This window comes from Orcinus orca, chromosome 13 (assembly GCF_937001465.1).
Source record: "Orcinus orca chromosome 13, mOrcOrc1.1, whole genome shotgun sequence".
Lineage (NCBI taxonomy): Eukaryota > Metazoa > Chordata > Mammalia > Artiodactyla > Delphinidae > Orcinus > Orcinus orca.
This window is the reverse complement of record NC_064571.1, coordinates 41227065-41299153: the sequence shown is the minus strand read 5'-3', so window position 1 is coordinate 41299153 and position 72089 is coordinate 41227065. Positions and strand designations below refer to the sequence as shown.

The 72089-nt window shown below is 41.5% G+C and overlaps 1 long non-coding RNA gene across 1 annotated transcript; it reads right to left on the bottom strand.

The window, feature by feature from the left end:
* Positions 1–30320: 30320 nt before the first annotated feature.
* On the bottom strand, positions 30321–56925 carry LOC125960776 (uncharacterized). The gene is made up of 3 exons (XR_007470788.1): positions 56828–56925; positions 40851–40965; positions 30321–30457 (listed from the first exon to the last, which is right to left on the bottom strand). It is a non-coding gene; the product is annotated as an uncharacterized LOC125960776 (long non-coding RNA).
* Positions 56926–72089: the final 15164 nt, after the last annotated feature.

Sequence of the window (72089 nt, the reverse complement as noted above, 5' to 3'; positions counted from 1 at the left end):
TTCATTGCGGTGCGCAGGCTTCTCACTGCGGTGCCTTCTGTTGTTGCAGAGCATGGGCTCTAGGAGCACAGGCTTCAGTAGTTGTGGCACATGGGCTCAGTAGTTGTGGCACGCGGGCTCTAGAGCGCAGGCTCAGTAGTCATGGTTCACGGGCTTAGTTGCTCCACGGCATGTGGGATCTTCCCGGACCAGGGTTCAAATCCACGTCCCCTGCATTGGCAGGCAGATTCTTAACCACTGCGCCACCACGGAAGTCCCAGACTTCTTTTTCTTAAATAACATCTGTTGTTTCTCCCTGATATAAAAGTAATAAATCTCATAGAAAAAGAAACTGGAAATATAGAAAAGAAGAAGGTAAAGATCACTCCATAATCCAATATCCAGATATAACAATTGTTGACATTTTGGTATCCCATTTTTGTGCACATGAATTTATTTTTTTTTCCAAACTAAGGTTATACTCCTATATACATAAGTATTCTGCTGCTTTACACGTAACACTCTACTGTATTTCTCCGTGTTGACAGCTATTATTCTACAGCATCATTTTAAATAACTAAAAGATAATGCATTCTGGGCATGTGCCATAATTTACTTTACCCATCTCCCTTTTGGACAGTTGAGTTGCTTTCAAATATTCTCAAATATAAAGAAGGCTATGGTGGAAATGTCAGCTATATTAAGGAAGGAATGGGCAATGTGGTAGAACTCTCAAGGAGACTTCATCCCTAGTTTTAATTCATTCTTTCTTTTATGGACATGGCGCCCAGGTGAGTTTTGGTATCTGCTTCCCTAGGTCCTCTTATGAACAGGATATATGGCCAACATGCCACAATGACACAGATGGCATCACAAAGGGGAAAGAGCACTAGACTAAGAGTTGAAAGACCAGATTCCATTACCAGCTCGTAATTCACTGTGTGACCTTGAGTGAATGACCTACCTCTCTGAACACTTTCCTCATCCATTAAATAAGGGGATTGAACTAGATGACTTTAATATTCCTTCCAGCCCTAACACCATTGTCCTACAATATTGTTAGGGAGATAACACTCAAACCCCAAACGGTGAACAGTATAGGACTGTCTATTATCAAAGGTAGACTGTGCACGTCAGAAACACAGTTCAACTGTGTTGGAAAGCAACCGTGTGTCTCTAACAGATATGACCTAAGTCACAGGCAAATTGTTCCCATAACAATTTATGGTTTGAAAATAATTTGTTTTGTTTTAATAATTGAGAAGAGATTCAAGATTTCCCCCATGATAAGGTCACTGTCACTTCCATCCCAACATGCTCTTGGGAGTGAGAGAAAGTTAGGGGATTTAGAGTTCATGTGCCTAGAAAAGCACAGAGCTCTGTATTATTTAGGAGACTCCGCAAGACTGAGTCCTGTGGTTTCCGAAGTGCCCTAAAAGGACGTTACTGCTCTTCCTCAGCCCCTTCCTGCTCCTTCCCCAGGGGAAAGCAGACTAATTGCCTCCATTTGAGAGATGAGGAGCTCCTTCTCGAGACAGTGGAGGAGCCTCCCATCATTCCAGGCCCTGGTCCTAGGCCTACCCGCACCAGTCTGACATCAGCTATTCACTGCCTGATGTGGGCGTGCCTGTGACGACGCCCCGTGCATCCTCAAGTGCGTGGCCATGAGATCCAGCGGACAACATGACCAGTGCTCCCCTGCCAAGACAGGGGTTTCCAGCAGAACTGGGGTGTAGAACTGGACCCAGAGAAGGCAGGATGTGGGTAGGCAGAGAGGAGGGACGAGAAAGGAGACTCTCTACAGGGCAGGCCAAGGCCCGGAGGCTCTGGCACCTTCCTCGCAGGCCTTCACCCGGGTCTCAGGAGCTGCCCCCGGATCTGCCCTGATGTCCTAGGGTGGCCAGAGCCAAAGGAGCCACTTGGCTCACATCCAACCTGGTCTCTGCTCCTGGCATCCACATTCACTGAAGTGAGCAAAAGCACGCCCTGCGCTGAGCAGGGGAGGGGAGTCGCCATCATAAAGCTCTCCAGGAGGCTGGTGTGTGCGTGCGGGGCTGCCTCCACCCTGTCTTTGAAATATGCAGGGTATGCCGAGGTGGACCCAACTCATCTTAATTCCCGCATCAGTATACTATTCCTGAAGGGTTCAACCTCTAGTGAATCATTCCCTCCAAGCCAGCGAGGATAAACCATATTTTATCCCGAACTGAGAATACAGAACAGAGCAAACCAAAGAGAGCTGGCAGTAACAACCAAGAGAAAGAAAAAAGCCTCTGGTGTGGGATGACACAGACTGATTCAAACACTCCAAAATTACCACCAGGGCCATGTTCCCAAAGGGAGCTCAGCTGAGAAGGGAGGAAAATTCAGTCAGTCCCAAAGCAGCCATAACATACGTGTGTATATAGATATAAGTATAGATATATAGATATAGAAATATATAGATACATACAGATATAAAAATATAGATATACATATCTGGTATACATATATATACTTATTTTGTGTGTATATGTGTGTGTGTGTGTGTGTGTGTGTGTGTGTGTACATGTACGTGTGTGTCTGTAGGGAGGAAGGGGCAACAGCAAGATTTTCCTGCCCCTCATTCAAGGCGCGGCTCTGGTCGAGGGGCCCACAAAACTAGAGATTCTGTAAGACTACACTCCTCCTCCCCTCCCCCTCGCCCTCCTCCTCCTTCTCCTCTTCCAGGACGTCTCTACCCCATCGCCGGCACGATTTTCCCAAATCTCAGAGACCAGAAGTTGGGCAGTCTCAGGAAGTTTCCTGATCATTTTGGAAGGACCTGGATATCTGAGAAAGAATAACTCATGGTTGGTCAGCCAAAAATTAGGAGGACCTGGAGGCAACTGCAAGGAAAAGGATGGTCCTAATTTTCCATCCCACTGACCCACTCACGGGGAGATGACGTGAACAGGAGCATAGAAGACTAGGCTCTTGGTGAAGTTCTACCAGGAACTCACTGTGGGAGCGTGGGCCACCCCAAGGCTAAGCCTGGCTCAGCCCTCTTACTGTCTGGTCCGGGGATTGTAATACCTGCCCAGCTCACCTATCCAGGTTCTGATAATGCTGCATGCGCACAACCAATTCAGCCAGCACTGAGGGTCCCTCCACATGATACTCCTAGGAGTACAGATGTGCGTACAGTAGGGTCCCTGCCTGACAATTCAGTACAGACTACATACAGGTGTGTGAGCCAACACGTTACAATGTGAAACAACAAAATCTAAATGAGATTGAAAAAAAAGAAGAAAAAGGGCTTCCCTGGTGGCGCAGTGGTTGAGAGTCCGCCTGCCGATGCAGGGGACACGAGTTCGTGTCCTGGTCCGGGAAGATCCCACATGCCGCGGAGCGGCTGGGCCCGTGAGCCATGGCTGCTGAGCCTGCGCGTCCGGAGCCTGTGCTCCGCAACGGGAGAGGCCACAGCAGTGAGAGGCCTGCGTACCGCAAAAAAAAAAAAAAAGAAGAAGAAGAAAAAGAAAATACATGTACACAGAACACAGGTATATTAAGGAGGGTGCTTAAGACTCTGTAAGAGCAAGACCTGGCCAGCTGTGGAGGCAATGTGGCAGAGCATTTCAGCTGGAGGGGAAAGCACCACAGAAGCACAGTGTCTGTGAAAACACTTTGGAGACAACAAATCCACTCTTCCGATGGCATCATCCAGCCCTTCACAGTCTCAAAGGGCTTTAATACGTATTTCTCATTTTGGCCTTCAAAAATCTATGCAAGAAGTGATTCCCCATGTCACAGGTAGGGAAACTAAACTTGTCAGAACTTCAGCATTCATTGAGCACCAACTACACATCAGGCAGAAGAGCGTAATGGTTAATAGCTCATTCTCTGGCCACACTGCCTGGCTCCTCACTTACCATGTGACTGAGGAAATTTATTTACCTATCAGAGCCTCAGTTTTCATACCTGCAAAATGAGTACAATAATTGTACTGACTCATAGGGTTACTCTGAGAATTAAATGATAATACAGGGAGATCCTACAAAGAACTAAATGAGAACTTACAGTGTTTAGCCAGGTTTCCAGCGCATGGTGAACAACTGCTCAGTAAACCTTAGAAATAATTAGGGCACTTAATTGAAGTACACAACTGGCTAGCTGTGTGATCCTGGGCAATCTTGTGTGATCTTGTGACCTGGGTCTTTCTGAACTTCAGTTTCTCTGTTTGTAGAACAACTTGGTTGGATTGGGTCAGCTCTAAAGTCCCATAACATTCTATGGTTCTAAAACACATCAAAGCCTGTGATACAGCATCTCAAAAATCACCCTTCAACAAAATCATTCTGAACACTCTCGACCTGCCAAGCTCTGCCCTAGAAACAGAGAAACTCCCTCGAGGACCGCAGAACTTGAAAAACCAGGCAGATATGTGGGAAGATACTACAGCACACTGGGATCACAGCTATCTACAGAGGTCACATGTGGAGTCAGGCAGTGGGCCAGGGCTCGCCCCAAGCTTCAGGGGGTCTCCAAGCGCCATCCCCGGACCTGTGGGACCAGCATCACCTGGGAGCTTGTTAGAGACACAAATTCTCAGGCCCACCTCAGATCTACTGAATCAGAAACTCTGGGAGTGGGACCCAGAAATCTGAGTCTAAACAAACACTCTAGGAGATTTGGACATGTGCTAAAATTTCAGAACCGCTGCTCTAGGATAAGAGGAAGTCTCTGTGGTTGGGAGTCAGCCCTTGTTATTACTCAGCTTTCCTCCTCTCAAATCATGGAAATCTAAGCTGGGACAGCAAAGGGAGGCTCTCTCCCGGCTCCCCTGTGCCCTATTTCCTTGCCCTGTGCTCTCAAGAATAAAAAGTTACTGGGAGGCTTCCCTGGTGGCGCAGTGGTTGGGAGTCCGCCTGCCAATGCAGGGGACACGGGTTCGTGCCCCGGTCCGGGAAGATCCCACATGCCGCGAAGCAGCTGGGCCCGTGAGCCGTGGCCGCTGAGCCTGTACGTCCAGAGCCTGTGCTCCGCAACGGGAGAGGCCACAACAGTGAGAGGCCCGCGTACCGCAAAAAAAAAAAAAGTTACTAGGACTTCCCTGGTGGTCCCGTGGTAAAGAATCCACCTTACAACACAGGGGATGCGAGTTCAATCCCTGGTCAGGGAACTAAGATCTCACGTACCGCGGGCAACCAAGCCTGCGTGCCACAACTACTGAGCTCGCGCACCTCAACTAAAGAGACTGCGTGCTGCAAACTACAGAGCCCACGCACCCTGGAGCCCGTGCACAACTAGAGAAGAGAAAGCCCGCACGCCACAACTAGAGAGAAGCCCGCGTGCAACAAAAGATCTCCCATGCCTCAACAAAGATCCCGCATGCCGCAACTAAGATCCTGCACAGCCAAAAATAAATAAGATAAATAAATAATAAATAAATCTTTAAAAAAAAAAAAAAGAATGAAGAGTTACAACCAACGTGGGGCTGTGGCCAGACCTAACCCCGGGAGAGAGTGACCTTCTGCATTCCCACCCTCCATCCTTTTGCCAAATGGTTCTCACTGCCAAAGCCATGTCCCCAGAATGTTACCCAGCAACCCCACAGGAAGAACCTGAAAACCAGACGAATTTCTGCAGGGACTGGATGAAATGTGAGGCCACCTGAGGGAAAGGCCTGGGGAGGAGGAAACTGCTTGTGAGGAGCTAACAGGAGGCCCCTTCTTCAACCTCAGGTGTTTGGTGTCTCCTGGTCCCACAACTCAACGGCACACGGTGTCTGTCAGCCTGGCCCTGTACCTCCTCCCTGGCTTCTCAAAACACCACTTGAAAACAGTTGCATTACCACTCGCCTCCATTTCATCACTCACCATCCCCTTTGTGTGTCACAAGGAGAAGCAAAGCAGAGGTGTGTTTTGGTTTTGTTTTTTAAGATCAGGCAGGGCTTTTTTTTTCTAACTTAGGAGAATCCTTTTCTACATCTGGATAAATTGCCAACAGGCCACAAACCCTATCAGGAATGTCAAGCAATTACAAGAACCCCAGACCCAGATAGCACCCTGTGCAGAGCAGGACTAAAGCGCTTCAAAGCAGAATCATCTTCCTCCATCCCAGCTCCCAATCTCTCCTGCTAATTCACTGCCCCTTCTGTCCCACAGTCTTCAATGAAAGCTGGTGAGCTAGTTTCAGACCCCTTTCTGGGCACAAGGCGGGCACCCTGACTGACGGTGGGCTCAGGTTCTTACACAGCAAGGCCAGGGTCGCCTTCCTGACTTCCAGGCACTTCTAAATATGGTACCATGGAAGCCCCATGGACCCATTCACTCTTATCTACCCACACCCTTAGTTCCCCCATCTATGATTCAGGAGAAGAGAGATCAAGTAGGAAGGATAATAAAAGAGTGAATACTGAGATGACAAGATGGTAAACATAATAGAAAGAGAGAACATCTAGGTACTCAGAACTGAAAGGTGGTCCAGGTAAGAAGAGAAGTTCAACTCGGCTTCATATCCTCTGGCTAAATGGCATGGCCATCCCATTTTGCTTTTGAAAAACTGATGAGCATATCTTTGGATTTAGAGACAAACTGATTATTAATACAGAGGAGCAGCCAATGCAAAACTCTCCACCACCTACTGGAAGTTCCTCCTTTACCACTTCAGCTCTCCTCCGTGTTCTGCACAGCTGTCTTATGAGTGGATCTCAGCCTCAGGAGAGCAAAAGTAGACATGGACTTCAGACTTGTGACTAAATGATAAGCCTAGGCCATTAATAACCATGACTCCAGCCCCACAGACTGTTAAAGCCACTTCTCTATCACCTCTCATCTGATCTCATCTTAATTCCTTTCAAATGTTTAAAAACATCTGAACTAAAATTAAGACGACCATTCAGTCCTGATCCATACAAGGACAAAGTTTTCTCCACAGACAGTAAAGGAGCTGTTGTTTACTAACACTGTGCTCTGAATGTGAGCTATTTATGTATAAGAGTTGTTAAATTTGGAAGGGAATGTGGTTGAACTTGGAAGGGAAGGTCTGAGAAATCATCTCAGCCTCATGGCACAATATTGTCACCTCAGTGCCGTACTTTTTCAAAAGAAAACGTGTCCCAAGTTTTCTTTCTCTTCCTCTCTTTCTTTCCTCTTCTTTCCCTCTCTTCTTCCTTCCCTTCCATTATTCCTTCCCTTCCTTATAGTCTTCCTTCCTTCTTTTCTTTCTCATACTAAAGAAATACAAGACTTTTGCTAGAAGAGTGATTGCTCACAGATTCAAGTGGCTGAATTTTCATGCATTCCTTTCTCTTAAAAAAAACGGGGGTGGGGGGCATTCCTAGAAGAGAAGAGCTAATAAAGTCCCGTATCTTTGATGATAGTGATGCAGCAGTACAAATTATAGTGTTCAGAAAGTTTGAGAGACTGAAAAGAAATGCACGACGTGAAACACCAAATTTGCCTGTCAAGGTTTTTTTTTAATTATTATTACTGCTTGTTTCATTTTATTTTATTCTTAAAGCTGAGGTTTGCAGCTATTTGCTTCACTGTAGGAAATTCCAGATCTAAGAATACTGATTTACAGCTTCAATCATCACCTGACAAATACAGCCCTTGCTAAGTGAGAGCCGGTCCATAACAGGTATTTCAAATTCTCATAAGTCACAACATATCACCCCTAAAGTGAAGAGTTTCATTCACAGGAAACAATTTTCCAAAATCACCAAATATTTTTTTGTAAAGAAAAAAAAAAAAAAAGTAAAGGATAAAGGGGGAAAACCTTCCCATAAAGATAACTTCTTACCTGAATGTAAGACTCTATGTTGAAATATGGTGAGTTCTGTGGTTTTCATTATTTTTATTATACCTGTCTCCCATACGCCAGATTTAACTCTTATCTTCCCTTTCCCAGGTAGCTTTCCAGGAACTGAGATAGATGGGCTAGTAGCCTTAACAGAACACCCAGAGTTAACCCGTAAGTCCCAAGGCTTCTGCTGAGGGCTGCTGGCTGCTTACTGTCACAAAACGTTGTATCTGAGCTATTCTGACATCCTACTTCAAGTTTTCATGGAACATGAGACCACTTCAGCATTGAATTATTGCCTCAGATCAATTATGTATGTACCCCCTTCCCCCCCAAAAAATAGCTGTTGCTGCCACAACTGTTAATCCCTAGTCGGTTGCAGAATTACAAAGATGAGAAATGTCACTCTCTCAGTAAAAGTCCTTTCTTCTTTGGAATTCTTTCTACTACCTTTTTAAAAAACAGAAAAGCATATTTTCACTTCTTTCAAAAAATTCAATTACACCTGCAAAATTTATGCAGTTGCCAGTGAAATCAAAATATCTAGGTAATTTCTAGATTACTCAGAAGAAAGAGACTAAACATTTAAACAATAAAAAAGTTTATTTCAAAGATAGTTCCCAAGTTATTCATTTTGAATATATTTAATATATTTTCTTGTAAGAAAGATCTTTTTGCACTAAAAAAAAAAGCATTCTGTAAAAGTGAAACCTGATAGCCTTCCTAGAATAGCTCACTAATTTATTTTACAAAAACTTAAATGCCAAACTTGGAAATTTTTCAGGTTAGGGCTGTGGCTTCCGATTTATTTAGAAGAGACAATATTTCTTCAAGCAAAAAGGTACCAAAATTTTTTTAAAGTATGGGGTGCTTTTGTGTCCTCAAATTAGTTGGGGTGGGGTGGGGGGGGGGAGGGGAATCACTGTATTACATGTTAAATGTTAAGGAGCAGCACCTAATGGTAAAATCAGGTATTGCAGGCTAGCTCTCTTAGGCATTGGAAATAAGCCTGACAAAGGAATATTAAGAAGGGCTGAGTTCTGAGTGTTTTCAATACAGAAAACGGACAATTATCCAAAGTAAAATGTGTTCCTTGGTCTCGAGTAAGTACAGATAAAGAAGGTGATAAATAGTGTCTTGTATTTCTAAAGTAACTGCAAAAGCACACCCAATACAGTTCCAGGAGCCCGCAGACCTGGCCACCACGTTAACATTGTCTTCATATAATAGCCTCAGCTCATTATTTGGTGACTTTTTTATGGATATCCAAGTAACAATCTATGGAATCAGTTGGAAAAATGAGATTTGATATAAAGCCAATTTTGTTAAACAGCAGCGATTTTGTAAAGTAAAAGATACTGATATCTCTGATTACTCTTGAAATAAAGAGGTAGGACAAGGACAATGCAAAATTATGCATCGTCTATTTTATTTCTATTTGGCTTTGAAATGCAAAGGCACAGTTTCACCGCACACAGAAACTGCCAACCCCACAAAATTCAGTGATAAAAATAATTAAGATTATTTAGACTCATAAAAAATTATTTGACTCCGTTTTTTTAAAGGGGCTTCATCAACCTTTACTAACATACACAGTCTACACAGACAAACCATTTTAAATGGTTTAAATGGACCTTTTTAGAGAATGGCATCTTTGGTTACTCACCTACGGGCTGATTTGAAATACATTCAAAATGTAGAGAACCATTTTTAGAAATAAACAAAGATACCCAGATATGCTCCCACCCTGACTCCATGCCCAGCTTATCTTGCGAATTAGTTTGAATGTTGGCAACCAAGTGAGTAGAAGTAAAGGAAAGAGAGCTCTTACTTCTATGAATAAACCATGATTAAACACCAGTAGATTATAAAAGAGCTGAATCTGTGGCCCTGTGAATTCAACAGAGCCCAAACCAGAAACTAAGCCTTTTCACTTTCAAAAGAGAGCTTCATTTTCCCCTAGATTATGGTGTTGGATTTAGAGTACTCCAAACCTGGTTCAGAGTTCTATTTTGTAAATATCCAAATGAAAGAAATGCATCTAAATGAGGGGTGGCTATGTTAGTTATTTATTGCTAGATAGATTACAACAAACAGCAGCTTAAAAACAACACACATTTACTATCTCACAGTTCTATGAATCAGAAGTCCGGGCCTGGCTTTGCTTGGTCCTCTGTAAGGCTGCAGTCAAGGTATTATCAGGTCTGGGGTCTCATCTGAGGCTTAACTGGAGAAGGAAAGCGGTTCCTGAACACAATCAGTTCCTTGCAGACTACTGGACTGAGGCCTCAGTTTCTTGCTGGATGTCATCTACATGCCACCCTCAGTTCCTTGCCAAGTGACCCTCTTCATAGGCAGCTTACAACATGGCAACTTGCTTCTTCAAAACCAGCAAGAAGGAGTGTCTCTTAGCAAGACCAGTGTTATAATCTTATGTAATAAAAATCACATGCGTGTAATCACACACATTCTTTTACCTTTGCTGCATTCTATTGGTAGAAGCAAGTCGCAGATCATTTCCTCTCTCAAGGGAGAACTGATTACATAAGGGTGTGAACACCAGGAGGAGAGGATCATGGGGGTGACCTTGGAGTCTGTCCAGCACAGGTTACTAGAAAGCTAACTGCAATCAATTTGTGGCAGCTATCTGGAGTATGAGAGTAGCAAAGATTCTGAGCCTCATCTCAGCTCATTTATTCAATAGCATCTGTTTTTTGAACATGTACTATATCCTCAATAAATGAGGAGGATACAACAGGGAAATAGTAGAGAACAAAACAGATACAGACTTAGTCCTCAGGGAGTTTACATTTTAGTAGGTGGAGACAGAAAATAAACAAATAAATATGTATTATCAGGGAGTTCATGAGGGTTTAGAAAGAAACATCATACCTTAGAGTTGAAGAGACTGTGAAATCCACTTACTTTATGCCATCACTAAAGAGGCTGTGCTATATGGATGGAATGGCCAACTAAGACTGCAGCAATTTCACTAGCCCCACTGCTATCATTTATGAGCTTTGTGAACTTATATGAATCATCTCCCCAATTTGAGCCTTACTTTTGGCAATGATAAAATGGAGAGAAGATGGGAATAAGTGGTCTCAACAGTCCTTTCTAGTTTTAATTTTCTATATATTTTATGGGTAGATTTTGCATAAAAACAGGAGTCAATCTGTTGAATGTTCTTAGTCTAAAAAAAATGTCAACTAAAAATAAATTTTTAATTCTTATATATTCCTCTTATATTCAAAACATTTAATGGCAATCCATGACAACTTACATAAAAGAGCAAATGTTTTCCTTATAACTCCCCTCAAGTGAGTCTAATTTACTATCTCTAGCCAACAAGTAAGTTATTGATTTATCAAGGCAAATTCCTATCTGTTGTTAGCTATACAGTTCTCTCTCATGGGTGATAATTTTGATCTCTTTTAATTTTGCCAATCTCCAGCTCCTTTGCAAACCCCAAACAATGACTCAGGGAGAAAATGTGCCATGATAAATGTCTGCTGTGGGTGAGGAAAGGGTAGAATGTCACATGGCACATACTTCCATTCCTGTTGTATCAATAGATGTTTCTCCTTTCAGACCCTGAACAGTTAACTATTTTAACAGAAGAATGACTAACTCCAAATCCATGCAGAAAACAGAGAAATTTACACTTGGAAATATGCATCTACACTACCTGAACTAGGACTAATAGAACTCATCTTACATTACCACCATCACAAAGGTAAATATATAAAGTTGCAAAGTATTCATACCAGGTTATCACTGTGATCAGTATTCTAATGCTAACCTTTCTATCCTTAACTGTAGTTGTTCAACAAACATCTTTCTTTAACTCTTTTATCTATGTCTTACCATAATCTGATCCCTTTGTGAGCTTATGCTAACAGCCATACTATCATAAACCTGATAATCTACTTATTTTGCAGACAAGACTTGATAAGGAATCATTCCAAAGAAGCATCTGTTCACCTTCCCTTACAAAGTCTTTACAAACAGCAATAGTGTTCAAATCAGAAAACACTGGACCCCCCTGGCTATTAAAAATGAAAAATCTGCTAAGAATCTCTTCAAGTCTTTGACCAACTGGAGTGCAACGCGTTTTTTTTAAACTTTAATTCTTCAGTATTTTTTTCCAATGGAAAAGATTTTATTCAGATTTAGGATAATAGTTTGGTTGGTTAATTGAGTCTAATAATAAACACCATTCCATTTACCTACATGTTCTGAAAACAGATCTTTTATCCATTCTTTAGATGAGATTTTTCTTTTTACCCTTTTCTTTGTTTTCACTAAACATCTATCAATTTTTCAACCTCAAACCTCAGCAGGGATAAAAAATTTCACAACATGCTATATCAGGCCAGTACTAATATTTAAATAAGTTTTAGGTAGTCTAGTAATATAAAGCTCAGTAGGGATCAGACTCTTAGCTATAAAATAAGAATAAATGTATTTTTAAAACAATGTGTCAGCTTTTCATATACAAAAAAGATTCTTAAGAAATTGTAATTACAGATATTTTGCCATAACTATTCCTTTACTTAATAAACTTTTGTTGAAAGCTTCCTCTGGGCTGGGTGCCAAGGTTGGTACTGAAGATACACCTGACTCTATCCCTGCCTTCAAGAAATTCACAATCTAATATAATTGAGTGCTTCCAACACACATTTTTAAATTATATTTCTCGTTACCTAACAAATGCATCCCCAAAAGTCACATTAAAACTCATCTTTGATAAATTGAGTCATTTTGAATATGCCATTTAAATAATACTGTGGTATGGTGAATGCTTTTATAATGCAAGCAATACTTCTAATTTGGTATTTCAATTTTTATATCTTGAGTTTTCTAAGAGCTATATGTAATTTATTTAGTTAGCCATATAGCTATGATATGTTGGAAAGAACACTTAGAGGGGAATAAACTGGGATTTAAGTACTGAGTTTAATCTTAGGCAACTCGCTGTCAGCTTTACTGTGGCATTCACCACGTTCTCTTATACCACTCATTCCGGGGAAAGCCAGCTGCCACATCATTGAGACACTGAAGCGGTCCTATGGAGAGGCCCATGTGAAAAGTAGCTGAGGCCTTCCAACAAGAGAGCAGTAAGGGACTCATCCTGGAAGTGGATCCTCTAGCCTCAGTCAAGCCTTCAGATAACTGCAGCCCTAGCTGACATCTGACTCCGACCTCATGAAAGACCTTGAGTCAGAGCCACCCAGCTAAGTCATTCCTGAATTTCTGACCCACAGAAATTATAAGAGTTAATACATATTTATTATTGTTTAAGCCACTGAGTTTTTTGGTAATTTGTTATACTGCAATAGATATCTAATACAGTTTGCCAAAGTTCTGTGTAAATAACAAGTAGAAAAATAAGTTAGTAAGAATATCTTTTTTCAATCATTCTCTCAACAACTATCCACAAACAGACCTCTCTGTGCCCAGTTCTGCACTGGGTCTAGAGTTACAGTGGTGAGCAAAACACAGGCCCTGCCATTGCAGAGCTTACAGTGTAGCCAAGAAGATGGCCGACTAAATAAATAATGACAATGAAGTGTGAAAAGTGCCATGTCAAGGAAATGCAGGATACTTTTGGACCCTGTTTCAAGAGCAGCTAATCTATTCCAAGAAGTCAGGGGAGGCACTTAGAAGGAAAACTTCTGAAGCTAAGAGACTGTTCAGATAAACAGAAGAGAGAGAAGGAGTTGCCTTTTTCGCTTAATCAGCAAATTTGGAAAAGATGAATTTAGCATTGAAAAACTCAGAACTGCCAATATCAACTTCCATTCATTCTTCCAGCCAAAATGCACTGAGCGCCTATTACGGGCCAGGGACTGTTCTAGGCTCTGGAGGTTCATCAGTGACTAAAAAGAGACCAAAATCTCTGCCCTCAATATTGTTCTTAAAGAAAATATGAAACTATACTTGGAGGGGTGGTAAAATAACAATGGTTAGGGGTACAGGTTTTGAATTTAGACCTGCCTCTTACTGGCTTTGTGAACTTGGGCAAGATTTTTAAACCCTCTGTGCCTCAGTTTCCTCAACTGTAATAAGAGCAACTAACTCCTGGGTTGCAGTAAGAAAATAAATGAGTTAATGCACATCAAACCCTTAGAACAATATCTAGCACATAGTAAGAGCTCAATTTATTTTAGCTAATTTTGGTTTCCTTGTGATCATACTTACAAAGCCCAGAACTTCACCATTCTTTACTCACTTTCTCCTGTTCCCAGATGAAGAAAAGGCACAAGGTTAAATTTAAAATACATGAGATCCTCGCAAAGTAGGTCATTTCTGTTTCAGCATAAGGTTGACATCCTGAGTAATTTATTGTGTGAATAATTCTGAAACACAGAAATGCAAATGTACAAGAGTTCTAACCATGCTGCAGATGGAACAATGCTGCTTATCCAAGAATTCGTTTCATCTGTTAACCCCTAAAACAGGCTCTTTCTATACAATACTAAAACAACCTGCTGAGAAATAAGAAATTTAGTATGGTCTAGTCCCAAAGAAACTGCCTTTATATTCAAATACAACCTTTAAGAATAGTTTTGCAATTGATCAAATATTTTGAATGAATAAATACAGACTAAAATAATAATACCAGCTTTGAGAACAATAAACTCTGATTTCTTGTTTCCTTTATCCTGTTCATTTCTCTCCAGCCCAGTTTTGAATGGAAAAAGATGGCCAAGAACGAATGGTTCCTCAAAAATGTTTCATGGCTGGATTTCTTACTAACAATTATTTCATATGTTTCAAGCCCCAGAGAGTAGCTGTAGTTGGAACGCTTCAGTGAAGAGCAGACGATCACAAAATCGTAGACACAAAAGATGGAAAAACCTCTGAGGTCATCTTGTCCACTCCTGTCAACTCAGTCCTGTTCCCCACAGCATATTCTCAGGGGCTTTCAACAGCAACTTGTAAATGATTCCAGCACCACTGGCCCTGCCACCGTTCTCCTGGAGACACCATGACACGATTTAATAGACTTATGTGTTAGGTTAAGTTTTTTCCTTGATATTCAGCCCAATTTTACCTTCTATTAGCTTCATCCCATTATTCATTGACATACTCCTTTGGACCAGGCTAAGTACCTCTTCTCCTCTTTCAGTGTAGATACCTTGTCAGATTAATTATGGCATGTGCAGCTTCAGCTAGCCACGTTCACAAGGTCCAGCACAGTAGCATTTAGGCAGAGATCCTGGCTCAAAGGCCTCATCAAGAAATCTACAGAAACAATGCCACGGATGCAAGGAGATCTTTTCTTCTTTGTCCCTCATTATCTATTTCCACAGCTTCCTCAAGGTTCATGTTTGTTAAAGGCAGCAATGTTTGATACCCTCAGTTTTCCCTAAAATCCTTCTCTTTCTCTCCATTCCTTTTTCTGGCTCTAGGACGATCAGAAGGGGCCTCAAGAATGCCCCCCTTCAGACGGCAGTTTACCAAGCCATGGTCTTTTACATCCCAATAATAGATCCCAATATTGACTCCAGCCTTTTGCCCTAGGACAGAACATTCCTATTCTAACTCCCTAGATTGCCTTGGATTTATAAAACTGAGGAGAAACTGGTTTCAACTGGGCTTTATTCATATTTCCAATGTAAGATGCCAAGTCTGTGTGCTGCTTTGGGGGAAAGCAGTTAATTCTGTGTGTGTGCGTTTGTGTGTGTGTGTGTGTTCACGCGTGTATGTGCATATGCCTCTGTCTTTGTAAAATCACTCGTGGTTTGTGAATTTTGTAATTGTCTTTTGGTCATCAAAATTAGTAGTGACTGTGGAACACATTTTGCCACATGCTACATCCTAAGAAATTTTGCCACACCCTAAAAGAGAAACATTTTCTATCACAACTCAATGCAGAATATGTATGTGTATACACATATGAGTATATAAATTTTAAATATATATATATGTATAACTAAAATAAAATGTCAGGAAACAATATTTATCCTCACCTAATAGCAAATCCTCTATTTGCTATTCTCATCTTTTTCAATTATTTAAAAATGATGGGGGACTCCCCTGGAGGTCCAGTGGTTAAGACTCTGCACTTCCACTGCAGGGGGCATGGATTCAATCCCTGGTCGGTGAATTAAGATCCCGCAAGCCATGCGGCGCGGCCATAAATAAATAAATAAATAAAAATAAAGGGACTTCCCTGGTGGCGCAATGGTTAAGAATCCATCTGCCAATGCAGGGGACATGGGTTCGAGCCCTGGTCTGGGAAGATCCCACATGCCGCGAAGCAACTAAGCCCGTGCACCACAACTGCTGAGCCCACATGCCACAGCTACTGAAGCCCACGTGCCTAGAGCCCGTGCTCCAGAACACAATAAAGAGTAGCCCCCACTCGACACAACTAGAGAAAGCCTGCGTGCAGCAACGGAGACCCAATGCAGCCAACAATAAATAAATAAATAAATACATTTACTTAAAAAAGTGAAATTAGGCTATCAGCACTGGTCTCAGCATTGGTAATAATCAACATGGTGATGAGAACGGACAAAGTTCTCTGCCCCTTATAGTTTATCACTGAAGCCAGGGATCCTTCATTAACGCTGGAAGGCAGACCCCTTGCAAATAGTAAGCAGTGCTCCCTCTGGACATGAGGTGGTCCTCGTTCCCTTCCTTCCAAAAGGATCCTTAAACCCTGTTTTTTCCATGGTTATAAGTGCTGCATAGGAGAAACTTCAGTCCAACCTTGACCTTTCTGCTGAGGCCAACATGCAATGTGTTTATACACTCAAAAAGCCTCGTAAATCATTTTGGCTTTAACAGAAACCTAGCTGAAGAGACAAACTAAGGATAGTGAAGAGGAAATGAGTAGCCAAGGTAATCTGAGATGGAACACGTAGACATTTCAATTGACGATTTGGAGTCAATCTCCAGCCAAAGGTATTGACTTGCAATTTTTACCACATCAGGCCTCTGGATCATTTTAAAATAATGTTGACCTCCCTCCCTGAATCTTTTAAGGCTTAGGATATATGTGGGGTAATAAAAAATGTGAATAGATTGAGAGCTTGGTTCTTATGAAGTAAGATGGTTCACTTCAAGTTAACCTGTCTAGACATGTGAATAAAGTCTTTTAAAAGTAGAAGGCCCAACAGGGCCAAGATAGGTTTTTCCAGGGCTGTCCTGTGGCTGAATAATGTTCCATGAGCTCAACTCACTTCATGGAACAACTTTAAAAATAAGAGGGAAATAATAAATCCCACCGTATGGAAATCTCTTTGGCCTCCACTTAATCTTCTGCCTCCTCTCTGTATCCTAGCTTTCCATAGGTGGAACTAAATGAGCTAATATATGTAAGGCGCTTAAAGTAGTACCTGGGACAAGATCAGTGCTATATCACTGTGTGTTATTAACCAGATGGAGACCCCACAGGAGGCAAAGCCAGACTAGAGCCATTTTAAGTCCTGCTCAAGAGGACTGGGGTCCTGTGTGGACTGGATCCCTGGAGAAGTGGGGACTAGTGGGGAGCACTTGGCCATGTCAGAGGCCATGCTAGCCACAGGGTCTGGAGCCTCTGGAGGCCCCAGGAAGGTGTACATGAGGGAAAGTATCAGCTGAAACATCAGATGGATCCAGAGATCCTGAAGCTGGCTTACAAGAGTGCAATTCCCACCAGGACTTTTTATGCTCTGTTCCCTAGTCACTCCCCATGCACCAACCATGGGGGGTCAATTACAGCAGCCAGCCAAAGGGCAGAGAAAATTACCAAGAAAGAGAGAAGATGGGAATTCCCCCCACCTCCCACCCAACCACAAACATGCAACCCACAAGGGGCTCTCACCCCACACAGAGAGATGTGACCTTCTCTCATACTGGGACTCTAGGTTACTACAGAGGATTGGGTATTCTAAGGACAGTGAGAGAAGGACAGGTTCTCCAGAGAGCCAATAAGATGTATTTAGAGAGATATATACATATATTGTGTATATGTGTGTGTATATATAGATAGATTGCATATATATGTGCACATATCTATATATACATATATATTTATAGAGATAGAAAGAGAGATTTATTTTAAGGAATTGTGGAGGCTGTCAAGTCCAAAATCTGCAGGGTAGGCCAGCAGGCTAGAAACCCAGGGAAGAGTTGTTGTTGCAGCTCAAATCCAAAGGCAGTCTGCTAGCAGAGTCCCCTCTTCCTATTTTCTATTAAGTCTTTTTCTATTAAGGCCTTCAACTGACTGAATGAGGCCCACCTACATTATGGAGGGTAATCTGTTTACTCAAAGTCATCTCATTTAAATATTAATCTCATCTTAAAAATACCTTCACAGAAACATCTAGAATAATGTTTGACCAAATATCTGGGTACTGTGGCCTCCCCAAGTTGACACATAAAAGTAACCATCGGAGATAAAAATGTTTCACGTTGATGTTGATCATATCCCCCAAAACAGGCTTTTTTGATGTACCTTTTACACACACACACACACACACACACACAATTCGTGTGCTTTATGTGTTAAATACATTTACATAGATATGGACTTTGTTTTCATATTTTGTTACTAATGTTGGATAGTTTTCTACTCACCAGTAGTAGAAAGTAGCATTAACACACCTTGTCTCCCCCAAAAGACCATAAGTTCTGTGTGGGAAAAAAAAGGTCCACCTTCCACGTCTTTGTAGCACCACCCTGGTCCTAACACGTACGTACTCTATGTTCAAGGTGTATGTACTGGCTGATTAGCCCTCCTTTTGAAACAGGAATGCCAGGCCTCCATCTAAATCACATGACTGTATTTTTAGGTAATGAAGTTAACAAATGCAGAGTCCCTGGGTAGAGAATTTCTCCTTTACTTGTAGCCAAAGCCAGGAGTGGAAAAAGGAGGGATGGAGGGAGGGAGAGAGGGAGGGAGGGAGGAAGGAAGGAAGGAAAGAAGGAACAAAGGAAGGAAGGAAGGAAGGAAGGGAGGGAGGAAGGAAAAGGCCAAGAAGAAAAGCAGAGGTATTTACCACATTAGCCATTGGGTCACATTTGCCGTCAGTCACCCTTTTCCCTTCCTCTGCTAAACAGGATGGCAATTATAATGACTTAACTACTCGTGGACATGTTATAAAGATCAGTGAGGTAATGCACGTGAGAGCACTCTTTAAAAAATACAAGTGAATACAAATATCAGGTATTTCTAGACTCTGCCCTGGCGAGTTTTCCTACTAGCCTCCCTTTAGGAGGAGCCAACAGAGCTAACTGGCAAGAACGTAAGGCAACAGCCACGTTAGGGTGAGACTCTGGAACTTTCTATCTGCTTGGTACCCCCACCGGGGTCCCTCAAAGGGAACATACCAGCAAGGCCTGCTCCCAAATAATCCTCTTATTAGCCTACTGTACATACCTAATACTCACCCACCGAAGTGTCATTCCTTTGGGTTAATTTTCCTCCAAAGAATCAGCATATTAAGTTATAATTTACAGCATTTTCTATTTTAATGTGCCTTGGTTTACTGAGCCCCATTCTAACATTGCAGCCCAAAGAAAGACCATCGTTGGACAGTAGAGGAAAGAGGAATCTGTGGAAAACCTTATTTTACAGATTGGGAAACTGAGACTCAAAGGAATGAATATAATTGTCTAGCATCACAAAGCTAATCAGTGACATAACTGCAGCAATCTCTCAAGCCACTGTCTTCTCTCCTATACATACTCCCTGTTGACAATTTCTCTGTACCAAATAAATTAGAAAAACTACTTTGTTATTAGAAATCTACTAGACTAATGGACTCTATTTAGCACCTAGCCAACTTACAGGCACACAACAGATACTCAATAAATGCTTTTTGATTAATTATTAATACAACTTTATGGTAGGGCACTAGTGTTATTTTTCCAATTGCTTTCACATTTATAATCTCATTTTTATCTGCATAGCTAATAGGGCAGGTGTTACCAATTCAAGAACAGGAAGCTAAGGCTCTGAAAGGTTACACGCCTTCTAAAGTAGGCAAAGAGCCTAGTTAGAACTCAGGTGTCCTGACTTGCTGCCAGTGTTCTTCTATGGCCCAGACTCAATGACACGGCAGGAGCCAAAAGAGTTAATATGGGTGCAGCAGCAGCAGCAGCAGCAGCAGCAGCAGATGGCTGCTTGCCCACTGATGGAGGTGACTTTGTATCCTCAGGAACCTGTCTCCACCCTCATGATAAGGGAGGGACAGGCAGGCACTGGCTTTATGAGCTCGATTTATAATGGGGAAACACCGGGCTTGCCAACAGGGCTCAAGAGGCATCTGGCCTCGTCCTTCAGGATTCTCGGGGTTTCACCATCAGAGAGTCAGCCCGAGTAGTCACATCATTTCTCCCTGTGTCCTCTAAAAGTTCTTTGGGAAAAATTGATACTTTTTTCTTTCAGGATGCACACACACATACTTTTTTTTTTTTTTTTTTTGCGGTACGCGGGCCTCTCACTGCTGTGGCCTCTCCCGTTGCGGAGCACAGGCTCTGGACGCGCAGGCCCAGCGGCCATGGCTCACGGGCCCAGCCGCTCCGCGGCATGTGGGATCTTTCCGGACCAGGGCACTAACCCGTGTCCCCTGCATCAGCAGGCGGACTCTCAACCACTGCGCCACCAGGGAAGCCCCACACACATACTTTTTACATAGTTTTGAAATTAATTATTTACATATGACTATTTTTTCCAACTAGACTCTTGGACAACAGTGTCAAACCTTTTGTCTTGTTTTTATCTTTGTATCTCTAGCACCCCACTTGAGTAACATAGAACTTTGACAAATGTTTGTTGAAATGAAGTTAGGGTGGCTGAAATACTCCTGGGGAGGGGTAGAACATTAAGTCACAAACTCTTCAGTCTGAATTAGCTTGTCCTGGGTCTTTAGTGAGGACAGGTGCTCTGGGACAAATGCAGCCCCAGTCTCTTGAGGGCATGAAGCAATGAGAGATGGAAGGAGGAGCTGGCTGAGGATGAGTCCCCAGTGGACAAGTCCTGACCCCAGAATCCCAGACTCCGAAACTGAGGTGCATCTTACGGTTAAGTCCCTTCAGTTCCATTTGAAGAGCAAGACTGTTCAAACATTAGGATTCAGGACAGGAAAGTTGCAAAACCTGATACCAACTAAGCTCATGGAGGACTATCAAGGCATTAAGTCCCAGAGAGGGTCCTACAAGGTCTGCCCAGGCCTCACCCTCCCCTCCCACAAACAGGGGTTCAAGGAGCAGGTCTGGCCAGTATCGTTGTTCAAAGAAAAGAAGTGAAGCAGAAATGACTGGGGCTACCTGGGTGGACCACTGATGTCTTCTCCAGGGATAACTGGGGTGCTCATTTACCTTCTTACTTCCAGGTCAGCTTTCCCCAAAGGAGTACAAAAATGTGCCTCTCCTGGGATGAGGCCAAATATTCAGTGATCTGGACACAGGGCTTGGTGGGGTCTGATGGGATTACTCAGTAAGTGGAAAAGTGGAAGAAGGAATTTCCCTGTGCAACATATGGAAACAAGATTGAGTTCTGAATAAATCAAAACTGTCAACTGTTTGTTTTATAGTCACGGGCCACATTTTTGAGAAAGGGGAATATAGGGTTGCTGTTCTTATCTCTATGGCTCACTGTGGCATTCTTGGATTCTGTTTCTGTTCATCTGTTTGTTGATTTTAGTAGTCTAGTTCTTACTATGTGCCCAACACTGCTCATATACCATCCTATTAAATCTTCCCATTAGATCTATATGTTAGACATTATTATGTCCACTTCCTGGGTAGGAAAACTGAAAGAGACAAATTAACCCAAGATCACACATCTAACAGCCAGCACAGCAAAGTTATCCATAATCAGTCTCAGTTGACTCCAAAACCCTTGCATTCTCCAGTATTCAAGGCCACTTCTTTGTCCCACCATCTACCTCCCCTGCTTCAATAAGCCTTTTCTAAGGACCAGTTAGGTGCAGAACATTGTGTTGGTTCAGGTGGGAGTGACAAAAGTAGTAGAAGGCCTGGTCCCCTACCCTCAAGGGCATCATCAATAATGAATAGAGAAAGCATTCAACAAATGTTCATTACTTGAATTATAGCGCATGACTAAGGGATCTAACTCCCTTTGTATGATCTGAGATATGAAGATAAGTCAAATGCATGGGCCTCCCTCAAGATGAAGACTTGAAAGGGCCTTATGCCACCTGGAAGAACTTGGAAATTACTTAGTGTACACAAAATTACCATCCATGGCTAAACATTTTGGGTTCAACCATTTTTTTTCCTGTAGAATTTTAAAATCCAGGAATTAGGAAAGCCTTCTTCCATTTGTTTGGGAAATCAAGGTACACAAGTAGTAAATTTAAGCTAGGTCAATTTTTCTTCTTTAGGTTATTAATGTTAGGATCTTAGAATAAAATTGGAAAAAAACAAAACACACATTGAAAGAAAAGTAGTTACGGGAAGGAACTTACACCCAGAATGAATCTGTATACGAAGTAGAACCTGAATCATAGTACACAGCCAGGCATTTTAAATCCAACCAATATTTACTGAGTGCTTTTCCATAAAGCCCACACTTACAGAGTCCCAATGCCTTACAATGGACTATAAGACCCTTTATGGGTCTGGTTGCAGCCTAACCTCCCAGTCTACTTCCTCTTCCTAAAACACACCCTGTTCCCCACACATGAGCTACTTCACTCCATGCTCTTCCAGGCTGCTGTACCTTTGAGCACACTGCTCCTTCTGCCTGAGCAGATTTTTCCCCCACTCACCATCTAGTGATTCATCTTTCTAAACCTTCTCTGGTACCTCCTCATTGATGTCTTCCTCCACCCCCATATAATACTTGGGACATAAACAAAGTAGCAAGAAGTTCTGGATTGAGGCCAGGGTGAGTGCACTGCTGAGAATCAGAGGTGTTTGGGGCTATCTGGTGAGCTGGTAGGGCAGGAGCTTCCTGGATCATAACTTTTCCTACAGGAAATGCAGTCAGGTAGGAGTTCATCATTGGGGCAAGAGTCACCAAGCAGGGTGGGATGTCTCAACTGCAACCCCCAATGACCTTGTGTCTGGTTCCCAGGGACAGAGATGGCTATGAGTAAACCCTAAAAGCTCTATTCCCTCCTAAACCTCTGCAGGATGTTGGAGGCAGCTCCCTTGGGTTCCCCTATCGGTGTATGTCGGGTGGTGTTCACACCACAAGGAGGCTACAGTCAAAGCAGCACTTGTGGCCAAAGAAGGGAGGGATGGGGAGGGCATCTGCAGAAGGGTAGCATCCAACAGCAAGGACAGCTGAGCCCAGAGGTTGGGGTCCAGAGAGTGGCCATGACAGAACCAGAGGAAGGAGAAGAATGGATAGATGTCCTTCAGCTGCCCAGACTTGGGTGTGAGCACACAGGAGACAGCTGGGGAGCCCAACGCCAGGACGAGCTTCCCACAGAGCTGCGGCAGGAACAGAGAACGGTGACACACGACATACAACACCATCAACTTGCTTGGTGTTGGATGGATGTCCATTTCCCACCCTGCCCTTTCTAGAAAGAAAAAGCCACAGAGGCCAAAAAAAGGAAGTGATCTTGCCTAAGTCTTTTGTATCCCTCCAATGGAAACTTGCATAACATCTGACACATAGTGCCTGGTATTCAAGACATGAATGAATGAATGAATGAATGAATGAATGAATGAATGGCTAGGGACAATGTTAGGGACATTGTGCTCGTCTCAGGAAAAGTAAACAACATAAACAAGAACACAGAGATGGGATTGAGGAGGACATGGAGAGAAAACACCAGTCTGACTCAAGTTAAAAGTGAATATTAGGGAGTGGTGAGAAATTAAATTAGAGGGGGAGGTTGGGGCTAGGGATGGAGAGCCTGGAAACGAGAAGGAGAGGAGTTTAGACTTGGGGCAACAAGGCAAACAAAAGTATTTGGAGCCAAGGCTTATTCTATACACCAACCAGTTTGTGGTCAGTGAGAAAAAAAAAAATGTAACTTCAGTCAAACATTTGGTTTGTTAGGTTCTCCGTGAGGTTAAACGATCAGTTGAAAAGTTGTTCTCTCAACCAGTTAACTTACTTAGTTTTCAGATTTTCAGGTTTGGTTGTGGGGCGGGGGGGTGTATTTTTATTTACTTATTTTTTATTGAAGTATAGTTGCTTTACAAATATTGTGTTAGTTTCAGGTGTACAGAAAAGTGATTAGTTTATACATATAAATATGTATATATCTATATTCTTTTTTTTCAATTCTTTTCCATTACAGTTTGTTACAAGATATTGAATATAGTTCCCTGTGCTATACAGTAAATCCTTTTTATCTATTTTATATATGGTAGTGTGCATCTGGTAATCCCATACTCCCAGTTTATCCCTCCCCACCCATTCTGCTTCGGCAGTTTGTTTTCTATGTCTGTGAGTCTGTTTCTGTTTTATACATAAGTTCACTTGTACTGTTTTTTAGATTCCACATATAAGTGATATCATATAATATTTGTCTTTCTCTTTCTGACTTACTTCAGCTAGTATGATAATCTCTAGGTCCATCCACGTTGCTGCAAATGGCATTACTTCATTCTTTTTTATGGCTGAGTAATATTTCATTGTATATATAAACCACATCTTCTTTATCCACTCATCTGGTCATGGACACTTGGGTTGCTTCCATGTCTTGGCTATTGTAAAGAATGCTGCTATGAACACTGGGGTGCAGGTATCTTTTTGAATTAGAGGTTTCATCTTTTCCGGATTTATGCCCAGGAGTAGGATTGTTGGAGTTATCATGTGGTAACTCTACTTTTAGTTTTTTAAGGAACCTCCATACTGTTTCTCCATAGTGGCCACACCAATTTACATTCTGGGGGGATATTTTGAGGACAAGGTGCAAGTTTGTTTTTTGTTGACTTAATTGTACAGACATAATGTTCATGTTAAGCCTGTTTCATAGACAAGAACAATGAAGATCAGAGAAATGAAAAGAGCTTTCAATGAGACTTGGCATCAAATAGACTCCCACATACCTGGTCTGATTGCTGGGCCAAGAGTCTTCTCCAACTCTGCTCCCTTCATGTGGGTATTTGAGCGAGTAGCCTATCTCCACTAGATGTTTGTGCAGTTCTCAGAGCCTTTTATAACTGAATTGCTCTGTTTCTGGCTTCACTCACCTCACAAGCCCCCAGTTACTGAAATCACCAGTGAGACATTAATTAAGATTTTCAGAATTACCACACTTCATCAGAATCTGCTTTAAGTTCCAAAAGATTTCTCTGCAATCTGCTTTATTCTGTTTCTTCTTTGGCTTGTGAGCAAAGTCTGGTAGGGCTGAAGGAGACAGAAGAGGAGGGAGGGAGAGAGGAGCAGGACAGTTTGTTTCCTGTTAGGCAGCCTCTTAACCTGGGTTTCCCCAACCTGAGAGGGAGCAGATTTCATGATGCTTACTGGGAGATTTTCCTTCCAAATTTCTTTAAAGCCCTCTGAAAATCAATTAAAACGGCAGAAGGAAAAAGGAAAGAAGGGACAGAGGGAAGGAAAAAAAAAAGTCCCCCCGGTGTTAGGTCTTCTCTTTGCCCCTATGGAGATGGCTTCCAAATAATTCGTGACCACTTAAAACATCTGCCCCAACTGTTACACATGCCCTTCAAATTGGCTTAGAATTTTACTACATTTTTAGCTAATAAAATTCTCCTGATTCATAGAAAATGCTCTCCAGGTAGAGCATGCATTGCCCCAACTCCACTTCTGAAACTTGCTCATTGTAGGCAGATGTGCCATTATTGGCTGATTATATTTTATAGATGATTTCCCTTTTCCAAAACAGATGTTTCCAAAGTCTTGTCTCCATGACAAAGTGCCAAAGGCCCAGTCCTCATAAACCATTTAAAAGGAGCCAGTGAGAACATTCACTGTGGAAAAGGTAGTACATACCCCCGTGCAGATCCCGGATAGTTTTTTAAGGTGATTTAATTATAATGATAATAACTTGATGGTCATATTTCTAAAAGGGGAAAATATTAAGACTTTTAGGTACTTTTATGGTCATGTATTATTACACCAGTGAGAAATGGCTTTTTATCCAGGTATCCATACCTGATTATAATAATGAAAATAATGTTATGTATTTATAGGCCCCAAATTGCAAAGGCCCTTCAGTGCTTCATATCATCATCATTATTACTATAACAGTTAATTATACACAGACAGTCTGGGCATGCAAGTAAGAACACTTGTCTATAATCTGACTCATTCACAATGTAAGGCCAGTGGTTCGAATCCTGGGAAGGATGCTGGCGAGCAAAGGTGGCTGCTGCTTCACAAGTGCCTCATGTCAGCAGGCATGGAAGTGATGGTCTCCCAGGGAAGGGAAGCTTGAACTTTCAACGCTGCTGCCAGAGCTCTGACCTGGGGATGAGCCTTCGATGGAACTGGCCTGAACTGGCTGGTAACCACTTGGTTTGGAGACCTCTGAGACCATCCCAATTTCAAAGACTTTTCTCTTTGGACAGTATATTAGTTTGCTAGAGATGCCATAACAAAAAAACCACAGGCTTGGTGGCTTAACTAACAAATTTATTTCCTCACAGTTCTGATGCTAGGTGTCCATCACCAAAGTGTTAACAGAGTAGGTTTCTTCGGCCTCTGTTCGTGACTTGTAGATGGCTGTCTTCTCCCTGTGTCTTCATATGGTCTTCCCTCTGTGTGTGTCTGTGTCCAAATCTCCTCTTCTTAGGACACCAGGCATATTAGATAGAGCCCACCTTAATGACCTAATTTTAACTTAGTCACCTCTTTAAAGACCCTATTTCCAAATATAGTCACATTCTGAGGTACTGAAAGTTAGGACTTTAATGTATAAATTGGGGGAGGGGGGCATAAATCAGCCCATAGCAGACAGTATTCCAGTTCTGGGCTAAGAAAATGTGTATTGTGAGTATGATCCATACAGTCCCTTCCACCCAATCTTCAACCAAAATCTGGCCTTCTAGTTAGAAAGGTGAGAGGTAGACCATTTCCCCATGGCTCCCTTCCCTTGGTTCCCATTCTGTGTTAAGTCCAAAGTCACCTCCTCAGAGAGGCCTTCTCTGACTGCAGAAACTAATATTGTTGTGCACCCCAGATCACAATGCCCAATTTACTTTTGTCTTAGCGCTTACCACTATCTGAAATAGCCTTGTTCCTTTGTTTACTTTGCACAGTGTGTCTCTCCCACTAGACTCTCAATGCCAAGGCAGCAGAAACCTTTGCATGGTTTATAGCCGTAGAGTTATGGTCCAGGGCCTAGCAAAGAGTCTAGCACACAGCTGGGATCAAAATATGTTTGTAAATGACTGATTTTAAAGGGTAACAAGAAGAGGAATGATAAAAGGGGGGTGTAGTCTGCCTGGAGAAAGGACAGAAGGCTGTTTCCCAATAGTTTTCCAGAGGGCTTTCGTTCCTTGGTGAACATACCAAGACCCAGACATAAAGGCTCAGGGACCAGGTTTGTCAGCACCCAAAAGACAAATCTATACTTGGAGGAGGACCCGCATGATACCAAGCTCACCAGCCTGATGTACTAAAAGGGATGCTTTTTTAGTAATTCACACTGAGCCAGAACTGTCCCAAGGACTGGATACGTAAAATGCATGGGACCAGCACATTCTACCCATGCAGATAGGCCTACAGGGGAAGCCAAACATAACCACAAGGTGATACATGGACGCTGAGAAGGGGAGTGTGATTGACTGAATATTTAATCACATCTAGCTAAATATTCTGATCTCACAATAGGAATGGTCTTGCCAATCGCACTGGAAGAGGCATATTCCAGTGGCAAAGGCTCCTGGCCAGTGCTTTCAGGGACAACGCCAGCATTTGCTTCAAGGGCTTTCTAGCCAATCCCTCTTCTCACCGAGCATTCTTGCTTTAGGCCCAAAGAGAAAACCACAGAGAAAAAAGCAGCATCAAAAGTTAACCAATAAGCAAACCTCACTGTTTCCTCACTATAAACCATCTTCTCCCCAAAATCACTCCACCAGAAAGCCCCAATTTAAGGACTTATTGTGCTATCCCGACAGCCAGTTTCTAAGGAGAAGAGATTATAATCTATTGATGAGGAATGGAAAAGGGATATGTACTCCCTGGGGGCTAAAAGATTTAATATTTTTGTTTGGTTGGTTTTTTGGTGATTTTACTTCTCTCTTCTTCTTCTTGTTTGGCTCTTGATACACCAATGGCTGGAGAAGGTATCGGTCTGTCAGGGATGCACTGCAGAGCCTGCCCAGAGTATGTAAATGATAAACATACTTATGTTAGCTGTTATCACTCTGGAGCCAGCAAGCTGGAGGGTAGGTATATTAAGTCAGATCATTCCCAAACACGGTGGGAGAAAGAGAAGATAGAATGGAAGAGTTTATTTTGTTTCTCCCAGTAGGTCAGTTTTAGAATCACAAAGTGCTCTAGGGTCACTTGGAAAATAAAGAAAACGGAATGTATCCGACTGCTGCCCAGGCTGAGGAAGCAAATCCCCAAATCACACAGAACTAGGAAGGATTTGGTTTCATTAAAAGCAGCCACTGGCATTTGGCCCCTGAAGATGAAAGCAAAAGCCCCTTAAACAGGCTCGAACACAAGCTGAATTTCCGGACAAGTCCCCGGGGTGCCAGGATTGTTTCAAAGCAAAGCATGAACGTCCACATCTTCCCAGAGATTGGAAAAAGCAGGGAAGTTCCAAACACATTTATCCCAATAGGAGGAGGAAACAACATGCTGGGTGCTACAGAGACTCTTCAATTAAACTCATAACAACCATATCCAGGTTCCTATTCCCATTTTACTGGTGAGGACACCGAGGCCTCCGTGAGGTCCTAGGGCTTGCTGAGGTTCACATAAGTGGCAGTCCCAGAAATCCAACAGATGTCTTTCTCTCTTCGTTTCTTTCTTCCTTCCTTCGGGCTTTCACTGCTGCACGCAGGCCTTCTCTAGTTGCAGTGAGCGGGGGCTACTTTTCATTGCGGTGCTCGGGCTTCTCGTTGCGGTGGCTTCTCTTGCTGAAGAGCACGGGCTCTAGGCACGGGCTTCAATAGTTGTGGCACGCAGGCTCAGGAGTTGCGGCTCGCAGGCTCTAGAGCTCAGGCCCAGTAGTTGTGGCGCACGGGCTTAGTTGCTCCGCGGCATGTGGGATCTTCCCAGAGCAGGGCTCGAACCCATGTTCCCTGCATTAGCAAGCAGATTCTTAACCACTGCACCACGAGGGAAGCCCCCAACAGATGTCTTTCTGACATCAAAGTCCAAGTTCTCTCAACCACGTAGAAAAATGAATATTTCCAAGTCAGTGGGTTAGATTCTCACCAGGCCTAACCTCTCACGTCATCATAAATCAGGCCCTTGGGCCTTTTATCAATACTTTGAGTCCACCAAAGTTTATACTCTGTGCTAATGGAGTTCCCAGAGCCAACTAGTAAAAGCCTACGTCCCGGCTCAATGTCTGGGTGGGGAAGCTCATTTACCAGTTTGGGTGTTTATACCGACCTTCCTCTAAAAAGGACAGAAGTTGGCTCTCCAAGATGACAAAAGGGGTAAATATGAAGCCAGGAAATACGCATACCCTAATGACATATGCTTTTATGCATAGTAGGCCACAGATCTGAGGTTCTGAACTTTCTAGCAAAAAAAAAAAAAAAAAAGGGAGGAAGGAGGGAAGAAAGGAAAGGGAGGGCAGGAAGAAAAAAGTAACTTATCAGATTCCTTGTGTCCACAAAATTAAAAAAGAAAAACACCAGATGAAATAACACCACTATCTCCAACATCCCTATAGTAACAGACTAAGGACATACTGCATAGAGCTGTCTGTTAGGTTAGCTCTTATCCTACAGAGCATTTCAGTAAAAGCAGTTCTGTAGGGATTCGGGCCATGTTGTCTCCTAAGTGCCCTGCTTGGCTCCCTGCTATGACAGCAGCCAGCATCTCAGTTGCAGAAGCCTGAGACCACACTCTCTCCCCAGGGACATCTCATACCTGTTCTGGGTCACAAGGAAGGTCACCAGAGAATGTGCATGGATCCCTGCAACCCCACCCTGGGAGAAAAACATCAGCCTTCTGGAAGTTAGATGTCAGCCCCACCATTTCCAGTCCCAAGGTGATTTTGAGAGTATACCCAAAGGCCAAGAGTCACATCTAAGGGGGTGAAGGCTCCTTCCTCCCCTTCAGGAGTAGCTCTGGTCCTGGGAAAGCTACTTCTTAAGGGTCTATGAAATTTCCACCTAAAATAGTGCCCACCAAGACCTAGCTTCTGGTTTAAAGGGTTCGCGAAATTTGATTTTTCTCTCAACATACTCTCCTTGTAGGAGCTCCTAAATCCCAAGGAATAATCTAATTTGTCAGATGATTTCCAGCCTGAGTTTGCAGGCCCAATTTAAGTCTGCACACAACCTTTATTTCCTGCTCCAAAATTATGCACTCTCTTCCCTCTCACTAAACCCCACCTGGAACAGCAAGGGGACAAGGAGACACCCTCGCTGCCCCTCTGCCATGTGGGAGCGGGGCAGGGAGGTGCCAGAATGTGGAGCACTGGGAAGAGGCATGTCAGCACGCACGACTCCTGTACCTGTTGTTGGACAAGGCTTAACAGAACCCTCTCCTGGCCCAGCTCTCCCGCATGGTGTGCACTTCAAGAGGTGAATCCAAGTTCCTTTTCCAGCCAGGGTTTCTGAGTGTCTCCACGCTGAGAGGTGCAGCACTTGACATTTGGCTGCCATGCTGCTGCGAGCACGTCTGATTCTGCACAAAGCATGTGGAAATCAGAATGTACCTGTCACAGGTGTCAACCTCTGTCTGATGGGTACAGATCTGGAGAGTGGTCACAACTTGCTGTTCCTTATTGCAAATATCGTTCTGTGATCTTTCATGTGTAGATGGGCAGGCACCAGCCTTTACATGCTAATGTGTCCCTTTATAGTCCATGGGTTTCCTTCTAGCTCTATGACTGTATGATGGGGATTCGTGAGAGACAGTAACTGGGGGGTGAGAACTGTTCTCACTAAAACCACGTGAAGCCTGCTTGGAAATGGCATTGACTTTTTCTAGCTAATAGGATACCAGTAAAAAGTTACAATCTTAATATAATAAATTAACATGCCAATCCTGTATGCATTTAAGAATATATGCTCCGTCATGAAGAACCTAGGGGTAAGACAGGAATAAAGACACAGACCTACTAGAGAATGGACTTGAGGATATGGGGAGGGGGAAGGGTAAGCTGTGACAAAGCGAGAGAGAGGCATGGACATATATACACTACCAGACGTAAGGTAGATAGCTAGTGGGAAGCAGCCGCATAGCACAGGGAGATCAGCTCAGTGCTTTTTGACCACCTAGAGGGGTGGGATAGGGAGGGTGGGAGGGAGACGCAAGAGGGAAGAGATATGGAAACATATGTATATTATAACTGATTCACTTTGCTATAAAGCAGAAACTAACACACCAATTGTAAAGCAATTATACTCCAATAAAGATGTAAATAAAAATAAAAAAATAAATTTTAAAAAAAGAATATATGATCCAAGCACATTCTAATTTATTTTTCTATTTATTTAGGTGTGCCCTGCCTCATTTGACAAAGGATTACAGAGAGCTATTACATTTTGTAGAGCACAGGCAATTCTCCTACTGTATTAAGTTTTCATAATACTCATTGGACACAATCAACTGCTTACTTTTTAGGGGACACAATGTTTCATTAAGCATACCACCATTGGTAGTAACACAGTTGTTTGAGTGGCTGGCTACTCCAATGGCATTGGGTTCTTTCTTTGATGAATGGTGGCTAGAAATTTATTACTCTTATGAAAGTTTAGAATTTTCTCAGTGATTTTTTAACAAGGGATTTCAATTTTGATTTACTGCATTATCACCTTGGCTTATCAAAACAAAATATATTTACAGCCATTAAATTTTTTATTGAAATCTATGACCACAAAATTACTTTGCAATTGTATTTTTTGTGCATCTGAAACTCTCTAAACCCAAACATTCCCAGATGAACACAGAGAGTCACAGCTTACCTGGAGCAGAAATCACTAGAGCCACAACTAGAAGAAACACTTAAAGAGTAATTTTGACAAACTGCTGGAGGCTGAATGTGAACTAGCAGGAGAGTGAGAAACTCCTGTGGGCCACAGTCTTAGACCCCCCATGGTTTTGTGGGTTTCCCTTCTAGGAACCCCAGCAGGTTCTCACAGTGAAAAGCCAAGAAAGAGATCTTGTACAAGCTAAGGGAGAAGGAGGGGAAACAGCTCAAGAGCATTCTCCATACAAAGGCCTATTCTCTAGGAAAGGCTTTGCCTTATCCCACGTAGAGCTTTATCCCGTATATGAAAAATGTCAGTTACCCCACATCAGCACCCTCTAGCCTTCCTGTCTCACCTAAGGGAAGAAGAAACTAAGTACACCTGTAGAGGCCCAGAGACACAGGTCCACTAAAAGACTAAGATTTTATCGTAAAATTGCCACCATATCAGGAGGACTCCAGTATAACAGTGGATTTCTGTTGGAAGAGCTTCAAGGTACAGACTCTACTTAAGTAGGAATTCTAAGAAAAGCCCCCTCCCCTAAAATAGGGGAGACAAACACAAATACACCTGAGAACTTTAAGACTCCTGGTACCTAAAGCTAAAGCACAACCCAACTCCAGGCTAGGTTAACTTAAAATCTCACACTAAAGGCCTTTTACCCAAGTTCTTATTACCCAATACATCACGTACAAATTTCAACAAAAAATTACAAGATATTCTAACAACAAAAAAAAAGCAATGGGAAAAAATAGTATGAAGAGATAAAGCAAGAATCAGAACAAGACTCAGATATGAAACAGACTGTGGAATTATCAGACAGAATTTAAAATAACTATGATTAATATTTTAAGGGCGCCAATGGAAAAAGTAAACAACATGCAAGAACAGATGGACAAGGTAAGCAAAGAGATGGAAACTCTAAGAGAGAATAAAAAATAAATGCTGCAAATAAAAAATACTGAACAGAAATGAAGACTGCCTTTGATGGGCTCATCATTAGACTGGATATGGCTGAGGAAAGAATCAGTGAGTTTAAAGGGGTGTCAACAGAAACTTCCCAGAGTGAAATACAAAGAGAATAAAGAATGTTAAAAACAGAATATCCAAAACTGTGGGACAATTTCAAAAAGTGTAACATAAGCATAATTGGAAGATCACAAGGAGAAGAAAGAGAAAATAGAACAGAAGAAATATCTGAAGTACATTAGTTCATAGAATATGTTCTCAGTGGTTGCCTAAAACTGTGGGCAGTACCAAACCCTATATGTGTCTATCATGTTTTTCCTATATATACATACCTATAATAAAGTTTAATTTATAAATTAGGTAAGTAAGAGATTAATAAGAATAACTAATAAAATGGAACAATTATACAATATACTGTAATAAAAGTTATGTGAATGGGATATCTCTCTCACTCTCAAAATATCTTACTGTACAAATTTAATGCCTTTTCCGTCTTAGTTAGTTAACTAAGTACTACACACTGTGGTCTCAACTTTTGCCGTTTTAGGTGCAATGGTAAAACGAGCACAAATTTCTTTTTCCTTCTTCACAATTTCACAGATAGAAGACTCATTCTTACCATAAGTCTTAGCAACTTCAGCATACGACTTTTTTCCTTTCCTTATTAAGACAAGAACTTTCACCTTTCCACTTAAAGGAAGTATTTTACGGCTTTTCTTTAGCATATCCAAATTGCCAACATCACTGCTCTTGCCCTTTAGGGCCATTATTAAGTAAAATAAGGGTTACTTAAAAACAAGCACAGTGGGCTTCCCTGGTGGCACAGTGGTTGAGAGTCTGCCTGCCGATGCAGGGGACATGGGTTCGTGCCCCGGTCCGGGAAGATCCCACATGCCGCGGAGCAGCTGGGCCCCTGAGCCATGGCCACTGAGCCTGCGCGTCCGGAGCCTGTGCTCCACAACGGGGAGGCCACAACAGTGAGAGGCCCGTGTACCATTAAAAAAAAAAAAAAAAAAAAAAAACCACAGTGACACCATGACAGCAGTGACACCATGACAGTCAATCTGATAAACAAGGAAACTACTAAGGGACTAACCGGTAGGACACGCTGGCCAAAAGATGATTCACATCCCAGGTAGGATGGAACAGGGCAGCACAAGATTTCATCACACTCAGAACAGTGTGTAATTTAAAATGTATGAATTGTTTATTTTTGGAATTTTCCTTTTAATATCTGTGGATTGCAGCTGACCACAGGTAACTGAAACCATAGAAAGCAAAACTGCTGATAAAGGGGAACTACTATAATAACGATCAAGAGATTAACAAAATTAATGACTAAACAACAGATCAGAAACCTCAGCAAACACCAAACAGGATAAATACCAGAAAAAAAAAAAAAAAAAAAAACCTCTATTTCTAGATATATCATATTCAAACTGAAGAAAACCAAAGACAATGGAAAAAAAATCTTAACAAAACAAAAAACCTTACCTACAGAGGAACAGTACAAGAGTTAAAAGAGTTACAGTAGACTTCTCATCAGAAGCCATGTAAGCAAGAAGAGAATGGAGCAAAATATTTTAAATGTTGAAAGAAAAACACCAAACTTGAATTATACGTCCAACAAAATTTTCTTTCAAAAGTGAAGGAGAAATAAATACTCAGACAAACAACTGAGAGAATTCATTGCCAAACCTGCCCTGTAAGAAATGTTAAAAGAAATTCTTCAGGGAGAAGAAGAATCATATAGGTCAGAAACTCAGATCTATATAATAAAAGAGTACAAGAGAAGGAATTAAAAAAAACATAAGAGCTTTTTATTTTTCTTATTCTTAATATTCTTATTCTTGATCTAAAATATACCATTTGTTTGAATTAATAATAATAACAATATATTGGATGATTGTAGCATATGGATAAATGAAATAAATGACAGGAATGTCATAATGGATGGGAGGGAAGAATTGGGGATACTCTGTTATGTAGTACCTACACTAGAAATGAAGTGGTATAATGATATTTGACATAACCTTATATTAATTGTAATTGTGTATTACAAACTCTGGGGAAGAAAACACTTTTAGCGGTATAATTGATATGCTGAGAGAGGAAATAAAATGAGTCATATAAAATGTGCAATCAAAACCAGCAAAGGCTGAAAAAGGGGAGGGGGAGAAACAAGTAATAAACAGGTGGAACAAACAGAAGTCAATTCCACCTGTATCTATAAGTATTTTAAATGTGAATATTGATCTAAATATACCAATTGAAAAACAAGACTGTCAGAGTAGATTTTAAAAAAAAAACACAAAACTCTGGGTTGTCTACAACAAAACCCACTTTTAATATAAAAGCTCAAGTAGATTAAAAGTAAAGGAATAACAAAATATCTACCATGATAACACTAATAAAGAACAAAGCTGCAGTAACTATAATAATTTCAGACAAAGCAGACCACAGAATAAAGTAAATTATCAGGGCTTAAGAGGATATTACACAGTGATAACAGAGTTAATTCTCCAAGAAGACATTACAATCCTTAATATCAATATCTATGTACCTAACAGCAGTATCAAAATGCTTGAGGCAAAAATTGATAGAATCATAAGAAAAAAACAGACAAATCCACTTTTATAGTTGGAGACTTCAACACCCTTTTTCACTTGATAGATCATGCAATCATAAAATAAGTAAGGATACAGTGGACCTAACAGCACTATAATCAACTTGATCTAATTGACATTTATAGAATATTTGACCACAAAACAACAGAATACATAATCTTCTCAAGCTCACATGGAACATTCACCAAGAGAGACCACTTTCTGGACCATAAAACATACCTTCACAAATTTAAAGCGATAGAAATCATATAAAATATGTTCTCAGACTACAATAGAATTAAACTAGAAATCAAAGAAAAAAGGTAGCCAGAAAATCCACAAATACTGAGTTTAAACAATTCACTTCTAAAACACATGAGTCAAAGAGGAAGTCTCAAAATAAATTAAAACATATTTTGATCTAAATGAAAATATAACATTAAAATGTGTGGGTTGCAGTAAAAGCAATGCTCAGAGGCAAATTTACAGCACAGAATGCACATATTAGAAAAGAAGAAATATCTAAAATCAGTACTGTAAGCTTCCACCTTAGGAAGCTAGAGAATGAAGAGCAATTTAAGCCTAAAGCAAACAGAAAAAAACAAATTTTAAAAAACTAGAGCAGAAATCAATGAACTTGAAAACAGTTGAACAACAGAGAAAAATCAGTGAAACCAAAAGCTGTTTCTTTGAAAAGGCTAATCAAATTAATAATCATCTAGCCAACTTAACTAAGAAAAAAGGGGAGAAGACACAAATTACCAATAACAGAAATGAAAGAGGGGTTATCACTACTAATTCCATGGGCATTAAAAGGTTAATAAAGGAATACTATGAACAACTATGCCAACAAATTCAATAACTTAGATAATAATAGAACAATTCTTTGAAAGACACAAACTAAAAAAACCCACACAAGGAGAAATAGATAATCTGGATAGTCCAATATTCTCTAAAGAAATGGTTAATAAATCTTCCAAAAAAGAAAGCAGAATGCCCTGTGGTTTCACTGACGAATTCTACCAAACATTTAAAGAAGAAATTATACCAATTTTCCACAATCTTTTCAGAAAATAAGAGGCAGAGCGAAGACTTCCTAATTCATTCTATGAAGCCAGCATCACCCTAATATCAAAACCTGAAAAAGACATTGCAGGAAAGGAAAACATAAGTCAATATCTCTCATGAACCTAGATGCAAAAATCCCCCCCAAAAGTATTAGAAAATCAAATTCAACAATGTATAAAAATAATTTTTAGTTTAATTTCAATTTAATTTTTTAAACCCATAATCAAGTGGGATTTACTCTGGGTAAGAAAGGCTGGTTCAACATTCAAGAAGGCTAAAGAGGAAAACTCATACAGTCTTATCAACAAATGCAGAAAAAGCATTTGACAAAATCCAACACTCATTCATGACAAAAGCTCTTAGCAAACTAGGAATAAAAGGGAACATCCTTAACTTAGTAAAGAACACCTACAAAATAACCTACAGCTAACATCATACTTAATAGTGAGAAACTAGATGCTTTCCTACTAAGATTACAAACAAGCAAGGAGGTCCACTCTCACCACCGTATTCAACATCGTACTGGAAGTCTAGCTAGTGCAATAAGACAAGGAAAGGAAATAAAAGGTATACAGGTTTAAAAGGAAGAAATTAAATTATCTTTGTTCACAGATGACTTGTTGCCAGTGTAGAAAATCTTAAGGAAATGACAAAAAAACCTCCTATAACTAATACATGATTATAGCAAGACTGCTATACAAGTTAAACATAAAAAACTAAATTGCTGGGCTTCCCTGGTGACACAGTGCTAACAATCCACCTGCCAGTGCAGGGGACACGGGTTTGAGCCCTGGTCCGGCAAGATCCCACATACCGCGGAGTAACTAAGCCCACGCACCACAACTACTGAGCTTGTGCTCTAGAGCGCATGAGCCACAACTACTGAGCCTGCATGCCACAGCTACTGAAGCCCGCATGCCTAGAGCCTGTGCTCTGCAACAAGAGAAGCCACCGCAGTGAGAAGCCTGTGCACCACAATGAAGAGTAGCCCCCACTCACCGCAACTAGAGAAAGCCCATGTGCACCAACGAAGACCCAACACAGCCAAAAATAAATAAATAAAATAAATAAATTTATTTTAAAAAAATACCAAACTCAATTGCTTTTCTACATAACAGCAGTAAGCAGTTGGGATCTAAAACTTTAAAAAACATTACAACAGCATCAAAAATACGAAATACTTAAGCAAAAATCCAACAAAATAATTACAAACTTTATATGCAGAATTCTGATAAAAGAAATCAAAGAAGATCTAAATTAATGGACAGGTATTCTGTGCTCATGGTTCAATTATTCCCAAGACAATCCCAAACAAAATCACAGCAAGCTATTTTGTAGATACTATTGACACAATGAATCTAAAGTTCATATGGGAAGGCAAAAGATCTGGAAGAACCAACACAATACTGAAGAATAACAACAAAGTAGAGGATTCACTATAAACCTACAGTAATCAAGACAGTATGGTTTTGGCAAAAGGCTAGATACATAGACCAACAGAACACAATAGAAAACCCAGAACTGAATCAAACAAATCTAGCTGACTGATCTTTGAGAAAGGAACAAAGGTAATTCAATGGAGAAAGTATTTCAACTAATGGCACTGGAATAGTTGGACATTCATATATAAAAAAATAAATAAATCCAGACATAGAATTAATACCTTTCACAAAAATTAACTCAAAATGGATCATAGACCTAAATATAAAACTGAAATCTATAACACTTCCAGAAGAAAACATAGGAGAAAATCTAGGTGCTCTGAGGTTTGGTAATGAGTTTTTACATAGAATACCAAAAGCACAGTCTATGAAAGAAAAGTTGGACTTTATTAAAATTTAAAATTTCTGCTTTGTGAAAGATAGCATTACGGGAATCAATAGACTGGGAGAAAATCATAGACTGGGAGAAAATATCTGCAAAATACATATCTGATAAAGGACTGCTATCCAAAATGTACAAAACCTCTTAAAACACAGCAGTAAGAAAAAATACAATTTAAAAATGAGCCAGGACTTCCCTGGTGGTACAGTGGTTAAGAATCCGCCTGCCGATGCAGGGGACACGGGTTCAAGCCCTGATCCAGGAAGATCCCACATGCTGCGGAGCAACTAATCCCGTGAGCCACAACTACTGAGCCTGTGCTCTAGAGCCCACGAGCCACAACTATTGAGCCCATGTGCCACAACTACTGAAGCCCGCATGCCTAAAGCCCGTGCTGCACAACAAGAGAAGCCACCACAATAAGACCACGCACCACAACAAAGAGTAGCCCCCACTCTCTGCAACTAGAGAAAAGCCCACGCGCAGCAACAAAGACCCAATACAGCCAAAATTAAATTAAAAAAAGAAAAATGAGCCAAAGATCTGAAAACCTCACCAAAGAAGAAATGCAGATGGCAAATAAGCATGTGAAAAGATGCTCAACATCATATGTCAATAGGGAATTACATTTAAAACAACAATGAGATACCACTAAACACTTATTAGAATGATTAAAATAATAAAAAAAAACTGATAATACCAACGGTAGCAAAGATACAGAGGAACAGGAACTCTCATTCATTATTAATGGGAAGCAAAAAGTTACAGCCACTTCTGAAGACAGTTTGGCAGTTTCTTACAAAGCTAAACATAGTCTTACCATACAATCCAGCAATGAGGCTCCTAGATATTTTCCAAACTGATTTGAAAACTTAAGCCCACACCAACACCTGTACTCAAATGTTTATAACAGCTTTATTCACAATCCCCCCAAACTGGAAACAACCAAGATGTCCTCAATAGGTGAATGAATAAATTGTGGTATGCCCATACAATGGAATATTATTTAGCAATAAAAAGAAATGAGCATCAAACCACACAAAGACATGAATGAACCTTGGATGCATATTGCTAAGTGTAAGAAGCCAGTCTGAAAAGGCTACATACTGTATGATTCCAAATAGATGACATTCTGGAAAAGGCAAATCTACAGAGACAGTAAAATGATCAGTGGTTGTGAGGAGTGCAGGGGAAGAGGAGCAGGCTAAATAGGGGAAGAACAGGGCATTTTTTAGGGCTGTGAATCTTACTGTGTAATACTGTAACAGTGGATACATGACATTTGTCAAAATGTATAGACTTCTATAGCACAAAGTGTGAAGTTCAATGTATCTAAAATTTTCAAAATCATATAGGATGTCAGGTGATCACAAAGACGGAATACAGACAATGGAATATAGACAAAAGAAACTAACTGTATCACAAATTCATGAAACAATGTCACTGAAGGAGGTAGAAAGAAAGGGTGCTGACCCAAGTAACTCTGGAAATGAGTGGAGTTTTTAAGACTAAAGGTAAAAAGGGACTGTATATAAGGACTGTGCTATAGTTGACAGTGTTGCATGCCATAGGAATACAGGTTAATAATTCTGATACAACTGTAATGTATACTGGAATTGAACAATTAAGTAACGGCATGGCAAATGGTAGGAGTCAGGTTTCTCACTGTTGGAGTGGGTATTTAACAGATAAGCAAAAGAATGTTAGAATGATCCATGTGGCAACGAACTAGAGTTGCAGATATCAATATAAACTTATATTTAGCCTAATACTGATATATCAATAGATGGTTACACTTAGAAATGTTTATAGATATATGTATGTATGTGTGTATATATATATATATATATATATGGATTTGTATACACGTATGTATGTCCTTACCCTGCCAGCCGAGAGAGCCTAGAATAAACACTACTACAGTAGCAATGAGCACACCTACAATCCAGATCTTGGTTTCTAATACCATTCTCCAATAAAAGGAAACAGAGGAGAAAAGCTCAATTCTATAAATGGGGCAGGAAACACAGAAGATGAGGCTGGAGTATCTTGCAGTGTCGAAAAGTAGGGAAGTGCTGGGGTAGAGGGGACAACTTAAAACGCTGAAGGCATGTGATAGGAACATAGGAGCCAACTAAAAGAGTTCCCAATGGCCAAAGCTAGAATAATTTGAACAACAAAATAAAATAGTATTGGACTATAAACTGAAGTAGAAAATAAATGAGTATGTACTAATATAAACAAATAAACTGGAGATAATATATAAATCTCCTATGCAAAAGAATTCCCAATTATTTGTAAGTACTCCCCACCTCAAGCAGGTAGAGCATAGCTCCTTATCCCTTAAGCACAGGCTTCACATAGTGACTTCCTTCCAAAGAGGACAGTATGGAAAAGGGTGGGGAATAACTTTACAGTGGAGAAATTAGACAAATATTACTTCAACCAGGTGATCTTGGTCAATATCAACAATGGTAAATCATGTTGATAGTATGTACCCTTGACATGATGTGAGGTGATGTGATGAAAATGGGAATTTACCTCTGTGATATTCTTTCCAGAAACCTATAATAACCCCAGTCTAATTATGAGAAAAACATCAGACAAATTCTTATTGAGGGATATTCCCCAACACACCTGACCAAAGCTGTCCAGGTCATTCAAAACAAGGAAGATCTGAGAACCTGTCACAGATAAGACGAGCCTAAGGAGACATGACAACTAAATGTATGGTGGTGTCCTGAGTGAGACCCTAGAACATAAAAAGAACATGATTTAAAGGTAAGAAAGTATGAATAAAGTATAGACTTTAGTTAATAATAATATATCAATATTGGCTCAATTATTATAACAAATGTACCATACTAATATGTTAATAATAGGGGAAACTAGGTGAGGAATATAGGAGAACTCTCTGTACTGTCTTCCCAATTTTCCTGAAAATCTAAAACTGTTCTAAAAAGTAAAGTCTATTTTTAAAAAAATAATTAAGCTTTACACAATTGTGTACTTTTCTGTATATGTAATTCTTCACGTACATTATATTAAAAATTTTTTAAATTAAATAAATTACATGATCTTGAATAATCTATAACTTTTGCCCTAACAGCAAAGGATCCAGGTTTTAAGAAATTCAAACTTATTCTTATGCCTGCTTGTCACTAAGGTGATAATTTAAATAACCCTTTCATGTATATATTTCTTAATTTTATATTACATCAGTGTGACAATATTTATTACATATTTCATCCTACTATTCGTTAGTTCTAAAAAAGTTGGTAAGTTTTTGTAGTACTGGCTAGGGGGTAAAATTAGACAATGGAAAAAATAAACACCAAGGCAACAGGCTGCAAGCAGTATCCTAAAATATGCAGAGGCACAATCAATGAGAGAGACTGTGAGCTCAGCTGGCCTGACGTGATCCTCTTTCCGTTTTTGGTTAAGAATTTCACATTTCATTTTCTCATTTACTTTTCCAGCATTTTCTCCAATTCAGATCCATATTATTTTATGTCTTATAATTGGTTTCCCCCCCTGAGTTCTTCCTTTATCTCTGACCTACTGACCCCAAAGGATGAGTTCCGAACTACATAAGAATCTCATTTTCCTATATTGGTACAACCAGGGGTTACCGATGTCATCGTTTGCTTTTGATGTACGTGGCTGGTTGGCCCCTGAGAAGGTTGACCTGCCTCTCCCTTCCTCCCTCTCTTCCCCTCACACCCATCAGTCAACAGCTGCCCCATGGAAGCCAGCAGGAAGATCCTTTCTGGCTACTGCTCCTCTGAAGAAAAAGGAAGCAGGATGTCTGTAGTCTATAGCCTGAAGTAGGCTTGGCATTAAATCCTGAAACTACCCTGCCTCCTCCCTGTGACAGAATCTATCCTTAGCCTGCGATGACCTGAGTTTGATTGAGCTCAGAAATGTGTAAAGGCCAAATAGTAGTGAGCACAGCTGAGAAACTTGTGACTTTGTAGAGGAGCTAAAGTGCTATTGGGCCCTTACTCAATATTTGTTGAATGGATAAATTTATGAATTTAGAAGGCATTGCTTAGAAGCCATTGTAATGTTTCACTGATGTGTAACTTGCACAAATCCCTAGAATAACAGCATTTTCAAGTGGCAGAAAGGCCTTAAAGAGAAATACTGTCATCTAACCCTTCTACTTTCTAAATGAGGAAACTGGTTCAAAGAGGTCAATTAACTGGCTTAAGGTCACTCAACTGGCTGATCCTTAAACCAGAACCCTTTTTATCATTACCAGCTTCCTACTTAAATATACTATGTAATGGTACACACTTGTTGGTGTTCAGCCTAGTTAACCCCTAGGTTCCATCATGTCTCTCAAGGAATCATTTATAACTTTCCCTCTCTCCCCCCAACCCCCCTCGCTTCTTCCCTCTCTGCCATTCCCCTTTTGTACTTTGTATGAATGCATGTGTTTTTCCTCTTCCGCCGCACTTATCCTCAGTTACTGCAATATCACTGCAGATTTAAAGAGTTAATCTTGTGACCAATACACCCTACCCCCAGGAAGAGGGCATTATACACCTCCCTATGGCTTAACAAGGAGACATCCATGTGTCTTTCAAATCAAATCAGCAAACTAATATTTGATCTTTTTTATTTTTATTTTTTTTTGAATTTTATTTCATTTATTTTTTTATACAGCAGGTTCTTATTAGTTATCCATTTAATACATATTAGTGTATATATGAATATTTGATCTTTTTTAAATCAGAAATTCTTTTGGATCACTGCTTCACTAGCAATACAGCTAATTCAATTAACAATCAGTTTAATCAATATGAAGAAATCCAACCCTGATATTAACCTGACACAAATCTGAGTTTCAGACATGGTGCTTCCCCTACATAAGTGCATTGTCATTGCCTCAAACATGAATTATGTAGTTATTACTAATGCAGTCCTCATCCAAGAATTTATTCTTGGTCATGCCTCACACTTTAGAATGCATACGTGAACTGTCTCATCTACCCTCTAAATGAAAACAAAAACCTCATGGAAGCATCCCTTATACTTTGGTATGTTCAGAAGCACGACAGGATACAACACCAGTCCAATTTGAGCCCAGCATACAAGTACACATTCATTCTAAGTTCTTGGTCCTGCTACCCAAGGGTAGAAAGTTTTAAATGGTTCCAAAATTCTGTCATGACCAAAATTCTCTCTTTACTAGCTTTGTCTAAAAAGATAATTCCTCATTTTAGCCTTCAAAGGTTACTCTTTAAACTGCAAGGCAATACCTGTCACTGTCAGTCAAGAAACTCCTGGCTGTAATTAGCTTATCAGCTTATCATCACTAGGTCACAGGACAGCTGAGTTTTGATAGGACTGAAGACTTCATAGTCCAGGATAGAAAACAGTACCAGAGTAGGTCCTGAATAGCTAAGGATCAGCTAAGGGTACTATGGAAACCCTACGGGCATTCCAAATAATCAGTGTACAGGCCTTCAGATAAAACATGCAGTATGAAAATAGTTGATTGCTTTGTTAATAGTCGATGTTCAATTAATATTAGCTAGAGTGAATTGAGAGATATTTTTCCTGGCTTCAAAGAATTTCCCATCACTGGCAGTAGTATATACACAGAGGGTGGATGGTCATGTTGAGGCCAATTGGGGAAGAGAGTGGTCTAGTGCAGGTAATGACCCATGAGTGGCCCACGACATTAATGTGGGGGGTCATGGTCAGTATTGTTTAATGGAATAGAATGGAAAATTGTAAAGTGCATTACACAAAGTAAGGATAAATATTTTTGGAGAAACTTTTGTTTCAGTTGTCTGTGTATACACGTGCCTAAGTGTAACCCAGGGATTGTCGTAAGAAAAGCAAAACTGGTTTAGAAGGCATTCTGAAACTGTTTTCATTGATTCTTCTTGCCTCTAGACTTGATTTTATACTACTTGGTCCATGGTAGGTGCTCAACAACTGCTATACATAAGATCAAGTAAAAATAATAGAATCTTGGAATCTCAACAATTCTACAGGGTAGGTATTCTGATGTTGGTTTTACGGAAGATAAGATTAAATTACTTGCCTATGTTAAATGACTTGTTCAAGGCCACACAGCTGATAAGCCTGTGTGTCCAATACTTGAACCCAGTCAGAGCTGGACACTACAAGTCCAGATGACAGCTGTACTCCATAGTACTCTTCAGAAGACTGGTGCCAAAGAGCAAAACTTAAAAGTAGAAATTCATTAAAAAAAATTTTGAGGCTCTGCTAGAACCACCAATGATTTCAACCTGAAAATTCTCATCATTAAGATAAACAGAACTCTGAATCGCATAATCTAAAGTGGCAGTGCCCAAATGCCAGTGCATAGATTGGCTACATCACAATCACTGGAGGAGCTTTAGAAAAATATAGATTCTCAAACTTCTCTCCCAGAGAATATGACTGAAGAGGTGTATTTACAAAGCTTCCAGTGCTTATGCTCAGACAGGTTTGGGAACCACGGACCTAGTTTATATTCCTACATTGAAGATCTAACAGAATTTTTAACTGGAAGAAACGTTGGATACCATCTAGCCCTTGGGTGGCAATAGGTTTCATCTTCAGTGCCAACTGCAAACGATAAATGATGCTGCTTGGAGGATCAGTAGAGATAGATTCCAAACAGCATTCAGACTTGATCAGATACAGCCCCAAGATTAATTAATAATGTCTGTTATGGATGAGGAGGTGTAGAGAGAGCATTGCTATGATCCAACCCTGTTAATTTCCAGTCCTGTGTGCCCAAAACACACTTTAGTGACACAGGATTGAAATCCAGGCTTCCTCCCTCCTAGTCTGGTGCTTTGTTTAAAACAATTTCCATTGACCATAGTGAGGCTTATGAGAAATGTTGGTTTCTAGAGCGCTTCTAGCTGGTGTATGGCAGAAAAAGCCAACATTTACTTTTACTTGAAAGGTTAAAGCAAATCTACCCTAATTGTTCCTACTCGTTAATGCCTCAGCTACTAAGGCAGGTAGAATATTTTGTTCATTAACTATAAAATTTTAAATACTGAGATCCCTTGAGAATAAACCAAGAAAAATCATGTGTTTAAAAAAAAAGCCTAGCACGGTTTCTGACTTGGGTTTAAATTCATACTAAAGAATATATGACTAATATAAGATCTTAAAAGTAGGTTTTGGTGAAAATAGAGAGCATAATACATATACTGGATGCCTGAAGGAAAGAGGAAACATCACTGAGGGAGAGGATGCCTAGGGTACCAAGGGCTCTGGTCCACTTCAACTGTGCCTAGAACAGCCTGGTCAGAAACCAGGCCTCCAACTCCCTCAACTGGAGCCTTAGGCAAGTTACTTAGCGTTAATTTCCTCATCAGTAAAATATGAGTAATAAATCCTACCTCTCAGGGTTGTTTTGAGAATTAACTGAGAAAACTCTTATGTTCCAGAAAGGGCTCAGCACATTTGCTGGCATATATATAGCTCCTCAGTAAATGTTTTATTAATCTATGTGTTTGACTTGCACAAAGCAGTTCCTATGAACTGATTCCATGAACATCAAAATTGAGGTCTATTCAACTCAGGGCCCTACTTAAACTGAGACCCATGGGTCATCTAAGACTAAAAGCCAAAGGCAGTGGTCATTGGGAGGAAGCATTCATGGTATTATAGACTCAGGAAGTCTGGGCTAGTCACTGAGTCAAAGAATTCTGAGATGGAAAGGTCCCTTCCATCTCTGCCCATCTGCTACTGTCCATCCCACTCATTAACAAACAAGGAAACTCTAAACCACAAGAGACTCTCAGGAAGGTGGCCCTGCATCCCAGCTTCTTGAAGCAGTGTGTGGGTGGCACCCCAGGAAAACAGGTATTTCTAGCACTGGGAAGCTCCATTTGTAAATTAAACACAAGGCTTTACAAGAAACTAAACATTTTGACTTCTCCCCTTCTCCAGTGTGTCTGCCGAATAGTTCCAATAGGTACTTTGAACAACACCTATTCTGAGGTGATATGGGTAAATTGCAAAACATTAATTTACTATTAACATAATTACAGGGTTTTTTCTGCTCTCTAAAATTTGTTTAGTGCTTGGGGCCAAATCCCTTTCACTCTCACAATACCTTCTTTGTTTTAAAAAGGAGATACTACAGTGTCTGGCTGGTGGGGGGAAAGTGCCCTTTGAAATTTCCTGTTATCACAGTCATAAGCTGCCTCTAATCAGAGGCAGCACAATAAATAGACACAAGGCTTCTTTAAAATGCCTACAGTCTGCTAAGAATTAAAGGTCTTCCTTTGCGCCTCTCCTCAAAATATATTTTTAAATAGTTGCTCAGTCCTAAGCTTTCCCTAATAAGGTTCCATTTAAATAAATTTGGAAATATTTTCCTTCTTTTAAAGAAAGCCACTCAATTTGGAAATGTCAGATAAAAATACATGTACATTATTATAAGGCTATCACCTATTTTCAGCTATGTTTTTCCAGGCTCTCTCTTTTCCTTTCTTTCTTTTTTCTTCTTCTGTTTGCTGTTCCCAGCAGCTTCTGGGAGCTTCTTCACCCAAGAGGACAGGGCTCATCAGATCACAAACAATTTCATCTGTTTTCCTGGCGGTATCCATTATACGAACAAAACTGGCCCCCATCGTCCTATACAGCCCTTCTGAGTCACCCCAGCTCCCCAAACCCCAGCGGAGGCCATGTGACTGAAATGAAACCAACCCGCCCTTAACTTTGGAAAATCAGCCACTCTCCTCCTTGCTGTGCCATGTCAAAATTAAAGAGTAAACAGAGGTCCCCCCAATCCCCCTGATTGCATTAATCATTCAAATGACGTATTAGCATTCTTCAGACTCTTCTGTTGTGCTTCCAAATTAACACCTCCAGGTTCAAGGGAATAGAAATTAACTGAATTATCTGGCAGCCCCAGATGTCCTAGCATGCTCTTCCTTCTTGCTGATTTAATATGCCTGAAGAACAGTTATGAGGCAGAAACACTGCTAATGGTCAAGAAATAATTTATGACATATGTAACCGACAGCCTTGGCACCCTCCCGCATTCCAAAGTTGCCGGGGTTCCGGGTGAGTCCCGGCTGCCACTGCCACTGGGCATGGCCACCTTTATCCACCCCCTTTCTATCCCACATCCCCGTTGAGTGCTGGGGTGGCAGGCCCTGCTATAAAGCTGGGAGTCAAACGCCCCAGTACCAGCTGGGTCACACCCGGCAGCACAGGCACAGAGATGATCCAGGAGTCTCTCCCAGAGCAGGACAAGGAGAAAATGGTGTGAGGGCAGAGCCCACAATCAGACAGGGGCCTCTCCGGCCTTTCCCAGCTCCGGCCACTGGCAACCTTCTTGTGGAGGCATGAAAAGGATCAGCGGTTCCTCAGCGCTGTGGAAGGGCCTTTTAGAACGTGGATGTAATCCTTCACAACAGAAGCCTGTTTCCCTTGGGGGTTAATCCTGTCATTTGGGAGTGTCTCCAGGGCATTAAGCCGTAATTGCTTGCATGCCTCCAAGAGGCAAACAGGAAGCTGGCGCACACAGGCATTCACAAGCTTCCTAAGAGCAGGCAGGTCCTGTCCTTGGCATTGCAGCCCCTTCCAAACCAAAGCTGCATGCCCCTACCCATCCTGAGAGGTGCCCCCAAGAAGAGGTGGAAGCCTGAGGGGGTCACCCAAGAACCTCACCCCTATCCCAGATCCCAGCTGCCTGGATCGCCCGGAGCAGGGAGCAAAGGAATGGGCACAGGGGATGTCAATGCCAGGCATCACCTGAACACAGAGGCCTCGTAATAACAGGCAGAAATTCAGATACTTTCTCCATGCCTTGGTGGGAACCAAAACATCAGACGTTTATTAAATGACATAGCGGTGGTGACTACTTTGCACAGTGAGCCCAGAAGTGTATGCTGTCACTTTAAAAAAAATTGAGCCGATGCCAGGCTAGTCATGGTAATGCTCCCATGGCATGATTAGATTCATGCCCAGGGTTGTATTTGCATATGATATTCAGGGCATGATTTTTTTATTGTTCTTAATCAGAGCCGAATGTCAACAAAATAAATGAAGTTGCGAGTTGAAGTGAAATTTTTATCACATCAGGGATGTGCTTTTTCTCCCATTTATCACAGCCCATATTGAGAGAGTGAAATTTTTTGAAAATGTGGTAATCAATGGAAGAGCTCCATATGGCAGGGATCAAAGGTGTTACATAGTGTGTGGTTCTGCTTTATTGCCAGCCAGTACTGTTAATTGGACAACAAGATCAGAGGCAATATTAAAATCCAATTAAATTGATATGAACAGATTGCCAAGTGATGTACACTAATGTATAATTGAGTATCAAGCAAATGCAAGTCCCCGTCTTCTGCTTCTACCTCCTGAATAAATGATGGCGCCATAGAGGACAGAAACAAGTTTGCACATTAGCTCCACAGCTCTGGGCCCTCATTTGTTACTTTCGGAGCTGACGACTTTTGGTTTTCCTCCTAGTCTGTCTTAAAGAGACAGACCCTTCCCCTGTCCCCCAAACCCCCACCCCTTGCCCCCCACCTGGGGTGAGTTTTCTGCCCCGAAATCATTTTCTCCTTTTGGGGCTGGGAAATGAAATCCATGTTTCCTATGCTTCATTACATGTCTATTACATAGCAGGTCCTAAAGAGCAGCACATCGATAATATATTGCGCTAGTTGTAAATGATCTGTCCATCCAGAGCGGAATGCTAACACACTTCTAATGCTGTTTCCCAGATATAAATTATAGCAGAGTGTTTCTCAACCCAAAAGGAAAGCAAGAGAAAACAAGAAAGCAAAGCCCAGAATGAGGACTGTTGGAATACCTCCTCACACAATGAAGGACCAGAGCCGCGGTTGTAAGAGGGCTGGCGGTGATATGGATCCCAGCAGTGGATCCCAGGGCCCAGCCGGCCTCAGGGCTGCCAGCAGGAGCTGAAGTGGGCCTCCATTCATTCCTCTCCAAACAGGGCCGGAAAGGGACAGGAGTGAGAGGAAGGCAGCCCCTCCCACTCAATTAGAGCAGTTAGCTCACAGGCCTTACTGGGGCCAGGCCTGGCTGAATAGGATCCCCTGCCCCACGTTTGTTATCCAAGCTGAGCTCACACAAATTAATGAGGAGTGGGAATGAGCAAAGCCAAGGGCTGTTGCTGGCAAACACTCTGGGGGCCTCGTCCCTCCCTCCTGTAATCACAACCCCAGATTACCCCCAACAATAAAACCTGTTAACTTATGCAACTTTGCTTAAGAAACAAGCCTGATGGGACGTTGGCAGACTTCCCTGCTGCCAAGCAAGAACTATTGCGGGCAGCCGCGAGCTCCTCAGGATTTAAGCCCATGATGGAATGGTAAACGAGGGAGCAGACTGTTTATTCCAGCAGCCAGATTGTCTCTGGCCATAAAGTTCTGTGTTTGGAAAGTATTTTTCTCCCCAGTATATTACAAAAAAAAAAAAAGGGCGGGGGTTGAAAGAGGTAGGGGAAGGGGTATTGAGCAAAGATCACGTTTTGTTATCATTTATTCAAGCAGCTCAAAGAAAAGCATCGACCTTCCAGGTTTTGAATGGACTTGCTAAACATAAACCCATTTCCGCACCTCAGAGAGAGGGAGGGAAGGAAGAAGCCTGCTAGAGCTGGGGGTGAGGGGGAGAAACGAGGGGAGGGGGTATATTTAAAATCAAGTCTAAGGAATGGGGTTTTAAATAATTTGGAATTTGAGTTGCTAAATTACGCACATTTTAAATTTTGTCTCTTTACAAACAGGCACACACTTTTAAAGATTAGATTTTATTTGTGGGCCTTAAAACACTGAGATGGTATCTATGCTCATAAACCAGTTTGAATTTTCTTTTTTTGGCTCATAATAGTCAAAACAAGTGGTGAGTTCCTGGTCGGCAGCTACTTACTAAGCAACTGTTGAATCAAAATGTTTTGTTCCAGCTTACCCTTCCCCCTCCCCGTCCTGCCCCTGGGTTCTTCAGAACCACTGTTTTTAGATTCCATATATATGTGTTAGCATGCGGTATTTGTTTTTCTCTTTCTGACTTACTTTACTCTGTATGACAGACTATATGGACAGACAGTCCATCCACTACAAATAACTCAGTTTCATTTCTTTTTATGTCTGAGTAATATTCCATTATATATAGGTGCCACATCTTTATCCATTCATCTGTTGATGGACACTTAGGTTGCTTCCATGTCCTGGATATTGTAAATAGAGCTGCAATGAACATTGTGGTACATGACTCCTTTTGAATTATCGTTTTCTCAAGGTATGTGCCCAGCAGTGGGAATGCTGGGTCATATGGTAGTCCTATTTTTAGTTTTTTAAGGAAACTCCATACTGTTCTCCATAGTGGCTGTATCAATTTACATTCCCACCAACAGTGCAAGAGGGTTCCCTTTTCTCCACACCCTCTCCAGCATTTATTGTTTGTAGATTTTTTGATGATGACCATCCTGACTGGTATGAGGTGATACCTCATTGTGGTTTTGATTTGCATTTCTCTAATGATTAGTTATGTTGAGCATCCTTTCATGTGTTTGCTGTCAATCTGTGTATCTTCTTTGGAGAAATGTCTATGTAGGTCTTCTGCCCATTTTTTCATTGGGTTGGGGTTTTTTTTGATATTGAGCTGCATGAGCTGCTTGTAAATTTTGGAGATTAATCCTTTGTCAGTTGCTTCATTTGCAAATATTTTTTCCCATTCTGAGGGTTGTCTTTTTGTCTTGCTTATGGTGTCCTTTGCTGTGCAAAAGCTTTTAAGTTTCATTAGGTACCATTTGTTTATTTTTGTTTTTATTTCCATTACTCTAGGAGGTGGGTCAAAAAAGATCTTGCTGTGATTTATGTCAAAGAGTGTTCTTCCTATGTTTTCCTCTAAGAGTTTTATACTGCCCAGTCTTACATTTAGGTTTTTAATCCATTTTGAGTTTATTTTTGTGTATGGTGTTAAGGAGTGTTCTAATTTCATTCTTTTACATGTAGTTGTCCGGTTTTCCCAGAACCATTTATTGAAGAGACTGTCTTGTCTCCATTGCATATTCTTGCCTCCTTTGTCATAGATTAGGTGACCATAGGTGTGTGGGTTTATCTCTGGGCTTTCTATCCTGTGCCATTGATCTATATTTCTGTTTTTGTGCCAGTACCATAGTATCTTGATTACTGTAGCTTTGTAGTATAGTCTGAAGTCCGGGAGCCTGATTCCTCCAGCTCCATTTTTCTTTCTCAAGATTGCTTTGGTTATTCGGGATCTTTTGTGTTTCCATACAAATTGTGAGATTTTTTTGTTCTAGTTCTGTGAAAAATGCCACTGGTAATTTGATATGGATTGCATTGAATCTGTAGATTGCTTTGGGTAGTATATGTATAGCTGATTCACTTTGTTATAAAGCAGAAACTAACACACCATTAGTGTGAAGCAGTTATACTCCAATAAATATGTTAAAAAATAAATTAAATTAAAAAAATTTTAATTAAAAAAACAGACACACAAAAATGGTGTTTTGTTTTCTTTTTCCCAAACCCTCCTGACTTTGGTCCAAACAGCCTCAATGCAATTCACCTTGAAATGCAATGCAATTCACCTAGAGCAAAGGGAAACTCAGGGTGAAATCAGACCTACAAGGCACCCAACAACACCGTTGAAACATGTGAGCCCACCCAGAACACATGAAGTTGGTGAAGGCTGGTGTCCCGTTAACGGGGGAAGCTAGAGCAGACCATCTTCTGCCTAGAGCAGAGTTAGGCTTTTCAACAAGGCAGCCAGCTCAGGGCTGTGACTCCTCTCTGCTATCCCCACTGTAAGTTTCCGCACGAATCACAGAAAGGCTCCTTGGCACTGGGTATCTAAAAGTTTCTTGGAACTAGGATGAGGTAGTTTCTAGAAGCTACTGTTTGACTTCAGTAATTTCTTGGTGCCTCTTTGCCATACCATGACTACTGGGTTGCCCTAAAAGCACTTCCAAGAACTGGGGAGGAAACAGAACTAAAGAAAAAGGCCCTGAAATGTATAACGGAACTTAGAACTTTATGATATTTTAGCAAAATAAGTTGAGGAGCTTACAGCAGACAGAAACCAAGTTGTTTATCTTGAAACAATATCAGTCTCGCTTGGGAACAGTGCCCCAATTTTCCTGGGCCTGCTCCGGTGCTCAAAATGTGGGCAAGCAAAGCACTGAAGAATTGGGTGATGTGGTCGCACTTACAGAATCTCTCCTGGGTGCCCAGCATTGTGCTATGCCTTCCACAACCTTTCCTCTTTCATCACCACAATCTGCAAGGTAGGAAATACTATCCTCGTTTTTCAGAGGAAGAAACTGTATCTCAGACAAGTTACTTCCCCGAGGTCACACAGTGGAGAGATGGAACTGAAATTTAAACCTAGACCTGCCTGACTTTAATCCACATTTTACTTTCTTTTTTCTAGTCTACACAATCTAGCCTCCCAGAGTTGCTCCAGAAGAAAAGACCAATCATTCAAAAGTCTATTTAAACTGCAAACTCACCCATCACCTCACAGAGACTTGGCATCAAGATGCTTCAAAAAATGAGAGTTATTCCTGAAAAGACTAAGGAGAGCCATTCATGAAGGTGGTTCTGAAGAGAGCGCATCAAGAATCTGGGGGGTGTATGCTAACACATATATGTGGAATCTAAAAAAAAAGGTTCTAAAGAACCTAGGGATAGGAAAGGAATAAAGACACAGACGTAGAGAATGGACTAGAGGACACGGGGAGGGGGAAGGGTAAGCTGGGACGAAGTGAGAGAGTAGCAATGCCATATATACACTACCAAATGTCAAACAGATAGCTAGTGGGAAGCAGCCACATAGCACAGGGAGATCAGCTCGGCGCTTTGTGACCACCTAGAAGGGTGGGATAGGGAGGGTGGGAGGGAGACGCAAGAGGGAAGGGATATGGGGATATATGTATAAGTATAGCTGATTCACTTTGTTATACAGCAGAAACTAACACACCATTGTAAAGCAATTATAGTCCAATAAAGATGTTAAAAAAAAAAAAGAATCTGGGGGTCTAGGTGTCAGGATGTCTGCTAATACATTCCATGGCTTTAAGTAAGTCACTAATTCTCCCTCCCTATGTCCTTCTACTTCTTCCAGGAGCAGCGACACCAGCAACCTACCTATCTCCCTTAATTGTGGGTTAGGTATAAACACTGGAATCACTTTATAAACTCTTCAGGAAAAAGTCCACACGAATCTCCATCATTACCATATAATCACGTGGTAGTCATCAGGGCACTTCCCACTTATTCTGAGCTTGCTTCCAGACAACATGGTAGGATTTGATCTAGGTGTGGCCACGTGCCTTGCCTTAGCCGACACAGAAGGTGATAAGCATCTCTTCTGAGTGGACACAATTCTCGGCATCCTTTCCTCCTTATAGCAATGAAGTGGGAGGACATGTTGAAATGGAGCCTCCATCCCCTTAAATCCCTGAGTGACCAGATGAGCAGGGCCTCCCTGTTGACCCAAGATGGATATGTAGCACGAGTGTAAAGTCACAGAGACGTTCGTTACTGCAACGTAACCTAGTCTACCTGACTGACACTACATAGAAGACACATTTCTGGAGAGTACCAACGGGGAAACAGGCCACAAAGTAAAGAAATTGAATGAAGAAAATCCATTTATTTAGGAAGTACTTATTAGGCACTTATTTTTGTGACAGAGTGTGCTGATGTGCTAGAGACAGATTACTCTTCCTAAACTAGGGAATCCAAAAGGGCATCTTCTAACAAAAAATAAGCAGCGTTCTTTCAAGGAGCTGATTGGAAACTGGGAAAAGATTTGCCTTTGACATACATTTTTAACTACCAAAATTAATTTATAGTCTAGAGAAAAAAATCCCCCTCCTCAAAATTATCTACAAATCTACCTCTCAAGCAAATCTAGTTAGATGTTTTCATTCTCTTTTAATTCCCTGTAGTTATTCATTTGTAAAGGTATGGCTAACTACACCTAAAAGAGGGAAAGCTTTAATCCAGATGTATCAGAAACATTCCAAGATGATGACTACCATTCCTATAGACTTCTGCTAAAGGCTACTATTAAAAATCAGGATTAAAAAAAAAGATAGACCCTCCAACTCAATGGGAAATCAATCTTTACTACTACTTAGAGCCAAATAAATAAACTTGTGGTTTCTCCATTTAAAAATGTTTATATAAACTTCACTTTTGTTTGTGAGAAAACAACTGTCCATTGTAATCAGCTCACCCTACAACTTTATTCTCTTTTCCATCTCCTATGGGCTTACTTCCCAGGGCCATTAAGGTTTTCACATTTCTAGGCAGTGGCATTTCATCATAAGTGACCTAACATTACATAGCATAAGACCTTAAAAAAAACTTTTTAGGAGACTTGTTATGTGAGAAAATGTAAAATTCCATAGTTTCATGACTACCTCTTCAAATCTTTCCAACTTTTATAATCGTTTATAGAACTGTAGTTTGCCATAACTAAGCTTTTGCATATATTAGAGAGCAATTCATGTCTATAAATATATATTTACATGTATATACACACACACACAGACACACACACACACACACACACAAGCTGAAGAGATATGTGGTGTTGGAGGGCAAGTCTCAAGACTAAGGTAGAGAGAGATTGTAGAGTGGGCAGAAGCAGCACTATGATGAGAAAAGCCCCACCTGAGCTCCTCCCAATCTTTGTCCTTCAGGCAAATCCCTTCACCTCTCTGGGCTTCTGCCATTTCACATGCAGAACAAGATCAGGCCACATGCTTTCAGGTGCCCCTTCTTGCTCACCTGTCCATGGATCTACTACTGAAGCTGCGTCCAGTTTGCAAATTTTATTGGGTAAATTAAGTCTGTGTAGCTAGGATTCCAACTCTATAGAAAATATGTAAGCCAACAGCAAAAAAGTAAAAGTCAAACATGAAAAAAGTTACAACACACAAATAGTAAGATTGCCAGAGATTTTTCTTTTCTTCTTCTTCTTCTAAATTCACTTAATGTTATTGCTACATTACTTTTGTAATTTTATAAATCAATACAAATATTTAAATATATCAGTCTGTGTGGAGGGCAGTGTTTATAATTACCCCCAGAGAGTGTCAACACATGAATATAAACACCTTCTTTAAATTTATAGGCACATAACATTTACTACAGACAAATCCATATGATTATCAATTCCTATTTTTCACAGCCAAAATTCTCTTAAGCAACACAATTTATTTGTCTAAAGATGTCAAATAAACTAGTCTGGCAAACAGTTTCATTTTTCAGTTGTCTCCTTTGGCATTGTGCCTACTATAATATATGTCTAATGTCACCCCCCATCTCACCCTGTCCACCCATTCACACATGCTTGTAGACATGACAAAGTTGGCATTCTCGGGTTAATACTTATGCCAAAGGTCAGAAAAGTCATGTTAAGCAGAAGTGCCCAGGGAATTTGGGTCTCTCTCTATTACCTTACTCTCTCCCACTGTCCAAGTTTTGACAACATAATGTGATTACATAATAACTCAAGCAGGAAGAAAATTAGACACCATACAGGAAACCCAGGTGAGGCCCCCATGGAGTTATCTGAATTAGTTATCCTGCTGCATGTGAAGTCAGGCAAGAAACAAACTGTTGAGCATTTTGGAGCCCTGAAAATTCCTACTCACTCCCCCACCCCACTCCCAGCCAACCAAAAGGAATATCTTCCATGGGAGAAAATTTGCCACGTAGAAAATGGTATTTTCTCCAAATCATACACTGATAGTAACAAACGAATTACTTCAATCACAAAAAAAACCTGGTGGTCCAAAGAACCAAAAGTCAGCTTTCTCCTTCTCTGTGCATTCTCACTGTCTCAAAATGGCCCTGGGAAGTTCCATCTGACCCCTGGCTATAAGGACCTAATTTCTGAATAGCATGTCCTAACCTATTAGCACCAAAACCCCCTATAGTCAAGTCAAAGTTAATTTTAAAGTCTCTTTCTTTCAAAATAGTTGAATAGTTTTCACATGAATTCTACATCCCACAAACCTAGGAGCTCACCAGAAAAGCAGGCTCTCTCGGGGGCTCTAAAACCCTTACCTGCAAGATCTAAAATCTGGTTGCTGCCAACACTTCTCTGAAGTCCACAAAGAAAGAAAATGCAACTGACACGGACCCTCCCCAACTCCACAGTGAGTCTGACTTCAGCATTGATATGCCTCCTCCTACTTCAACAAAATAAAACTGCACAGAGCAGGAGGCCAACAAAAGTCCTTGGCAACAACCAAAAGAGTGAGACAATAGTTTCAGCAGCATTTTCCCTTCTTGTAAGCTTCAATCTTTCATCTCATTATGATTTTGAAGGTGCTTCCCACTTTCTTCTCCAGCTACTGCTCTTGCTTGTATAATAAAGAAGTGAACACACTTCTTTTCTGTTCATTTTAGAACATGTTTTGTCCATCTAACATCAGGAGATCCTTAAAGAAGACAGGAAACTGGTAAAGGGAGACAGTAACTAGAACAAGAATTGCCTGAAAATCTCTGAGACCATGTACTGTATCATCCAACATATGACAGTGGATAAGTACCTAGACTCTGAAGCCAAGATACATGGGTTGTAATCGCAGCTCCATCACTTACCAGCTGAAATCTTGGGCAGTTGATTTCATCTTTCCATGTCTCAGTTTCCTCATCCACGTAACAGGGATAACAACAGTGACTTCTTCATTGGCTCACTGTGTGGATTAAATAAATACTTATGATAGTATTTGGTACAAGGTAATTGCTACATATTAGCTATTATTAACACCAGTTTAACCGAAGTATGTCTTTGGATAAGTCATCACTTCCCCTCCTTGAGTCTGCACAATCAAAATGAAATTAATAGTATGCTTAACCACCCAACTTACCTCACAGGGCTGTTGAAAAGATCAAAGAACCCAACTGGTGTGAAAAGTTCTTTGGGATGAAAAAACACAGTAGTACCTGTAATATATCATTTTTAATAAATAATACTATACCTCAATTAAAACTGAGTCTTCCATTTTAAAGGAATTAAAAAGAAAAAGAAGACCCATCCTGGATTGGCCAGAAACCCCACTGTGGGCCAAGTTGAGAGGAAGACTGAGAAGGGAACGTGCCAGCCTGGTGCTTCCTTCCGGCAGTGTACTTCAAGCCCACTCTGTAGAGTGAATGCGGGGGACGTGGTGACAAAGCTGCATCAGGGTGGCTTTGTGGCAAGTCACTCGTGTTTGTTCTGAGAGGCCAGGCAATGTCATTCCCGACCAATACTGTCTCACTACGGGAATATTCTGAAATCAGAAATGTTTGGGTGCTTCCAGTAATTGTGGGACAATGCAATTTCTGACCCCAGTAACTGTCCGGGGGGGACTGGCAGATGTTACTGTAGAATTGCCGGATCCCAACAACCAGCCAGGCTAGATGACGACTGGAGTTTGGGCTTCACAAAGGCAAGTCACCAGCAATCCCTGAATGTTGGCTGGACTGAACTTTTGGACTGAAATGACCATTCCTGCCGATGCCAGGTGAGCATGGCTGGAAGCACCCAGATGCCAAATGAGTCGAAACTCCATCGACACTCCTAGTCAATGGCTGAATTATCTCCCAGTTTTTAATTCTGTCATCCCAATGCTTTGCTAATACGTGCCAATGACTAAATAACTATATGTCTTCTCTATACTCACCGTTTCTTCTCCTCCTCCCTAAAGTGCTGTGTCCTGGGCTATCAGCATTACTTCCACTTACATCAGAGCCCACTCCCATTTCCACACAGCCCATCTGGTTTTCAGTAATCGGAGTTTTCCCTCCTCCTAAAAAACCCTCTTATTTTTAACTCACCACGCGTGCAAAGACTATTTTACTACTACATATTTATAGAAATAATAATAATGACATTTATTCAGCTTACTTTGAGCTAGGCATTGACTTAAGTGCTCTATAAATTATCTCAATCCCAAAACAAGCCTGTGAGGTGAGGACTATTATTATCGCCTCTTATAGATGAATAGACTAAGGCATAGGGATGGCAAACATTGTGCTGAAGGCCATACAACATTCATATGGGACATCTAGAAACGGATAGAACCGGGATATGAATCCAGGAAGTCTGATTCACCGAGCCCCTAATTTTAGCAAAGTACAGTATACTAAATATACACACATGGGGATACGTGTCTTCACAATTGTACAACCCAAAGTAATTTCATTTTGTTAGGGGAACCACTGACTGAAACCGCCCACCCTGGCCAGGCACCACAGTAACCATCTGCATGACTGATCTTGCTACAAGAGGTCCTGGTAAGGAACTCAGAACTGACATGCCACCAACAACCGGAAGAATTCGGGAAAGGCCAAAAGGAGAGAGGAGACGCCAGTCCATATGTCTTGCCAACCTCCCAGAATCCTCCTCACTGGAATCCATCTTGGCTGAGTGATGCACGCACCACCAGGAAGAACCATGAGTCAGAATGATTGGCCAGAGACAACCCGGAAACTAATTAATCCCATGACCATAATACCCGAGACTGCAAGCCACGTGGCAGAACAGTCCTCCTGAGTTCCCTTACCCTGCTGCTCTCCACCTGGGTGCCCCTTCCCAATAAAGTCTCTTGCTTTGTCAGTACGTGTGTCTCCTCAGATAATTCATTTCGAGTGTTAGACAAGAGCCCACTCTCGGTCCCTGGAAGAGGTCCCCCTTCCTGCAACAATTTCACACCAGACTCTCTAGGGTTCGTGACTTAGGTAGTCTTGTCTCAGATCTTTTCAAGAAACAGAAGAAAGAAACACTTTAAGGCTCTTTGAACGATATAGCACAGGCTCTTATGTTGATTCCAAGGATCCAGTTTTCACACACATAACTATGTGCAACTACATGAATATTCCTCCGTGTTATGTACAAACTTTCAAAAATATAATTGCACCTTCCAGGTAGGATGCCATATCCCTGTCAATCAAAATGTAGTCAATAGCTGGTCAAGAACTTACTGTGCCTCCCCCTGGGAATACAGTGGTGAAGACACCACTCATGAACCCTGCCCAGATGGAGATTTTTACAATCTGATAGAAAAGACAGACATTGAGGGAATGATTGTAAATAATTAAGGCACAATGACAAGGAAGCAAAATGCTCTAAAGGAAAATACAGGGTGCTTTTGAGAAAATGGAGAGAAGGAGAGAGGTAGCTAATTTCCTTTAAACCCATGGCATCCTTCTTGGAATTTGAACTGAATGCTTTCAAAATTGCCCCAAATCCTGAAATCGCTTAATAAATATTTCTGAATTAATACCCAAGACAAGGGAAATGAGGTAATGCTTGCAAACCAAAGAAACACGTGGCAGTTTCTTTATACTCCCAGTGTTGGGAGAAAGTTGAAATGAGCTTAAACAGAGAATGACAAGGAATACAGGGCGCACTTTGCTGTGGTCACAGCACTAGCCACACTAGCTGGATGGTTTGGGGCCTCACTTTCATGAGGCTTAATACAATCAGGAAGGGCTTAGACACCCAGCCAGGATAAATACCCCACCAGGAGCCTGATCAAGGAGAGAACCAAAACCCAAGCAGCCAGGGCTCTCTTGCGGTGCCCAGACACACATGTGGGCAGCTCCATCAGCCAAAAATGCTGGCCCCCTCTGGGGCCTCCCCAACCCCTACCAATCAACACATTCTTAAAGTAGCCTCGGGCTGCTCAAGCTCATGATCAGACCTGGGCTGGATTGCAAACATCTCTATAATGCCAATGCTGGCTAACGTGATTAGGCACAGAGCATTAGCCAAATAAAAGGGATGGGGGACAGGGAGACGGAGACAAGAAAAGGAGTATGCAATCTGCACAAAAGGGAAAAGGAAGTGGAGAAAGGTCCTGCGACACTCCCAAAGGGAGGAAATTGAAAGTCAGAGGAGCACCCGAATCCAAATCATTTACTGCTTAGCCAAGCGGCCGGTCAAAGGGGTTACCAATACTGAGGATGCTGTGGTGAACAAACAGGTATGACCCCTGCCTTCTTCAAGCCCACAGCCTACTGAAGGGCAGACTCAAAACAAACGCCATGATAGCCCAGTGCTTAAGACATTCACGGAGATTGTACGTACTTTTATAGTACATTTTTTGGAGGAGGGAATGAATGAATAAAAACAAACAAACCAATGACTACCCCACTGCAGTGGTTAATTACGTGTGTCAGCTTGGCTAGGCCATGGTGCCCAGCTGTTTGGTCAAACACTAGTCTAGATGCTGCTGTGAAGGTAATTGTTAGGTGTGATCAATAGTTACCATCAGTTGGCTCTAAGTAAAGCAGATTACCCTCTACAATGCAGGCAGACCCAATCGGTTGAAGTCCTTAAGGGTGAAGACTAAGGCTTCCCAGAGAAAAAGGAATGGTGCTTCGAGACTGCGATACGAAAAGCCTGCCCGAGTTTCCAGGCTGCTCTTCTGCCCCGCAAAGTTTAGGCTTGCCAGCTTCCACAGTCACGTGAGCCAATTCCTTAAAATCTCTCTCTATACACCTAGAGATAGAGATAGAGATGGGATATAACTATATAGATAGGATATGATATATAATAGGATATATATATCCTATTGGTTCTATTTCTCTGGGGAACCATGTCTAATACACCCCTTAAATATGCCGAATGATTGTAAGGCAGGCCCTAATTCAGAAATGTGAAAAACTGTGCTTCTTAGAATTGAGGAGATAAGATCACTACAATTAACTTAACAATTACCAACATACTGAGGATTGCAAAGAAGAAACAGAGGATGCTGTGGGAGTGAGTGCAGAGAGAGCCCACCCCCACCAAAGGAGTGCCAGAGTGCCGGGTCAGCAGAAGCATGAAGCATAAGGAGGCTTCACCCGCCAGGAAATAAGACGGGCTCAAGTGGCAGAGGGAAAAGGAGGGATTCTGATAAAAGTACAATGGAACCTGAATGTGCTGCCCACAAACTCAGCGCGACCACTCAAAGCCGTTACCAACTCACACTGCCCACAGCCCAGCGCCTGGACAAGCCCCACCAGCCTCTTCTCTAGGTCCTGGGAGAGCTGCCCTGGAGCAGAGCATTTCGCCCGTGGGCTCAGGCCTCCAGTTTTCCCAGCCTGAGAAGGAAAGCCAAGAGCTGGGAGCCCACACCCTACTTGCACAATCCCAAAAGGGTTAATTCCCAACTCCCACCTCCCCCACTGTAAGTAGTGGCAATCTTTCCTAATCGTTTCCATTTCTATTCCTCTTTACTTCTCCCATTCCCCTCTTTGTTTTCATGACCTGTGGGAACCTGAACTCCAGCTGGAGGTAGAGTCTGCCTTTATACTTAAAGCAGACATTTAAGCAATTATCCTGTCACTGGGCCTAGCCTTGCCTCCTCCATATGGGTAGCTCCTAAGCAAGGCATTTGGTTTCTCCTTTGTTCCCAGTGCACTGAGTAAAACGGTTCCAGAAAGCACTTGCCCTTGAGCAACAGGGCTGGGAAGATGGGGGTAAACTGGACTGGGGACGCTCAATGTCAAAAAGGGGCCGGGAATGGGAGCCTGTCAGCCTCTTTGGCTCTGCATCCCCACCCCACCTCTTGGACAGGCCATCTCCCTCCTGCAGCAGAGTCGATGAGAGGACTCACATCCACTCCTGACCAGAAGCTCAGGTGGTGGGAAAGGGCAGGGGTGTGAGGGTGAAGCAACTTTGCCTGCCGTCCAGCGCTACAGGTGCACGAGCTTCCCTAAGGCCCTGCTGGCCCAGCAGTAGGAGGCAGCAATCAGGCACCCAAAGAAGAAGCGAGCAGACCCCCACTGGGTTTGCTGTGACTTGAAGGTACCACCACAGAGAACCTCCGGTATTAGTTTCCTGTGGCTGTTATAACAAATTACCATGTATTGGGTAGCTTACAACAGCAGCAATTTATTCTTTCACAGTTCTAGAGGCTAGAAGTCCAAAATTAGTAACACAGGGCCAAGGCTCCCTTTGGAGAAACCAGGAGAGAATCCATTCTTCCAGTTTCTGGTGGCTGAGGCCATTCCTCGGCTTGTGGCCACATCACTCCGATCTCTGGCTCCACAGTCACCTCTCGTTCTCCTCTGTATATGTCAGATCTCTCTCTGCCTTCCTTAGAAGGACACTTGTGATAGTATTTAGGGCCCAGGGCCCCCCACCTGCATAATCCAGAATAACTTTCTAATTTCAAAATCCTTAATCACCTCTGCAAAGACTTTGCCATATAAGATAATGTTCACAGGTTCCAGGAATTAGGACCTGCTATCTTTGGAGGGCCATTATTTAGCCTACAGTGATCTTATGTCTACCTTATCTCAGAGTAAGAGACGGAGCCAAGAGGGAAGGTGGGGTGGGCTTCTCTCCCACCCTAAATTCCTAGGTGTTCAGGGGAAACCAGGGTCTTAAGAGAGAAGCAGCATCAGTCGCCAGCTCATTCACAGCTACAGAGGTCAAAGGGAAGAGAGTGGGGTGGCTGGGTTTTAATGCACCACTGTCAAAAATAATGGGTAGAATTAGGTCATAAAAGAAGGTCTGGGCTAAATCTTATATCCACCATTTACTGTCAATGTGGCTCTGAACAAGTTAACTGGATGTGTCTAAGCCTCAACTCCCAAATCTATGAAATGGGCACACTAATCCCTAACTTAGTGAAAGGTTGTAAGGATAATATCTGAGTATTCACCATGTACCAGGCATCACTGTCAGCACTTTGCAAATATTTTCTCCTTTAATCCTTAGAGAGATGTATAAGATAAGTACTGTTATCCCCATTTTATAGATGAGTAAATGGAGACCCGGAGAAGTTACATAATATGCCCAAGATCACACAGCTTAAAGGGACTCAGCCTTGTTTTGCAGCCAGGTCTGATTCCAAATCATAAGGCAATCAGCACAAAGAGATGTTAACCCTGGTTCTCGTCCCTGGCTGCACATTAGAATCACTTGGGGAGCTTACACTGCTTAGATGCCCAGTCTACCCTGACCAACTGAATCAGCATCTCTGGGGGTTGGTATGGGCATTTGATAAAAGCTCCCCAGATGTTCAATGTGCAGCTTGGGCCAAGAACCACCCAGTTAAATAAATCCCTTTCCCTCCTCTGGCTGGGTGATGGCAGGCCTTCTTCCCCTGCACACACCCCACTCCAGCCAGAGCACCTGCTCTGATCTCTAACTGCACATCAGTCAGCTGTTCTTGATGGTCTTGATACCTAGTCTAACAAGAACAAAGACCTTCCTTGCTAAGCAAAGAATGTCCTCAGTTATTCATTCATTTGCTTAATGATGCAAGTTTCACGCTGCTTTCTTTCCAGCCCCTTAGAACAGTGCCTGGCACTTAGTAGGTATTTGATGAATATCATTATTTCATTCAGTGTCTACTATAATTCAGGCAGTCAAAAAGGTTTCTTTGTTACCCCTTAGATATGTTTCTTTCCCATTTTGCCTAATTTCCTCTGCCCCATTGGGACAGGTCCCCTGATTCCTAATGCCTTCATTCTGGGCATCCCCTATGTGGGCCTGTCTCCTGCTTTCCCTATTCCCCGCCCAATGATATCCCCCAAGAGATATCCTCATTTTAATCCCTGGAATCTATAAATGTTACCTTCTTGGGGAAAAGTATCTTTGCAGATAATGATTAAGAATTGTGAGATGAGGACATTATCCTGGATTATCTGTGTGGGCCCTAGACGCCATCACAAGTGTCCTTCTAAGAAAGTGGCAGAAGAAAGAAGAGAAGAAAGCCAAGTGACCACGGAGGCAGAGCCTGGAGCAACGTGGCCAGTAGCCGAGGAATACCCCTAGCCACCAGGAGCTGGAAGAGGCAAGGAGCACATTCGTCCCTAAAGCCCTCGATGGGAGCATGAGCCTGCTGACATCTTGATTTGGGCACGGTAATACTGCTTTCAGACTTTTGGCCTCTAGACCTGTAAGAGAATAGTATAGTCTATTTGGTAGTGTGTTACAGCAGTCAGAGGAAACCAATACATCACTTACCCTGACCTTTACCTTCTGCCTACCTCAGAGCTCTGATCACACCCTGTCTGGTCCCCAACACCTGGTCCTTCCCATGCCACAGTTACCGTCCCACATCGTCCCTCCAGAGGGGCTTTTAATCCTCCTGCTCACTCCCAAGAGCAAGGGCCTGGATTCTCCTTGCTAGGCCAAACAGACACACTGCCAGATACCAAGTTCAGGGTCTCCAGGACAAGACCCTGAGATAAGAGAAATGGAAGACAAGACTGACCCTAAGGGCCCATCAAAATCCCTTCCATGGATAGCCCAGAGGAATAGTCCGCGTGCTGGGAATGCTGAGAGTAGAGTCATGCAGAAACAGAACAAGCTTGGAAACTCAAGCAAAATGTTGGAACCAGCCCCTTCCTGCCCCCTCTCCTGCAGCCTCTCCATTTCATCCATCCCTACAGAGGATCATGGCTTTTCCATCACCGTTAGTGACAGTCCCTCACATTTATACAGCACTTAGTGCTTTTGCACAAGATGTCTACATCCATCACTTCATCTGAGATCCACCCTGTGAGGTAGACTAGCATGTAACTGTCCTATTTGACAGGAAAGGTTTGAGGACTGAACTGAGGTCTGACATTTTGGAAGTTAATCCAAAAAGGAATCTAACACAGCAGTGGGTCTCATGACGCTGAAGCCAGTGCTCTACCCAGTTCACCTTACCTCAGGCTTGTGGGCCTTTGTGGCTTACACACACAGAGATGCAAGCACAGAAGGGTTAACACACCAGTTACCCCAGTCAACAGCTCACCCTTCTACGCACATCACGTGGAGAAACTCATTGAATCCTCACACCAGCCCTATGAAGCTGGTGCTATTCATTACCTTCATTTTATAAATGAGGGAACCAAGGCACAAGGAAATACGTCCCAGGTTTAACTGTTTGTATATGGAGGAGGCAGAATTTGAACCCAGGCCATTTGGCCCCAGATTCTGTGCCCTTAACCCAAAGGGAGCTAACGTAGTACTGCAAGAACTTTTTTCTCAGAGCTGGAATGCTACAGAAGTATATGAAAAACGAATAATGTTCTAAGCACTCTTCAAAATGAAGAACCAGAGGCAAAATGTAACTAAATTGGCCTTTTAGAATCAAAGTGGTAGTGCTTTGAAATTCCCATTGGAAACTCTTTCCACCAGATGTGTCCAGTTGTAATGTGGTCATCATTAGGCACACATGTTTGGGTGTGTGTGTGTGTGTGTGTGTGTGTGTGTGTGTGTGTGCACGCGCATGTGCGCACAAGCTCATGGAGACTAAGATGAGTGGCAGACCCTCCAGACAATTCACCAGAAATCTTGCATCAGGGCTCTCCCAGTACCCCTGCTCCATCAAAGGGACTTGGAATTTGGAGTCTGAGTAAATTAACAACATCCCTGTTCTTTATTTATCTTCCTCTGACTGTGATAAATAGCCCTGGGGAATCCTTCCTATTTCTGGGTTGAGAGAAAAATGAAACATCCCTGCCTACATTTCACACCAACATGGAAAGTAGGGTACTTATTGCAAGCTAGCTGTATTCTAGCATTATAGTACATGTTTTCAATCTCCCAAAAGTAGCAAACATGCTCATCGCCATCATTCCAAAGCCTTTCTAGTTACCTTGACCAGGTGGGGCAGGATGCCAGCACTATGTAGGAAGGACTGAGCCTTCCCTGTAAACACTGACCATCTAACCCACAGTTCTGATGCATACAGACAGCAGATCAAAAATAATGCTGAGAGATGTATTGGGAAAGTCTTCCAGTCTAACCCTTTTATCAATAGATGTGAAACCTGAGGTCCAGAGACAGGAAATGATTTGTCCAGGACTACACAGCAACATAACAGCAGTGCCTGCTTGTATTGGCAGACTGGGAAACTTGGACAAACCTTCATGCAGAGAACAATCAGAAAATCTGGGCAATATGTAAAAATTATCTGGAACTAGAGATGTCCCAAGACAGGGGAGAACTGCAGGACCTAGTCCAAAAAATCAAAGGAAATCCAGAGAAATCCAGTCTGGCATGTGAGGCTACTTTTACCCAGACTCTAGGGTCTGAGCCAACTCCAGTATAGGTGGCTGACAGGTGTGAAACTTAACAGACCTTTTGATAGACTGTCTTGCAGATAGGAAAAAAAATTGGTTCAGGACCCACCAAGATGGAGGGACTAGCAAATCCCTAATTTGGGGGTTGGGACACTTAAGGGACATAACCTTATCCTAGGAGTAAGGTTGAATCAAAAATAAACCAGTCCTCACAGGAGCCATATTTGACCCATCCACCCTGATCAGATTAAGGTGATCTTGGATTTCTAAGGGCTGCTAGCTTCTAGTAAGAAATAAATTAAATCCTCTCTAGAGTAAGATATCATTATGCTAAGCCTCAAATTAACCCTAGTTTTTTTTCATATGCAATACCTGGTACTCAATCAAAAACAACCATACATACAATAGGACCTAGAAAATAGTTATCAGACACAGACTTTACAATAACTATGCTTAATATATTCAAAGTATTTAAGGCCAAAATGGAAAATTCTAACAATCAACTGGAAACTACTTTAAAAAGATGGAAATAAAGACACTAAAAAATACAATACTAAAACTATAATAACTACAATCTTTAAATAAATGGAAGGTTTTAACAACAGATCAAATACAACTGAAAAGTTAATTGGTAAACTACAAAATAAGTCAGATGTCCAGAACAAAGCACTGAAAGATAAAAGGACGGAAAATAGAAAAACGAGTATACAATAAATCAAGACTTATTGCATGAGACTTACTACATGAGAAAAGGTCTAAGGAATATAACTCTGGTCATAGAAGGAGAAGAAAAAGAGAATAGAGGAAGAGCAATATTTAAAAGCATTTTCCTGCTGAAACACAAAAAAAGCACAAATTCAAGAAGCACTTACTATGACTATCCAGAATAAATACCATATCATTTTTTTAAAAATATGTTACCTACTCATCAGAAAAAAAAAAAGTGATGATTAACAAAAAAGAGGGGTCTTTGAATAAAAACAAGAAAAACTATAGAAGCAACAACAGAATTCACGAATCTGACTTCCCATCAGAGGCAGCACAAGTCTGACAATAATGTAACAATATCTTTTTTTTTATTGGAGTATAGTTGCTTTACAATGTCTTGTTAGTTTCTGCTGTACAATAAAGTGAATCAGTTATACATACATCCACTCTTTTTTAGCTTTCCTTCCCATTTAGGTCACCTCAGATCACTGAGTAGAGTTCCCTGTGCTAAACAGTAGGTTCTCATTAGTTACCTATTTTATACATAGTGGTGTATATATGTCAATTCCAATCTCACAATTCGTCCCACCCACCCTTTCCCCTTGGTAACCGTAAGTTTGTTCTCTATATCTGTGACTTTATTTTTGCTTTTCCAATAAGTTCATCTGTATCATTCTTCTAGATTCCGCATAAGCGATATTATACTATATTTGTTTTTCTCTTTCTGACTTACTTGTCTCTGTATGACAGTCTCTAGGTCCATCCACATCTCTGCAAATGGTACTATTTCATCCCTTTTTATGGCTGAGTAATAGTCCATTGTATATACATATACCACATCTTCTTTATCCATTCCTCTGTCGACGGACGTTTAGGTTGCTTCCGTGTCCTGGCTATTGTAAATAGTGTTGCAATGAACATGGGGTGCATGCATCCTTTCGAATTCTGGTTTTCTCTGGATACATGCCTCAGAGTGGGATTGCTGGGTCAAATGGTAGCTCTCTTTTTGGGTTTTGTTTCTGTTTTTGGGTTTTTTTTTTTTGCAGTACGTGGGCCTCTCACTGTTGTGGCCTCTCCCGTAGCAGAGCACAGGCTCCAGACGTGCAGGCTCAGCAGCCATGGCTCACAGGCCTAGCCGCTCCGCGGCATGTGGGATCCTCCCGGACCGGGGCACAAACCCGTGTCCCCTGCATTGGCAGGCGGACTCCCAACCACTGCGCCACCAGGGAAGCCCCTATTTTTGTTTTTTTAAGGAACCTCCATATTGTTTTCCATAGTGGCTGTACCAACTTACATTCCCCCCAACAATGTAGGAGGGTTCCCTTTTCTCCACACCCTCTCTAGCATTTACTGTTTGTAGATTTTTTGATGATGGCCATTCTGACCAGTGTGAAGTGATACCTCATTGTAGTTTTGATTTGCATTTCTCTAATAATTAGTGATGCTGAACATCTTTTCACGTGCTTTTTGGCCATCTGCATGTCTTCTTCGGAGAAATGTCTGTTAGATCTTCCCCTCCATTTTTTGATTGGGTTATTTGTTTTTTCGATGTTGAGCTGCATGAGCTGTTTATACATTCTGTTGGTTGCTTCATTTGCAAATATATATTATGTCGGTTGCTTCATTTGCAAATATTTTCTCCTATTCTGAGGGGTTTTTGTTTTGTTTATGGTTTCCTCTGCTATGCAAAAGCTTTTAAGTTTCATTAGACCCCGTTTGTTAATCTTTGTGTAATGATATCTTAAAAGTGCTAAGAAAGTAACTGCCATCCTAAAATCCTGTACCAGGTAAAATACCCTTGAAAAATAGTGAAATCAAGACATTTGTCACACAAACAGTAACTGAGAGAATGTTTCAGTAGACTTTAGCTAATGGCAATGTCTATACACAGAAGGAAAATGATCCCACATGAAGCTTAAGAATGCAGGAAGACATGAAGAGTAACAGGAACAGCAAACATGTGGGTAAGTTAAATGAGTATTTACTATATGAAATATTAATAATTTTGTTTTGTAATATTTAAAGTATCTATAAATTAAAATTCACAATAATAATAGCATAAAGTTGAAAGGGGAAAAATATACAGTATTCTAGGGTCTCTGTTTTAACCAGTAAGTGATGAATGTTCTCATTTTATACTTGTTATGTCAAGCATGTTTAGGTAAATCTCTTGAGTAACTACTATAATTACCATCAAAAATATAACTACAATAATCATAAACATATAGCAAGCTAATAGAAATAGAAAATGAAATAATAAATTATAAATCCAAAAGAAAGGAAGAAAGGAGAGAACATGGAATACTATAGGTGAGAAAAATATAAAGCAAATACAAGAGTGTAGATTTAAACCAAAATATATCCATAAATACATTAAAAGGCAAATGTATAAAATGCTCCAATTAAAAGAGAAACATTATCAGAGAGGATAAAAAATCCAAAACCCCAAAATATTACCTACATGACACTCATTGAATATGATCACACAAAAAGGTTGAAAAGATGGAAAAAGAAATACTATGCAAATACTAACCAAAATAAACTGGTATAGCTAAATTAATATCAAAGTAGAATTTAAGGCAAAAATCATTCATTGAGATAAGGAACATCTCACAATGATCAACATATTCAATTAACCAGGAAAGTATATCATTTCAAATTGATATATATAGGTATTAACATAGCCAGTTACCACTGAACTAGGTTCAAAGTGAGGAGAAAAGAATGTCCCTGGCTTCACAGGATCATCTTAAATGAAAACAAGTAAAAGATGAAGGGGAGGGCTTCCCTGGTGGCACAGTGGTTGAGAGTCCGCCTGCCGATGCAGGGGACACGGGTTCGTTCCCCGGTCCGGGAAGATCCCACATGCCGCGAAGCAGCTGGGCCCGTGAGCCACAGCCGCTGAGCCTGTGCGTCCGGAGCCTGTGCTCTGCAACGGGAGAGGCCACAGCAGTGAGAGGCCCGCTTACCACAAAAAAAAAAAGATGAAGGGGAAGCAAGATGAAAGGACATGAGGTAAGTCATGGAGATAGAGAGGAAAGAGATGGAGAGAGAGAAACTATAAAAGAGAGCTGCATATGAAAAAAAAATATGTAGGAGAACTGAAATAGAAGAGAGAAAGGAGAAGGAACAAAAGAACAGAGAGAAAACAACTGGAAGTAAATTGAAATTGTTTTGAGAGAAAAAGTATGGAGTCAAAAGAGATTCCACAAAGGAAGTCCATCTCCTTCAAGGAAGCTCAGCTTTTCACCTCCCAGGATCAGAGCTTCCTGTGGCACATAGTGACACCTGCCATAAGGCTTCTGCCTTCATTGATTTTAAATATCAAACTCAGTAATAAAAAGAGGAACAGTCATGACAATGACCCACCCTTCTGGCTTCAGAAATTGCATACAAATATGGTACTCTCCACGCCACAAAAGCAAGAACAATCACTCATTTCCTGTCTTCTTGGAAAAGCCAGTAAGTCACAGATCACCTAGCCATGACCCACCCCAGCCAGACTGCCAGGAGGCCAGTCCTGCTTGGAGTCCTATCAAAAATAAGACCAGAGAGGAACTAAAGCCAGGCAAAACTCAACTAAACCCTGAACTCTAGTTTTGAACCCATTTTCCTATTTCCCCACAATGGGAGTCGACTCCTGGGTCAACACAACAAGAAAGACTGTTTGGAAGCAAATGTGTATTTGCTGTCCTCCATCTGCACTGAAATGCTCTGCTCTGTTTTGTTGTGCTTTAGTAACAATTTTGAAAATACTGGTGCCCAAGACCTTCATCTGTAAGAATTCTATTTAGCCCATTGACATAGTATTTGTAAAAATTAGGGGATCTTGGAGGAGTAATTCATTATTCAACCAATAATGATGATACAACAGTGAGCAAAGAAGACATCACCCTACCTTAATAGAGCTTACATCCTAGTGGAGAGAACATAAAATGCTGAACAAAAGACATACAACTTGTGATAAGAGATAAGACAAAGTAGCCGCATAGCACAGGGAGATCAGCTAGGTGGTTTGTGACCACCTAGAGGGGTGGGATAGGGAGGGTGGGAGGGAGGGAGATGCAAGAGGGAAGAGGTATGGAAACATATGTATAACTGATTCACTTTGTTATAAAGCAGAAACTAACACACCATTGTAAAGCAATTACACTCCAATAAAGATATTAAAAAAAAAGGGAGCGATAGGACAAAGAATAACTGGGAAGAGAAGAGCCATCTCCAGAGAGGGTGGCAAGGGAAGGTCTTCCTAAGGAGGTGACATCTTAATGAAGTATAAAGCATGAGAGGAACCAGCCATATTGCAGCCAAAGAAAGCTTTTAGGAATTGGAAAATGGTGAGAGAAGTCTGAGGTGGGAAAGGACTTCTTGGTGTTTAAACACCAGGAGCCAAGTCCAGGGTTGGCTGGTGCTTGGTGGAGGTGCAATAGCAGGGGCAGTCAGGGCAGAGATCATGCAGAGGCTACAGGGGAAGGTCAGGGGTTTGGCTTTTATCCTACCAGCCATGGAAAGCTTCCAAAAGGTTTTAAGTAGAAAAGTGACTTGATCCATTAAGGAGCTTGCAAAAGACACAGCCCTCAAGGACAGCTGCAGGAGGAAGTCTGTGAAACTCAAAGGAGAACTTCTAAGAGTCGCTGGCACCAGAGCCAGCAGGTAAGCAAGGCCCAAGAGCTTCCCTGCCCTGGGGCTCCAAAAGCCCAGCCTTCACTTGTCTGAAATGGTCCAAGAGGGATGGATGTTCCTTAGGGAGGGCAGGGCCTGGACTATGTGACTACGAGGTTGTTTTTATGACTATAATTACACTGTTGGGGTTAATCCCAGACCTAATGTTGTAACAGTATTTCTGAGCATTGATTTTGTCCAATGGTGGGCAGCTAGGTCTCACCCAATAAGAAGATACTACAGGGAGAAGTCAGTTAACCTATGGACCTCAACCAAGAGAACCAAACACAAGCCAAGCTGGAAGAGAGAGACAGGAGATTTTACTGTTGTTGAGATTTTGACCAATATTTCTCTAGTGTGGCCCATGACTCATTTGCATCAGAATCACCTAAAGGACTCGTTAAAAATGCAGATTCATCCAATCCAAACCTCCTGAATCTGAATGTGTCTTTGAGTTTGGCAGGGACTTTCTATGGCAAATGCATTCCTG